This window comes from Cryptomeria japonica, chromosome 9, assembly GCF_030272615.1.
Source record: "Cryptomeria japonica chromosome 9, Sugi_1.0, whole genome shotgun sequence".
Lineage (NCBI taxonomy): Eukaryota > Viridiplantae > Streptophyta > Pinopsida > Cupressales > Cupressaceae > Cryptomeria > Cryptomeria japonica.
In genome coordinates, this window is record NC_081413.1 from 478,431,858 (window position 1) to 478,503,946 (window position 72,089).

The following is a 72,089-nucleotide window of genomic DNA, read 5'->3' on the forward strand; positions in this document are numbered from 1 at the left end:
GGAATTTCCCTTGCAAATACCTTGGTGTTACCTTTTTTGTGGGCTCCGAGAAGTGTAATTTTTGGGATAGAATGATCTCTTTGATATCTTCTAGGATTTTGTCTTGGAATCATAAATGGCTTACCTTATCTGGAAAAATTCTTTTGATCAAATATGTTTTGAATGCAGTTCCTATTTACTTAATGTCAGTTTTGAAAACTCCAAAAGCTTCAATCTATTCTAAGATCTTTTTTATGGTGCCAATAGGGGAAATAAAAAAAAAATTCCTCTCCTCGCTTGGGAAAATGTCTGTCTCCCAAAGGATTTGGGTGGTTCTGGTATTCAAGACCTTTACAAACATAATCAAGCTCTGGAAGAAAAATTGGTTTGGAAGTTCTATAAGGAACCCAATAGTCCTTGGGCCACCCTTATGTTTTCCAAGTACTTAGCAAGGGGTACTAGGGAGTGTTGGCAATTTAGCATTATAATAGACAATGAAGGATTGTTGACATTTCAATAAAGGATATTGAGAAGGTTGTTGATGATTATGGATATAACTGATTAAGGATGTTTACTATCTTGATATTATTATTTTGTCATTGATGTCAAGAAATTGATTTTCTAATTCAGTATGATGTTGCCATATTTTGAGAAGTATGATTTAAAGTGTATAAAGATGTCAGTAAAAGACACAGGAAAGAATATGATGAATAAGGGGATGAATAAGGTATTCAATGGGCAACTATTACCGAGTCAGACAATGATGAGATAATGATGTTTAGATTGTTTTAACATCATACATATGTTGTAAATTGTAAGGTTAATACTATACTATGTTACCAAGCAAAGAACCTAGTCGGTAAACCCTAAAGAACCTAGTCGGTAAACCCTAAGGTTATCGCTATTGGTTAATGAAGGCGGAATGTCTACTGAGTGAAGTTTAGTATTTACCGAGTTGTAACTGAGCTGTAACAAAATGCATTAAATGTTTACATGCGTTATTTAATGAAGGAAGCTGATGAGTTGGAGTTGCTTAAATGATTGATAAACCATGCATGAAGTTCGTTAATGAACCTATGGCAAAGGAAAGTCGACATGAAGATCTACAACATAGATTGAACCGCAATACCCTAGCACAAGTTCCAAGGCAGGGTAAAACATTTTCAGATTGAAAGATGCATTGAACTTGGTCAAAGTTTGAAGATCTGATGGCTATGATTGATCATGGGAAATATGATCAAGGAGATTAAGCGGTTAGCTAATTGTTTATAAATAGGGAACTGTTGATAAACAATGCATGTGGGCAAGTGTATGCACAGGGATGCTACATAGTGATTACCGAGCACAGAAGCTTGAAGACCTATTTGAATAACAGAGTATAGAAGCCCAACAGATGGACAAGATTAGTTCTATGTCTATATTGTATTGAACAAATAAGAATCTGCTTTAGCATTTTAGATGTGAAGTTGCAGATAGATTTTTATTACTGTTATTTTGTGAAAGTGATAGAAAATCTCTTAACCGAGTGGACTTAACAGTCTTATTTGTAAAACACTCTAGCAAGGTGACATTCTAATTGAGTGTTTGAAATCCTTTAACAAGGTCACTTCTAACAAGGTGAAGATCCTAACAGATCTGAGGGAAATCCCTTAACCGGGTCACATCTAGCAATGTGTTTGTAATCTTTAACAGGATTTTCTTTTAACCGAGCATACTCTAGAAGAGTATATATCTTAGTGGGTCCGAAATCCCACTGTGGTTTTTCCCTATTTGGGTTTCCACGTTAAATCTGGTGTTATGAGGTTTATGATGTTTATATGCTTTTGAGTTTGCATGTTTAATAGTTTTTGTTATATTACTGAAGTATATGTTACCAAGGTTGAATCTGATATTTTTATGGAAGATTAAGTTTGTATGATTCACCCCCCCCTCATCTTGTTGGCTATTGGATATGTACTTACATTTAGTATTAGAACTATCAGGGAGAGCATCTTTACTACCTCTTTTCTTCCTAAGGGTTCTTCCATTTGGAATTTTATGGTTAAGTGCAGATCTATTATCCTTCCTTATCTCTCTTGGGTCATTCATAATGGTAGGAAAGCTAGGTTTTGGGATGAGGTGTGGAATGGGCATTCTGCTTTGGTAAATGTGAGGGATTGGTCTCCTATTATTAATTTGTTATCATTTGAATGGGGTGTGTATGTAGCTGATTATTTTTATATTGATATCTTGGGCCCATATCCAGTGGCTAGGTGGAAATCAATTGACTTTCTTTCGGTGGATCAATCTTTAAAAAATGCTTATGTGGAGGAACTTTAGAAGAGGCCAAGTTGGTCTTTCTTAATGCTGAAGATGAATTGATATGGACCAAGAACACTTTAGGTTTATATTCGGTTAGAGAAGGCTATAAGTCTCTTATGCCTTCGTCAACTGATCATTCCCGGTTTTCCAAACTCTTTTGGCATATTGCTTGTCTTCCCAAGGCTGGGGCTTTTTCATGGCTTGGGGTCCAGGATAGAATTCTTATTGGCATGAGATTAGATAGGCTTGGGGTTACGATTGTTTTTCTTTGTGTTTTATGTGGCTCTTTTTTGGAATCCTCCTCCCATCTATTTTTGCATTGTCAATTTGGATCTGAATGTTGGTATTGGCTTTTTGATAAATTTGGTTGGTCCTCCACTCTTTGTATAGATCTCTTGAATCAGTTTAGGGTGTGGGCTCTCTTATTCCCTTCTTCCTTTTATTCATATCTATGGGTGGTGGCTCCTTCTATTATTGTGTGGAACATTTGGTTAGAAAGAAATAGTAGAATTTTTAAGAAGTCTTCTTCGTTGTAGGAAGTGTTGACTAAAATTGAGGTTTCAATTTCAAAAGTTGTCCTTTCTTATGTTTATAAGAATCTTGATCACCTTAATTCTTTCTCTTAATGGGATAGTTGGATTACCAGATATTGGCATGCTCTCAAATCCCCTCCTTCTCATGGTTCAGTTGCTACTTGTATTGCCTCAATTATTAAAAGGAAAAATACCAAATGGCGTCCTCCTCCTCATGCTAAGTTTAAATTAAATTATGATGGCACTTCTAGGGGAAATTCAGGTAGGGTAGGAATTGGAGTGGTCATTTTCGATCGTAAGTCTCAAATTGTCAAAGATGGGTGTCATGATATTGGTATTGGGACTAATAATTATGCTGAGTTTTCGTGCTTTGTCTTTTGGCCTGGATTTGACAATTTCCCTTGGTATTAAAAATATCATTGTTGAGGGTGATTTCATGGTTACGTTTGAAGCTGTTATTAATAAGAAAAGTCACTCCTGACATCTTCAGTATCTGTTAGATCAAATCTTGTTGCAACTTTCGTTCTTTGATTCTTATTCCATTTCTCATTGCTATAGAGAGGTTAATAGAGTTGCATACTTTTTTAGCTAATAAGGCAATTGATGAGCAAGCTGATAATTTGGATGTTTTTGCTTACACATTCCCTCCTCCTTGGTAAAGGGAGGTGTTTCCATATGATTTGTTTGATCTTATATCTCAAGGCTATCTTGTAAATATTTTGGTGTGGGTTGGTGTTTGTTATGACCTGCGGCCTGTGACTACTTTTAAATAATGGAAGACCCTTAAGCTAATCAAGGATGGCCTTATGCTTTGAGTATAATGATGATTGCAGGTATTGGTATGGTTTGATAGCCTTTGCACTCCTACGGATGATGCACACTTTATGTGTACATCATTTGTATGGGTGCTTGCTATCTTTATCCTATATATTCGATTTCGTTTTTTTTATTGTAAAAAAAATTAATGCTGCATGTAGAATAACATTTTTTAGCTTCATGTTTACATTTTATTCTATGGTATCATTGATTGATCTTTCTCCTTCCATCTTGAGGTTGGGTTTCATTTCAGAATATTTGGTTGACACTCCTCGTGAGGTTGATCATTTGTTTTGTGTTGCATTTGGGGTGGTGTTGTCCATATATTCATTTATGTGGTTGCATTTTCGCTGATGCTATGCATTCGAGTGTCTCATCATTGGGGGGTGGTGCCTTCTATGGTTCTGAATGTATCTATGTGGGCACTCCTTTTGAGGTTGATCACTTGTTTGTATTGCATTTGGGGTGGTGTTGTCCACATATTGATTATGTGGTTGAATATTCATTGATGCTATGCATTTGAGTGCGTCATCATTGGGGGGTGGTGTCATTTGTGTGTCTCATCATTAGGGGGTGGTGTCTTCTTTGGTTATGAATGGCTATTGTTTGGCCCGCTTCTCTTATGATTACTTCGTGTAGATTTGTATTTGCTTCATTTGGGTTGGGATGTTTGGTATCTATATTGGCTATCTCTTTTCTTTTTCCCCATACTTGGCTATTTTGGGTTGTACATTTGCAAGCAAATGTTTATCATAATGAATAGGTTATTGTTTCTCTAAGTTGTGCCTTCACAATTATGCTGGAACATTGCTTGATATCGTGGTGTCTTTCTTTGGCTTCTTCTTGGTTGGTCGTATCTTGAGAGTATTATGTTTTAATTATTAATTTTGTTGGTCGATTTTCTCAGCTCGTGTGGGAGGTCGAACATCTCTGCCAGGCAATATTTGTTATGATGTCGCTAGATATGAGATTCAACCTATATATGTTTTAGGATTATGAGCTCTGCGACATTTTTATTCTCTATGTTTCTTTCTTTTGTTGATTTTTCATATTGAAGCTCATGTTTTTCATGCATTTGATGATGAGAAACTTGGGCGGATTTTTTATCTGGTTCCTTTAGATGTTGGTTATGCGGTTTAGTAGGTGGTGGGTAAATCTTGGCTGGTGGAGAATGCAGGGTTTAACATATCTAAAGTGGTTTCTTGTTTTCTTATTGTTTACATGGATTCTTCTATGGCTACTCATATGGTTCAAGCTCTGGCTAATTCCTTCTTGGTCTCAGCATCCTACTCTTCTCTTGATTTGGACTATGCTCTGTATTTTTATGGCTTGCTCCCTTATAGTGGTTTCATGTCTTTTAATAAGTTTCTTGATAATAGATGGATTGGAGAGTCGGTTTATGTAGCTAGGTGCGGACTATTTGGTGACTGTTTTGATGGTACAATTTTGCGACTTCAATGGTTCTGTGATCATGTTCCTCCTTATTTTTCTACTACTCTCGATGTGCTCTATGGATTTACTCTATCTTGGAAAATTGGGTGGTTAGTTTTGTTTCTCCTTGACTGATGATGTGATCCTTCTTCTTCTACACCTCTTACACCTCTGGAGGAAAGTCCATGTTCATGGTTTTTTGAGGCATGCTATTAACCTCTTATTTATAATTTTGTGGGGTGGTCAATGTGGGGGAGGGGGGGTTTCTTGGGTTTTTTGGTTTGTTTTGGATAGGGGTGGGTCTGTTATCATGTATTGGGTTATTCAACTGGTTTTTTCATATGGTTTTTTTGTCAAGGGCTACAATCAGAGTTTTTCTTTGCCTGGTTCTTTCCTGCTGGTAGGCCCGTTCGAACTAGGGTTTTGTAAACTTTTATATATATATTTGTTAGGCCCAATATGGAAAGCTAATGTACTGAGAGGGGAGGGGTGAATCAGTACTTTAAAAAATTTATTGAATAATAACTTTACTGTTATGCATAAATAGAATAGTGCAGTAACATAAAATAAAGTTAAAACAAATAGATAACAATCATACATGATTCACTCCATAACACACATATTTTGGTTACGCAGAAACTCTTGGTTAGAGAGAAAAACTGTGGTGGGGATGGCACCCACAACTTCACTACTGCAATAATAAAGAGTGCTCGGTTAGAGCTACATATTAGCTATTTCTGATAGCTTACCCTGTTAGGAGTAACAAGATCTGTTAGATCTACCTTGCTAAAGGATTTTACAAAATTTATTCTGAATGTTGCACCTGGTTAGAGGCTTTACAATTTATAGACTTGATTAGAGTCTTTTACCCTGTTAAAGGTTTCTCTTTCAACTTCACAATATTACAATAAAATCATTATAAATATTTGCAACTTTACATCTGAAATGTTATAGCAGATTCTATGTGCTCAAAATAGATTACCTTGCTTATAACATACCTCGGTAACCCATATAGTAACTCGGTAAACCCTTCTATTTACTTTGTTCTTCGAATGTTCTCTAAAAACCTTCTCAGTGACCTCTGTGTCTCTGTAACAGTCTTCTTACACACATATATACACCCTTAACTCATGCTGTATAAATAGATCTCTTAAGACGGTGATCTAATTCATTGCTTTGATCTTACAAACAAGATTCCTCGAATGAATAATTATACAAAATATTTCATTGGTTAGATTGATCTCAGAATCATACACAATCTTCTGGTGCAATTTCCAATGTAATAACGATTAGATGTGCCTCGATCTTGTAACACGTTTTCATATGCATGTCTAGATTCAATGTATCTGGTAACACGTTTCACTCGGTGTATATCAACTCGGTGTGTCATCTTTGCTGCTCGGTAGACATGAAAAGATACTCGGTAGACAGCTCGATGTATACTGCGTTCTATGATTGCTTTCCTCTGTAACTGACTAGACTGTGCATACCGACTTCTCTATGTATACCGACTGCATGATTCGGTAGTGTTAACTGACTAGAGTATATAATATGACTTTGAATATAAAAACTAATGGCAATTTGATAAGTAGTAACAATATTAATATAATTATTCAGTGGCTTTGCCACTTTTATCAAAAAAATAAAATAACACTCATGGGCACAATTAACTATAAAGCCCAATAAATATAATAAACCAAGGGCTATAAATAAATTAAAGCCACAATAAAATATAATCAAAGGCTATATTAATACAATTAAATATCAAAGCCTTATTTATTACAAAGAAATAATAATAATAATACCATTAATAATTTCAAGGGCCAATAAATAATAAATAATAAATAATAAATAATAAACATCCAGTGATTATAAAATTATTTACCAATATTACTTCAAATATTATACCAACCATTTATTTATTTTATTATTACCAACTATATATATATTTATTTTATTATTATTATAAACTAAATAAGTCTATTAATTTAATTTAACATTATTAAACTATATAAATCATTTAATTAATTAATAACTAAATCAACCAATAACATAACACTCCAAGCATACCATCAAAAAGCACCCAAGAGATCGCTCAACATTGAACAACAACTCACACAAGACTGACAAGGGTAATTAATCTTAAACCTAGAGTGTAGAATGAAATTTTATGTCATCTCTGATCAACTTTCTATTGGGATAAGACATTCTCAGACCTGTGAAGCTAGGTGGAGTCAATGTCTAGTACCTGCAAATCTTGCATTCACAAAGCCATGATACAACATATACCATATATAATACATGCAAGTGATAGAGAATCGTAACGACACATCCTACTTGCAATGAGTGATGTGACATCATCCCTATCATGAAGACAATAGAAGACATTCACAAACAATCAAGCAATATCATAATCGATCTCACATTGTGAATTAGGGTTAGTACATCATAAAATATCCCCAAATCATCGCAATAGAGTATAAACAACACATAGATTGGGTACCTATAAGTCACCAAATGAGAATCTATCATCATAATAACCCATATAACAATTCATAATGTCATCATCCACATGGAATAGTAATGTCAAATGCAATTTAATATGTCCAATATCCAAGATAAAGCATCTAAATTGCATGTAAATCCATAATAGTCTAGTCCAAGCATCACAAGATAGTCTAAGCTATGACAAAATAGTGTATTGAAGACAAAAAGAAAAGATAAATTAGGGAGGGACACTACACATTATATTATTGGTTTACGGAACCCAATGTTCTTTTCCTTCTCATTTTTCTCTTTAAATAGAGGCCTCAAATTGGCAGTGGGAGTCTTTTGTGGGTTGGAGGAATGGAGAGTTAGTTGAAGAGCAAAAGATAGTTTAAGAAAAAGTTTTCCCTTATAATTTCTCTTGCTTCTATAATTGATTTATATCATATTTCAGATTTCTTTTTCATGCTTATAAGGTTGTGATACATTGTAGTTTCATATTTGTTATTTATTTACACAATTTTAGTGGTAGTTGAAAATAAGACAAGGGTCATGTCTTGCTGATTTTGTGGTATTCCCTTTGCATTTTTGAGTTACTTTTGTATGTTGTTGAGAGTTAGGGGAGCACTCTAGTTGAGTGGTATCAGAGAAAGAGTTCTTGAGTGTGTAGGAAGAAGCGCTAATGGGTGCATTAGGACATGAGGGTGGAGTGTGTGAGTTATGTTTCATATGTATCTGCAACTTGCAAGAGAAGCTACATAGAGGGTGTGTAGGGGAAAAAGCGAGACTAGGCTAACATGTCCTAATCCTACCTTTTGACACACATTGTGGAATACGAAAGAGCCTAGAGGTATCACACAATTGGCTACTTCTTTTTGTGGAAGAGAGAGCCACGGGCTACCTATTAGGATTTCTATTCCTTTGTTGTAATTGAAAGATAAAATGATACAAGTTCAATTCCTAATCCCAAAGTGCAAGTATGAACTAGTAACAAGATTGCAAGATTGAGATTAAGTGATGAAAAGATGCAAACACAAGGATAAAAGGAGAATGCAGATGTGTACCTAGAGTTAAAATCTGAGTGAAAATGTTCGGGACGGGGGCGCGGGCGCCACTGTCCTAATTCTGCCCCTGAAACTGCTCCTGAAACTGCTCCTGAAACTGCTGTTTTGCAACTTGAAAAGCTGTCTGAAACTTGCTGTCTAACAGAAGGACTAGGGCGCCCAATGCCCCTGTCCCAGGGACCAGGGCGCCCAATGCCCGTGTCTTGGTAGGACCAGGGCACCCCACGCCCCTGTCCTGGTCTTTTGCTCTGAAATTTGGTGTGTTGTTCTGTCTTGGTCTGCTTCCGTCGGATCTACAACTTGCGGCGTCGTCTGAATCCCGAAACCTGCACTTATATCTGAAAAGGTATGGTGGGCGGCTATATAGGGTTTTGCCTAAGTCAAACCCCCGCTTTGGTGATTTCCACCTCCATGAATAGCCAAGTTGTATTGTAAAAGTAGTGTGTGCAGACCTTGTGTGTGTGCAAGATCCTAAAATGCAAGTAAGCAAACTAGAGCAACCTAGAAAGTAAACCCTAATTGCTTGTACATGATAATGTAAGTGCTCCAAATCAAGATGCAAAGTGATCTAAAGCATGAATACAAATGATATGATGAAGCTTATGCAAAGACATGAAAACAACATGAAATCATACCCAACCCCAAGGGAGGGGTACAAGCCAATCTTCAATCGGTGATCCCTTATTGTTCTTCAATGCCTTCAAAGCCCTAAATGGATGAATGAAATTGATGGATGCTTGATGGATGGATGTTGAATGTTGTTGAAGTCTTCCAAGATCTGCTCTTTCGCTGCCTAGAAGGTCCTTGAAACCAAAATTCTGATCCTTTCAAATGAAGAAAGAGAGCCTTTATATATGAAACCCTAGGTCTTAATTTCAACTTTTGGCCGACCTAGAGATTGAATCTCCCGCCAATTTCTTGGGGTTAAGCTTTATTTTATGATTGGATTGCGCTCCTAAAATTTTGGGAAAAATGTCCGGGACCGTGTGCACGCTGGGCGCCATGGTCCTGACAACTTTTCACCAAATTTTCAGGGCCGTCGGATATGATGATTTTAGAGCGAATCCCGAAGTTACAGCTGATTTCGAGATGTTTTGACCCCTGAAATCAAGCCCCCAAGTTCAAAATAGGACCTAATTAGGGTTTTAGATTAAATGATGTATTGGAAGAATAAAATGAAAGGGACACACTTTAATGAAAAGGGCCCAACTTTATGATATGGGAGATGATAAAATAGAACCCTAGACCTAATTAATTTGATTAAAGAAATGCAATGCAAAATGCAAACTGCGCCAAGGCGGGTGCTAAACTAGGTGTGAAATTGTACCACCCTAGCAAGTGCGTACAATTTATGACGCTACAGAGGGTTTGTGGATTTGAGGTTCTAGGATGTGCTAATAGATTGCTCGAGTGAGGTAGTTTACAATAGAACCTAAAGGTGTTGGTAAGAGTATTTTAGGAGCCGAAGTTCTTGAGTATTTGTAAATAGACCACCAAGTGAGGTAGTTTACATGTGCAAAACTTGAGGGTTTTGAAGATTTGTGCTGAGGCTTTGCGAAGCCTTCAGTATGGAAAATGGAAGAGAAGAGGAAAATATGGGTATAGATTCCCATTGATTTTCCAACAAAGATGTATTTGTAAGTGAAGGTTTGTGTGCAGGTGATGAAGATGATTCAATATTGTGGATTGTAGCAGTAGAGGCACAATGGAATTCCTTGATTATAGGGAAAGGAGATGGCACACAATCACGTCTATTGAAAGGATGGAGAAGGAGAAAGAGATTGCAACAAAGGAAATTCTTTGTGAAGGCTTGAAAATATTGACGATAGGAAGATAAACAAAAGAAATAAGTTAAAATTGTAGGTGGTGTTGTAGTAGGTAAATATGTAGCAAAATTTGTGAGATGTCCATTGGAGAGCATGTAGATGATATACAACAAGGAGCAATCGAGCATGGAGAGATTGGTTGTAAAGTAAGAAGATGCTTGATAGGTGTTTGTTGAGGAGATTAGAAAACGCATTTCATGGAGGTGGTTAGACTTGGGAGGGTTAAAACTCAAAAAGAAGATGAGATATGTTGAGTGGAGCAACATTTGGAGGAGGAGGTCAGGTTATGGTGGATCTAATTCCACATCGAGGAAGAGGAGTAAATAATAGATTTGTTAAAGGAGTAGGGTGCTTGTTTTGGATCAATGATGGAAGAGGAGAAAGTAGCAATTGGAGGTACCAAATTAAGTAATGGATTTCATCGAAGATTGCCTACAATTTGAAAGTGTGGCCTAGAATTGTCTACATGAGCATCCATGGTGTAAGAGCAATCCCACAGCGCGAAAAATATTTAATTTAATTTTTATGGAAATTTTTAGGAATAAATATTGTAGGAGAATAATTTATGTAATAAACACCAAATATAATATAAATATTTTGATCACATTCTATTCTTGCAACCTTATTTTAATTTGAATTCGTTTTGAAAACCAATTTTAAGGGGATAATATTCAAATATTTCTTTCATGGTGTGGAAATTGGGAGTTACAACTTGTCATAACTTTGAGAACCTTGGCTTAATGATTGAGTTTCAAAATGAGCTCCCAAGGGTTAATGGCTTAGGAGTTTCTATTTTCCAGTCTCGGGTGGAATTAAGGAGTGTCATAAGTGACTCTTGGTTTAGAATGTTGGTGGAGGTGAGAAGGAAAGTTCTTTATTGATCATTAATTTTCATTTCCTTATCTTTTTGGTATTTTCCAAATCTTGGTGTGGGTATTGGGAGTCTATGTGCAATCAAAATCAACATTATTTGTAATTTTTCCAAGTTAAAGTTGTAACTTCTCTTTTGGGAGTGGGATTTTTGGGTGGTATTCTACCCTTTTTTAAAAAAACCCAAATTTGTTTTCCATCTCATTTTTCTCTTCAAATGAAGGCCTCGAATTGGCAATGAGAGTGTTTTGTAGGAGGACTGAAGAGCTAGTTGAAGAGAAAATAACAAAGTTGAAGGAGACAATTTTCCCTTTTACTTTCTCTTGCTTATGTAGTTGATTTATATAAGATTTCATATTGCTTTTCATGCCTATAAGGCTGTAATACATTGCAATTTCATATTTGCTATGTATTTGCACAATTTTAAGGGTATTTGAAAATAAAACAAGAGTCGCTTCTTGCTGATTTTGTAGTATTTTATTTTCATTTCTAATCTTATTTCTAATTTTGTTGAGAGATAGGAGAGAGTCATACATTAGTAGTTTCAGAGAAGGAGTTCCCGAGTCTGCAAGTAGGAGGGCTGATGGAGGCAGTTTGCACCAAGCCCTAAGGGTGGAGTGTGTGAGTTTTGTTGCATATGTATGTGCAACATTGATGCAGCCATAACTAGTAAAAAAACTCAAAAGAGTCAACCAGCTTATGCAGCAAGAGAGACACAACATAAGCAGTAAGAAAACATAACAAATTCACATAAATAGATCAGATTATGGCCTTAGAACTTCTAGAATCATCCTAAAATCTTCATATTATCATCAAAGAACATCTGGTAGTTAACCGATTACATGCAGGCTTCAAGCCAGATACAATCCAATCGGGACTCTAAGAATGAACTGGATCACAACATGTGAATATCAATCCTTATTCTGAGTTCTACTTCCTCTGCCTCTACAAATGATTACATAACATCATATTTATACCCACTAGAACATCCGGGTTGGCCTCAAAAGATTACATTCACCAATGCAGGAAAATGAAACGTGTAATTAGGTTGACCCTAAGATTTAAGAAATCTTTCTAGAAAATAACAACCAAGTGATGCGGTTCAACAGGAAGGTTGGCCACACGCCAAAAAACATTGGGCAAAACCCAAGATGGATCCAAATGCCAAGAATCACACCGGTAATGAAGGAAAACCAACCGGTAAGCACAAGAACTATCTCGAGAACTTAGAAATAGCCAACCGGAAGCGATAACTGACTGAAGAAGAACCAAAATGAACTAGAAATCTGGATTCAACCACATGAAACTACAAAGAAACTGCAAACAAGATCTGCCATGAATAACAAGCAACTACTGGTACATACTGGTAAGAATACTAAAACTGTACAAAGAACTAAACAAGAAAATAAATGTTTTTGGTTGATGCAAGATTGCTCATCGATTGAGGATGCTTCTACACTAGACAACCTAGGTAGAAAAAGATGTTCCATGAGAGGCAAATCATGAACATCTAAAAATATTCAGAATGAAGATCATGCTCGTTTCTGATCCAAACATCTTCTTTATCTGCCAACCTCTGCTTTGGCTCCTCTGGTGCCTCAACCGACTTCTCTAACCTTTGACTCCCTTTTTTTTTCTTTCTTTGCTTCAGATCTACACATTCTCGTTGTGTACTGCCTTCTTTCTTTTGCAACTCAGGATTTCTTCTGCCACAAGACCATCTGGTTTGTCACCATGAACTCTCTGTCAACCGGTTCCATCAGTCCATCAAACTCATCCATCAGATCCTTCTGCCAACTCATGTCACCCTCTGATATAATCTCTACAACTGGTTCTATCAGATCTTTCTTCAAACCCTCTGGTATAACCTTTGCAACTGGTTCTGTCAAACCTTTCAATATAATCTCTACCACTGGTTCTTTCAAACCTTCCGGTATAACTTCTACCACTGGTTTCTTACAACTTTTCTTAGGACTTAGATTCTTCACCTCCTTCTCTTTCTCCTTCAAAGAAATCAATGTGAACTTCTGCCTATCCTTTTCAATAGTAATTAGGTTTCTTCTACAATCATAAATAGCTCCTCTATCATACTGCCAAGGTTTTCCCAAGAAGACATGACAAACATTCATTGACACAATATCACATAAAACTTCATCTCTGAAAGGCCCAATATTGAAACTCACCCAACACTGCTCCTTTATCTCTATCTTCTGATCATCTTGTAATCAACTTACCTCATAAGGACAAGGATTCTCAAGCCTCTTCAACCCAAGCTTCTCAACCATCTCCCCAGATACTAAATTATTAGTACTTCCACTATCTACAATGACCTTGCAACACTTACCACCTAATTTGCATACAGTCCAAAAAAGACTCCTTCTTTGAGTAGATTCAGTATCCTTTCTTCTGAACATAAGGGATTCTCCTTGCTCTAGTGCATAGTCAAATCTGGTACCATCTAGTTCTTCACTTGCCACAAAACTTCTTGATATTCCTTGCTTACATTCACAGAATCTATGTCCAGTTTCTCCACACTTGAAGTATTTGCCAGGGAATTCTCTACTGGTACTGCTGCTACCTTTCCTTGGTGTCTTCTGCTCCAGTTCTTTACTCCACCTAGGTTTTGCCTCCTATTCTTCAACTAGTTTCTTCATACTATCATTCATCTTGAATTTCTCCTTTCTCTTATTCAATTGTCTTATTCTCACCTTCAACTCAACCTTCAAAGCATACTGGTAAGATTCTTCAACTATTGAAACCTTCAACATACTCATCTCATCTTGAATGTTAAAAGCAATTCCATTGATGTACCTCACCACCTTTTCTATGTCAATCTCCCCATGCCCAGATTTGATTACCACCTTGTAGAATTCCTTAGCATATTCCTTCACAATCATGTTTCTCTGTTTCAAGTTCTGCAACTTCTTGAACAATTCCAGTTCATAGTCTCCCAATATGAACTTGGCCTTCAATCTTGCAACCATTTGTCTCCACCGGGTGATCTTCAATTCACAATTCCCCACTCTGTCTTTCTGTAAATCTTTCCACCACAAGGCAGCATGCCCTTTCATCTTGGTCTATGCCAACTAGACTCTCTGCGGGTCCTTGACATCCTTAAACTCAAAGTAGTCCTCCAACTCTCTGATCCAATCGATCAGATCCTCTAGGTTCAACATTCCGGAAAAGTTAGAAACCTCTTTTTTATGCATTTTAATTGCTTGCACCACTGCTCTTAGGAATCTTTCCTCTCTCTCATCTTCCGATCCATCTGCTTCCTCAAGCTCTTCACCGAATTCCTCATATTTATCCTCAAAATCAGGGTTTCTTCGCAAACCGACCAAATTTCATTCATCACTTCATTCTTGAAGTCTTCCATCATCTGTTCTACCCTCCGGGGGTTTGTTCTCCTCGATGACATCTCTCCTTCCACTTCGGCGAGTTGCCTCAACTTGGCGATCTATTGAACACACACGCAACCTGCCTCCAATCGACGATTTGTCTACCTCAAGGAATGCCTCAATGTTTGCAAATGATTCTTCCACTAGCCGGTCCATAACCAATTCTGATACCAATTGATGTAGCCGTAACTGGTTAAAAAACCCTCAAAAGAGTCAATTGAATTATGCAGCAAGAGAGAGACAACAAAAGTAGTAAGAAAACATAACAAATTCACATGAACAGATCAGATTATGGCCTTAGAACTTTTGGAAATCATCCGACAATCTTTATATTATCATAAAAGAACATCTGGTAGTTAATCGGTTACATGCAAGCTTCAAGCTAGATACAATCCAACCGAGACTCTAAGAATCAATCGGATCACAACATGCAAATCTTAATTCTTATTCTCAGTTTTACTTCCTCTACCTCTACAAATGATTACATAACATCATATTTATACCCACCAAAACATATCCGTGTTGGCCTCAAAAGATTACATTCACCAATGCAAGAAAATGAAACATGTAATTAGGTCGGCCCTAAGATTTAAGAAATATTTCCGAAAAATAACAACCAAGTGATGCGGTTCAGCAGGAAGGTTGGCCATACACCAAAGAACATTAGACAAAACCCAAGATGGATCCACACGCTAAGAATTGCTCTGGTAATGAAGGAAAAACAATCGGTAAGCACAAGAACTATCCCAGGAACCCAGAAATAGCCAACCAAAAGCGATAGCTAACTGGAGAAGAACCCAAATGAACTAGAAATATGAAATCAACCACATGAAACCGCCAGGAAACTACAAACAAGATCTTCCATGAAGAACAAGCAACTATCGGTACATACCGGTAAGAATACTGAAATTGTACAAAGAACTAAAAAAGAAAGGAAATGTTTTTGGTTAATTGAAGATTGCTCATCGACTGGGGATGCTCCTACATCAAACATGCAAGAGAAGCTACATAGAGGGTTTTTGAAATAGAGGTTATTGAGTGTGTAAAAAAATCATCAAAGTGAGGTAGTTTGCAATAGAACTTAAAGGTTTTGGTAAGAGAATTTGAGGAGTTGAGGTTCCTAAGGATTTATAAATAGAGTGTTGAATAAGGTAGTTTACATGTGCAAAACCTAAGAGTTTTGAAGATTTGTGTTGCGGCTTTATGATACTTTCAGTGTGGAAAAGAGAAGAGAAAAATATGGGTATGGAGTCCCATTATTTTAATAACAAATATGTATTTATATGTGAAGTTGTGTGTGCAAGTGTAGAAGATTATAAACTACTATGGATTTGTTGGAGATTGTTGGAAGTATGCTGCAAATATGTGCTTGAGAGATATCTGAGAGATGTCTTGTCATTGATGTCCACATATTTCTTTGTCTATGCCAATGATGCAGTGAAGTTCAGTGAGTTGGTTTGTTCTGTATATTGATGATCAGAGTTTGCGGATTAAAGGGTTTGTAGAGGATTTATATAGTTGATTCGGTTTAGGTTTTAGAGGTTCACATGAATATTTGATTGAGTTATGGGTATCTGTGTTGTGGCTAGTTTTTCAGTTGTTCAGTGGTGATAGAGTGTCAGTATTTTGATCTACATTACTCGACATTGTAATATCTTGATCTATAGATTTGGAGATATGTTTGGGATGTTAATGTGTGACATCAATTCAGGCGATTCATGGTTTGGAGCTTTGCAAGTTATTTTCCTAGGTTGACAATCATTGTAGTTAGTGTTCTTGAAGTTTGGTATAATGATGATGTGATTCTAGTAATTTGTGTTGATGCAAATGTTGCGGTGGTAATTCATGATGCTTGTGGATGCTTCTGGATTGTGTTCCTTTTGTGTTGGTGGTCCACATTGATTGTTGAGATCATACTGATGAATTTCTCCAGTGTGTTAGTGTTCTTCATGTTATTGGTGGACTAGATGCTAGTAACGTGTTGTGGATGTTGGATGCATAATTCTTGGAGGTGTTTCATGTTTGAGGTGGTAGATTTGGGTCCGTTCTATGTCTTGGCTGACATTGCTTGGTCTGCATGTGATATTGTATCGTGTATGGTTATATTTTTATAATTAGGTGGTGAGTGTTGAGCCCACCTTGATGATCTTCACAAGATTGATGTCATGTATAAATAAATGTAATATCTTTGTAATTGAGTGTATGGATGATAATCATAATGTATGTGCACTGAATGTATACATCTTTCAGAGGCAAAGAAGAGTAGAGAAGAAGTTGTTATGTGCTTAACCAAAACTATAACTAGGCATTAAGGAGATTCTATTTTCAGTTCATGACCTTTCAGATGTGATTCAAATCTATTTGTAGGACAACAAGTCTTCCCTGGGTTGTAGTCCTTTGTGTTTTTGAGTAGTGAGCTCTAGGCAATGTGCCTAAATGCATTTGCATTCCCCATTGTAATAATTCTATACTTCTAACAGAGTATAATCATATTGTGGGTAGGTTCCCACCGTGGTTTTTCCCTTGACCAGGTTTTCCACGTCAAAAATCTTGGTGTTATGTTGTGTTGCTGATATATGCTTTAATGCTTAATTATTAGATCTAAGAATAAGTTTGAATTGTGTTAGTTCTTGTGACTACTGATTCACTCCCCCCTCTTAGTTGTTTGCCCTATTTCCATCATTTGGTATCAAAGCAGGTTCCTCCAGAGAAGCTTAACTGCTTGAGGTGATCCGTGATGATATCTTACAAGAATGACAGTTTGAGATTTGATGGTACTAACTACTCTCTTTAGAAGAGTTGCATGGATTATCATCTGAGATGCATTGGCAAAGCTTACTGGACTATTACTAAGACAAGTATACCATTCTTGCAAATGGACCTTCAACTCTAGATGAGATAAAAGGAAGCTGAATGAATATTAGGGCTAAGAAAGCCTTGTTGAGTGCTCTGACAGATTCTAAGATGACAAATGTTATGGAATTGTAGACTGCTCATGAGATTTGGAAGAAGTTGGAAACCTTGTATGAAGGAGATAGTTATGTGAATATTTCTAAGTTGTAGAACCTAAAAGGAAAGTATGAGATGTTGAGGATGAGCAAAGATGAGAACACCACTTCTTTTATGCAGAAGGTGAATGAACTAGTGTGCAATGTCAAATGTGTTGGTGGAAAGTTGGAAGAATTAGAGATTGTTGCTAAGGTGCTTAGATCCTTACCTACATCCTACAAGCATAAAGTTGCTGCTATTGTGTAGATCTGAACCATGATAGATGTGACCAGGGACATGTTGATTGGTAGGCTATCAGCCTTTGAGTTAAGTGAGTTTGGTGATTCCCTTCTTAAGGTAGAATCTGCATTCAAAGCCACTCTTTCTGAAAATAATAAGAATAGATATGATCCGGGAGAAAGTTCTTCAAGGTGGATGTCCAAATATGAGAAGGAGAGAAAGAAAATTGAAGAAGAAGAGAGAGATATTGAGGAGATTGAATCGCTTATTGCCAAAATTTTACCCAAAGGAGCCGGTAAGTATGAGGGGAAGTTGCCTCTTAAATGCTTTTCTTGCAATAAGATAGGTCATTTTTTCTCAAGGTGTCTAGAAAGAGTTCCTAGAAAAACTTTCAAGCCTAAATTTAAGAAGAGATATTATTATGTTGCTGATGAAGGTGTGTTAGATGATCAATAGGATAAGGGAAATACAACTGATAATGAATGGGTGTTTATTGCTATCATGGAAGATGATCCAATGTCTACTGATTCTGCTAGCTGCATGAATGTGGAAAGAGATTTGGCTGCACAAGTTGAAGAGAAAGATGAATGGGTGATAGACAATAGATGCTCTCATCATATGACAGGTGATAAGAGTAAGTTTGTGATCTTGGAAAAGTATGAAGGTGGAGTTGTGAAATTTTGTTATGATAAATATGGTATAATCCATGGTAGAGGTTTCATTTCTCTTGATGGTAAGCACAATATTGATGATGTCTTGTATGTAGAAGGACTAAAGCATAATTTTTTGAGTGTTGGATAGATGGTTGACATGGGATATGATCTTCAATTCAAGAATTGTAAATGTAGAATCTTGGGTAGCTCTGAAATTGAGATTGCATCAGGTACAAAGGATAAAGGTAATATCTTTCACTTGAATAGTGCCGGTAAAATATGTTTGATTTCTCAAGTTGATGAAAGTTGGTTGTGGCATAGAAGGATGTGTCATATGAATTTTGATAACATTATCTCAAGATAAGTTCTACTCAGGATGTGAGATATCTTCCTAAGTTGATGAAACATGCTAATCCTGTGTGCAAGGAATATCAGTTAGGGAAATAGGCCAAAATTTATTTCAAGAGTAAGAAGCTTTTTTCAAATGGATTGTTGGATCTTGTGCATACTGATTTGTGTGGACCTTCTAGGGTTATAAGCTTTCAAGGAGATAGATATTTCATGTTAATTGATTGATGATTATTCAAGGATGATGTGGGTTACCTTCTTAAGGGAGAAGTTTGAATCTCTAGAGAGGTTCAATATTTTCAAGGCTATGGTTCAGACCAAGACAGGTTTGAAGATGAAGTGTCTGAGATCTAACAGAGGTTGTTAGTTCACTTTTGGTGAGTTTAATGCATTTTTTGAAGAACACGGGTGAAGAAGACAGTTCTCTAGTACAAGAACCCCTCAGCAAAATGGAGTTGTGGAAACAAAGAATAAAACCATTCAAGAATATGGACAATGATGTTGCGGGGAAATGTTCCGCATGTATATTGGAGAGAAGCTGCGAGTACTATTGTTTACACTCTTAATTAGGTACATATCAACAGTGATACCGGTAAGACTTCTTATGAATTATGGTTTAGTCATGCTCCTACTATTAAATAGTTTAGAATTTTTAGAAGTAAATGTTATATCAAGAGGGATGAAGATTTAGGAAAGTTTGATGCTAGTTGTGATGAAGGAATATTTCTTGGTTATTCTACTAAAAGCAAGGCCTAATGGTGTTATAATAAGAGAATGTGAAAGATAGTTGAGTGCAAATGCGAGGGTTGATGAAAACAATGAGAGACAATACAGATCTTGTGGATATGATTTAGATGATTAGAGTGATAGTGCAAACAAAGGGAAGCAACCTCAGATCTAGAATCAAGTTCAGATCATTCTGGTGAATCCAATTACTCAAAGGAGAAGGAACTAGTGCAAGTGTTGAAGAAAGAACTCAAGTCTGAAATTCAAGAAAATCATAAGACTCTTAGGTATGTAAGATTGAATCATTATGAAAATCAGATTATAGGAGATAGAAATAAAGGTGTTCAAACTAGAAGAAGAATTGTTGAAGATTAGGTTGAATACTGTTTGATTTTTAAGATTGAACCTAAAGATGTGAATGAAGCATGTAAAGATGAACATTGAATAAAAGCGATGGAAGAAGAATTGATGCAGATTGAGAAGAACAATATATGGATTCTTGTTCCCAGACCTAAGGACAAATATGTAATTGGAACCAAATGGGTCTTCCAGAAAAAATTGAATGAGAAAGGTGAAGTTGTTAGAAACAAAGCAAGACTTGTTTGCAAATAATATTCTTAAATAGAAGGAATTGAATTTTAAGAGACTTTTTCTCCGATGGAAAGTATTGAAGCTATGAGATTATTTCTTGTTTATGATTCTTACAATAATTTCAGTCTATCAGATGGATGCCAAGTCCACAATCCTAAATGGCGAATTGGAAGAAGAGGTGTACATAGAGCAACCAGATGGATTTTATTTGATTGATCAAGGAGATATGGTTTGCCGGTTGAAGAAATCATTGTATGTATTGAAGCAAGCACCAACAACATGGTATGCCAGATTGGATAAGTATTTGCTAAAGCTTGGATTTAACAAAGGTACCGCTAATAGTAATCTTTACTTCAAGATTGATCATGATAACATTTTAATTGTTGAAGTTTTTGTTGATGATATTATCTTTGAAGAGAATGATAGTTTGTGCAAAGAGTTTGCTAATTAAATGGAAAATGAATTTGAAATCTCTATGATTGGAGAGATGAAATTCTTTTTGGAATTTCAAGTCACTCAATTAGAAAAAGGGATCTTTATATCTTAGTCCAAATATGGGAAAGAGTTATTGAAGAAGTTTGGTTTGGAAGATACAAATCTAGTTGGAACTCCTATGGTGACCAGATGTAAGTTGACTAAGGATGATGATTTCCCTAAGGAAAATCAGACTAGATACAGATCTATGATTCATGGATTACTATATTTGACTCAGTCCAAACTTGACATCATGAATTTCGTTTGTCTTGTTGCTAGATTTCAACCCGATCCTAAGGAATCTCATGTTGTAGTTGTTAAGATAATTTTTAGATATTTGAAAGGAACTGTTGATTTTGGTTTATGGTATCTTAAAGATGATGATTTTACTTTGAGTGTGTTTATTGATGTTGGTTGGCATGAGATGTGGATGACCGGAAGAGTACTAGTGGTGGTGTTGGCATATGTGCAGAGTATGTTGACATGATGATATTGTGTTGTCATTGATGTCAATATGCTGAAGAGAGAACCAGTAATATGCTGAAGAGTGAACTGGCAATATGTTAAAGAGTGAACCAGTTTATTGAAGTTAAGCAACTAGCAAAGTGAATCGGTATAATGTTATGAACCGGTATATGTACAAAAGGTGAAGCGGTACGTCTATCCAAATGAACTGGTATATGGAATGTTTTCTATCAAGGCTCAATATGGTATGACTACCAGTTGGTAGTCTCAGCTTCAGGGTTTCCGGTTGAAGTGTTTTGAGCCGGTGTAATTCAATCGATGGCATTGTGTGATGAGTTAGTAGTGTAATGGAGATTAGATTGTGTTGGAGATTGGAGTGTAATACCTGTTGATCTCTAACCACTTCAACAGTTGGAAAATCCCTTAACTGGGTAGCTTTAACCAGCTTGCTATAAATCCTTTAACAGGGTGACTCAAAGCCACTAAGTTCACAAAATCCTCTAACAAGGTAACCTCTAACATGGTTTAACCCTTAACCGGGTATTCTAGCAATCCCTTAACCGGGTGATCGCTAACAGGATCGGTTCCTAACAAGAACCTGTTGTAACAGTCTTTAACCGGACTAGGCTCCTGACAGACCGGACTTCTAAAGAGTTCAAAAAAAGCTTGTGGGTATTCATCCCCACCGTGGTTTTTTCTAGTTGGGTTTCCACGTGAAAAATATGTGTGTCATGTGTGATGCCTCTTTCCTATGATGTTTTGTTATTTTCTATTTAAGTGGTGAATCATGTTGATCTAGCAAGTTAGTATATTTTTGATGATAGATTACCTGTTTATGCACAAGGATAATGTGGATATGAGGGAATAGGTTGTGTGGAAAGATAAGTGTTTCCAGTTTATATCTTTCACAGTCTCATTGTGCTTAACCAGTAGTAATCTGGTTTAAGACCGGTGTTAGTGATTGCCAGTCAAGTTCATTGTTTGTATTCAAACCGGTTTAGGAAAGATTTTGTGCCTGTACTGATTCACCCCCCCCTCTCAGTACCGATTTGGTACCCACTATTCATCATTGAGTTATCAATTGGTATCAGAGCGTCCTCCAAGTCCTCTGTGTTGTAAGCTTAACTGCTTGAGGGAAAGATCCTATTGTAATGATGAAGAGGGAAGGTCCAAAGTTCAACAGAGATAATTTCAAAATATGGAAGGACATAATGAAGATATACATCAGAAGCATGGGTGCCCAACACTGGAGCTATGTTGAGAATGCTTATGTTATTCCTACCAGTACTCTCATTGATGATCAAAAGAGAGAGATTCAAGAGAATGGGCAAGTCATGGAAGCCCTAATCAACTACTTATCTGACATTGAGTTTATTGATGTACAGTATAAAGAAAATCCCAAAGAAGTATGGGATACTCTTGAGAATATTTATGGTGGTGATGAGCATGTGAAACAAGCTAAGGAAGAAAGCCTTAGGGGAAAGTTTGAAGACATGCAGATGGTTGAAGGAGAGACCATTCAACAATATAGAATAAGAATCAAAACTGTTGTTGGAGATATCAAGAGTGCAGGAGGAAAAATTGATGATTCTACTGTTGTTAGCAAAGTCCTGAGATCCTTATTACCGGTCTATGCAATAAGGGTTGCTGCTATTCAAGAGTTGAGGTCAATAGACAAGACTAAGGTATCCCTAGACTCCATCATTGCAAAATTGACAGCCTATGAGCTAAATAGTTTTGATGGCAGTATTCAGAAGACTGAATCAACTTTTAGAGCATCTGCTGCACCATCCAGAAAAGGTAAAGAAGCCAATACTAGCAGTGAACCAAGACAGAGCAGAGAAATGGATGATGAGGAGATCCTGATGGAATTTGAAGCTCTTCTTGCCAAGAGACTTCCTAAGAGAATCGATAAATACAGAGGTAAGCTCCCTTTGAAATGCTTTTCCTGTAACCGGATAGGACACATTGTTGTAAACTGTCCAAATGGTGATAGCAAGGACAAACCAAAAAAGTTCAAGAAGTTCAAAGGAGGAAACCAAAGAAACTGTTTTGTAGCAGTTGATGAAGGTGTCATTGATGAGGAATCAAAAGATGAAGAAAATGAGGATATTGCTTTTGTAGCAATCAAGGAAGATGTGTCAGACAAGAAGGCTCTTGTCTTCCGCTTTGATAATTCCAATGAGTGGATTATTGACAATGGCTGTTCTCACCATATGACTGGTGACTGGAGTAAGTTTCTTTCTCTGGAAGAGTATGATGGTGGTGTGGTTCATTTTGGTAATGATGCACCATGTATGGTAAAAGGTAGAGGGTCCATCTCTTTGAATGGAAGAAGCAATGCTGACAATGTGTATTGGGTAGAAGGTCTAAGGCACAACCTTTTGAGTGTTGCTCAATTGAATAATAGTGGACTCACTTTGGAATTCAAAAATGGAGTGTGCAAAATCAAAGGAAAGAGTGGTGAACTGATGGCTACTGGTATGCGGACCAAAGGTAACCTATTTTAGCTAAATGCTAATGTCAGTACATGTCTTATGGCTAAGTTTGAGGACAACTAGATATGGCATAGGAGACTCTGCCATGTAAACTTTGACAATATTGTGAAGGCCATTAAGATCAAGGCAGTTAGAGGATTGTCGGTGTTGAGCAAACCGGAAAATCCTTTGTACAGAGAGTGTCAATTGGGGAAAATGTCTTCCTCAACTTTCAAAGGTAAATCTTTCACTGCAGACAATTTACTTGAGCTTGTGCATACTGATTTGTGTGGTCCTATGAAAACTAGGAGTGTGTAGGGAGATAGCTATTTTATGATTCTTACAGATGATTGCTCAAGAATGATGTGAGTCACATTCTTGAAGGACAAGTCTGAAGCATTTGGAAAGTTCAAAGCTTTCAGAGCACTGGTAGAAAAGGAAAGCGGTAGAAGAATCAAATGCCTTAGAACTGATTAAGGAGGGGAATTCACTTATGGTGAATTCAACAAATATTGTGAAGAAAATGGCATCAAGAGGCAACTGTCTGCCCCCTGGACTCCACAACAGAATGACCTAGTAGAAAGAAACAATCAGACTGTGGTTGAAGCGGCTAGAACTATGTTGATCCAAGGAAAGGTTGCTCACACCTTTTGGAGAGAAGCGATGAGCACTGCAGTCTACATAATGAACCGGGTACTCATCAAGAAAGGAAAGGATAAGACTCCTTATGAGTATTGGACCGATAAGACACTAGTGGTAAGCTACTTTAGAGTATTTGGTAGCAAATGTTATATCAAGAGAAGTGAACATCAGAGCAAGTTCGATGCAAAATGTGATGAGGGAATATTCCAAGGATATTCCACCAAGAGTAAAGCTCTCAAATGTTTCAATAACAGGACTCAGAGAATCATTGAAAGCATCAATGTTAGGGTTGATGAAAACTCTGAGAAAATTGAGGAAATTGACAGTGAGCATGTAGGCGATGAACCGGTAGTAACCTTTTCGGAACCAGTTGCAAATATGCCCAGTACCAGTAACTATGCTCCTACACCGGTAGATGCTGATGCTGATGAAGATGAGGATGAAGAAGAAAAGCAAGAGGAATCTGTTAAGAATATACCTAGGTATGTCAAACTCAATCATGATCCAAAGCAAATCACAGGAGACAAAGATGCAAGAATTCTTACAAGAAGAAAGGTCAGAGAAAGCTCATGTATGATCTCTAAATTTGAGCCTAAATCATTCAAAGAGGCACATAAAGATGAAGACTGGATCAAGGCAATGGAAGAGGAACTTGACCAGATAGAACATGGTCTTTGGTACCCAGACCGGAGCATAAAAATGTCATTGGAACCAAATGGGTTTTCAGAAATAAGCTGAATGAGGATGGCACAGTGGTAAGGAACAAAGCCAGACTGGTGTGTAAAGGATATGCCCAAGAAGAAGGAGAAGACTATGGAGAAACCTTTTCTCCAATAGAAATATTGGAAGGGGTTCATATGCTTCTTGCATATGCAACTTTTAAAGGATTCAAGGTATACCAAATGGATGTAAAATCTGCATTCTTAAATGGAATACTTGAAGAGGAAGTTTATATAGAGCAACCAGATGGGTTTGCCCTATCAGAAGACAGTGACATGGTGTGTAGGCTACATAAAGCCTTGTATGGACTGAAGCAGGCACCTAAAGCATGGTATGAAAGCTTGCACTCCCATCTTGTGAAGATTGGATTTGAAAGAACAAGTGAAGATAGCAATATCTACTTGAAATCAAAAGGAGATGAGATTATGATCTGTGAAGTATTTTTTGATGACATAATCTTTGGTGGAGATGACAAGATGAGTCATGACTTTGCAGATGAGATGAAAAAGGAGTTTGAGATGTCACTCATAGGGGAGATTAAGTTCTTCATTGGACTGCAGATTCAACAAATGGACGATGGAATCTTTATTACTCAGTCCAAGTATGTCAAAGAGGTGTTGAAGACCTTTGGCATGGAAGACAACAAATCGGTTGGTACACCAATGGTGACTGGTTGTAAACTATCAAAAGAGGATGACTCGGCATTGGTAAATGAGAAGGATTACCGGTCAATGATTGGTAAGTTGCATTATGTAGTGCATACTAGACCGGACATTGCACATGCAGGAGGGATTATCGCTCGGTTCCAGAAGAGCCCAAGAAAATCCCACTTGGTAGTAGTCAAGCGGATTCTTAGATATCTGAAGGGAACTATTGACTACGGATTATGGTATCCATATAGTGATGATTTAAACCTAAGTGTGTTCACAGATGCTGATTGGGCTGGTAATGTTGATGATCGAAAGAGCACAACCGGTGGTGCATTCTTTCTCAGTGGTAGACTGGTCTCATGGATGAGTAAGAAGCAAAGTTGTATCTCTCAGTCTATAGCAGAAGTGGAGTATGTTGCAGCTTTTATGAATTGCACCTAGACTATTTGGATGAAGCATGTGTTGAATGGCTTCAAAGTTCCTGTATCTGAACTGGTAAGTATATTTTGTGACAATACAAGTGCAATTAACATCTCCAAGAATCCGGTTTTACATGCTAGAACTAAGCACTTTGAACTCAAGTATCATTTCTTGAGGGAAAAGGTTTAGAACAAAGAGGTGATATTGGAACATGTTTCCAGTAAGGAGCAGTTAGTAGATATATTCACCAAACCTCTACCGAAAGATACATTTACCTATTTGAGAGGTGAATTAGGGGGTGCTGCCCCTTCAAGAGGTAAACTAAAGTTTTGTGCTCCACATCAGTCAGATCTTACTTTGCTATATCCTTTCAGGATTGACGTGTTGAAGGATGCTACTCCTTAGGGGGAGTAGCATAGTGGAATAGGGAAACTTGTGGTTCCACTTTGGCATTGTTGTCAAAGGGAGAGAAGATGTGAATCATAGAAGATATCTACAGTATTAAGGAGAAAATGTGATGCAGAAATCTTTGTATATTGCCATCAATGCCAAAGGGGGATATTGTTGGCATATGTGCAGAGTATGTTGACATGATGATATTTTGTTGTCGTTGATGTCAATATGCTAAAGAGAGAACCGGTAATATGCTGAAGAGAGAACTGATAATATGTTGAAGAGTGAACTGACAATATGTTGAAGAGTGAACCGATTTATTGAAGTTAAGCAATTGGAAAAGTGAACCGGTATAATGTTATGAATCGATATAGGTACAAAAGATGAAGTGGTACGTCTATCCAAATGAACCGGTATATGGAATGTTTTCTATCAATGCTCAATATGGTATGACTACCGGTTGGTAGTCTCAGCTTCAAGGTTTCCGGTTGAAGTGTTTCGAGCCGGTGTAATTCAATTGATGGCATTGTGTGATGAGTTAGCAGTGTAATGGAGATCAGATCGTGTTGCCACGTCAGCCTCGTGCGCGTGAAGGATCTTGCATGAAGGAGATTGATCTTATCTACCTCAGGAATGTGCAAAGTCCCTGCAAACAGTGAAGAACGCGTGATGGGTTATTGCGTCCATGAAGCGGTGAAGAACGAATGATGGAGAATGTTTTGAGGTCTTTTCAAGACCATTGTATTCAAATGTAAAGTGTTCAATGGTCAGGATTGAGCCGATTGAATTGCTTTAGGGTTTATGTTACCGACCTATCTATTTTCTATAAGGTCGATGTTGTGTTTCATGTTGAGGTCATTGGCAAATGTTGTGTACATATCTAAGTGCAAAGATACATGATTCTTGCCAGATCAGATAAGAGGAGTGATACCTACAGAGTGTGTATGCAGAAGAAAGGAACTAAAGTGGATCTACTTTGGCATTGTGTGCTATTACCAGATTATTGCCTATTGATCTCTAACCACTTCAATAGTTGGAAAATCCCTTAACAGGGTAGCTTTAACCAGCTTGCTGTAAATTCTTTAACAAGGTGACTCAAAGCCATTGAGTTCATAAAATCCTCTAACAAGGTAACCTCTAACAGGGTTTAACCCTTAACTAGGTATTCTAGCCATCCCTTAACCGGGTGATCCCTAACAAGATCGGTTCCTAACAAGAACCCGTTGTAATAGTCTTTAACCGAACTAAGCTCCTAACAGAGCGGACTTCTAAAGAGTTCAAAAATAGCTTGTGGGTATTCATCCCCATCATGGTTTTTCCCAGTTGGGTTTCCACATGAAAAATATGTGTGCCATGTGTGATGCCTCTTTCCTGTGATGTTTTGTTATTTCCTGTTTAAGTGGTGAATCATGTTGATCTAGCAAGTTAGTATTTTTTTGATCATAGATTACCTGTTTATGCACAAGGATAATGTGAAAATGAGGGAATAGGTTGTGTGGAAAGATAAGTGTTTCCGGTTTATATCTTTCACAGTCTCATTGTGCTTAACCGGTAGTAATCTGGTTTAAGACCAGTGTTAGTGATTGCCAGTCAAGTTCACTATTTATAGTCAAATCGGTTCAGGAAAGTTTTTGTGCCTGTACTGATTAACCCCCCCTCTCAGTACCAGTTTGGTACTCACTGTTCATCATTGAGTTATCAGGTGGTGCATTTTTCTTGGGAAAAAGATTGGTTTCTTGGTTGAGAAAAAATAGAACTCCATTTCTCTATCTACTGCAAAGGCCAAGTATATTGTTGTTCCAAACCATTGTACTTAGGTGATATGGATGAAGCAGATGTTGAAAGATATCAGAGTAGTGTATGATGAGCCTATTTCTATCTATTGTGACAATTCAAGTGTAATTAACATTTATAAGAATCCGATGTTGCATTCAAAGACTAAGCATATATCAATCAAGTTTCACTTTTTGGGAGACAAGGTAAATGAGAAGGAAGTCAGATTGGAGTATGTGCCTACAAAGGAATAGATTGTAGATATTCTCACGAAGCCTTTGCCTATAGATACTTTTGAGTATCTCAGAGGGAAGTTAGGGGCGATTGCCCTTCTTGATCGGAACTAAGATGCATTGGTATGCATTAGTTTGGTGTATTTCACAGTCATATCTTATGATCCAGATTGATGAGTGGTGGTTGTTACTCAGGGGGAGTAGTCACTAAGTCAGTTTTAAGTGCTGATTGCAAATATGAGTCTTTGCCATTGATGTTAAAGGGGGAGAGATTCATGTGAAAAACTATGAAGTGATTCAGGGGGAGAGAGTAATATGAAAGGTCTCAGAGAGAGCTGTTGATTTCTTTGTAATTCATTTTTTTCACATCATATGTTGCCGTCAATTCCAAAGGGGGAGATTGTTGGAAGTATGCTGTAAATATGTGCTTGAGAGATATCTGAGAGATGTTTTGTCAATTATGTCAACATATTTCTCTATTTGTGCCAGTGATGCAGTGAATTTTACTGAGTTGGTTTGTTTAGTATGCTAATGATCAGAGTTTACGGATTAAAGGATTTGTAGAGGATTGTCTATAGTTGATTCAGTTCAGGTTTCAGAGGTCCACATGAAGATTTGATTGAGTTATGGGTATTTGTGTTGTGGCTGGTATTTCAGTTGTTTAGTGGTGACAGAGTGTTAGTATTTTGATTTGTATTGCTCTACATTGTAATATCTTGATCTACGGATTTGGAGATATGTTTGGGACATTAATATATATCCTCAATTTAGGTGGTTCATGGTTTGGAGCTCCACAAGTTATTTTCCCAAGTTGACAGTCATTAAGGTTAGTATTCTTGAAGCTTGGTATAATATTGAAGTGATTCTAGTAATTTGTGTTGATGCAGATATTGCAGTGGTAATTCATGATTCTTGTGGATGTTTCTAGATCATGCACCTTTTGTGTTGGTGGTCCGCATGATCATTTAGATCATAATTGAAGATTTTCTTTGGTGTGTTAGTGTTCTTCATGTTATTGGCTGACCGAATGCTGGTAACGTGTTGCAGATGTTCGATACATAATTCCTGGAGGTATTTCGTGTTCAAGGTGGTAGATTTGGGGTTTGTGCTATGTCTTAGCTGACATTTGTTGGTTCACATGTGATATTGTATTGTGTATGGTTATATATTTCTAATTAGGTGTTGAGTGTTGATTCGACCTTGATGATATTCACAAGATTGATATCATGTATAAATAAATGTAATACCTTTGTAATTTAGTGTATGGATGAGAATCAGAATGTATATGCGCTAAATGTATACATATTTCAGAGGCAAAGAAGGGTAGAGAAGAAGTTGTTATGTTTTTAACATGAACTATAACCAGGCATGAAGGAGATGCTATTTTCAATTCATGAGCTTTCGGATGTGATTTGAATTTGTTTGAAAGACAATGAGTCTTCCTTGGGTTGTAGCCCTTGTTGTTTTTGAGCAGTGAGTTCCAGGCAATGTTCTTGAATGCATGTCCATTCCCCATTGTAATCATTCTATACTTCTAACATAGTATAATCATATTGTGGGTAGGTTCCCATCATGGTTTTTCCCTTGACTGGGTTTTCCATGTCAAAATATTGGTGTTATGTGTGTTATGTTGTAATGCTGATCTATGTTTTCATGCTTAATTAACAAATCTGAGAATAAGTTTTAATTGTGTTAGCTTTTGTGACAATTGATTCACCCCCCCTCTCAGTTGTCTACCCTATTTCCATCAGGATTATAGTAGTAGAAAAGGAGATGGTACAAAGACATGTTTTTTGAAAGGCATGGAGAAGGAGAAAGAGATTGCAATAGAGGAAAGTCTTTGTGAAGGCTGGGAGATATTGCCAATAGACAAGAGAAAAGAAAGAGTTTACAATTGTAGGTGGAGTTGCAACAAGTGAATATGAGAAAAATCTGTGAGATGTCCATTGGAGATCATGATGATGATAGAGAGTGTGGAGAAACCAAGCATGGAGAGGTTGGTTGTAAAGCATGAGGATGATAGAGAGGTGTTTGTTGAGGATATTACAAATTCATTTCATGGAGGTGCTTGAACTTGGGTGGGTTAAAACACACAAAGAAGAGAAGTGTAACGTTGAGTGGTGAGATGAGGAGAAATATTGAGTGGAGCAACATTTAGAGGAGGAGATTGGATGTTATGGTGGATTTGATTCCACATTGAGGAAGAAGATTAAATAGAAGAGTCATCGAAAGAAGAGGATGCTTGTTCTAGCTAGGTTCTAGAAGAGGAGAATTAAGAAGCAATTGGAGATACCAAATTTAGGGATGGATTTTGCTAAAGATTGCTTGCAATTTGGAAGGGTGGCTTTACCACTCAACTCCATTTTGTAAATCCACATTCACAAAAAAATTTCTTACCCCGGGTGTCTAATACAAGAGCATCCATGGTGTAAGGGTAATATTGCATCATCATAAATATTTAATTTAATTTTTTGTGCAAAATTTTAGGAATAAATATTGTAGGAGAATAATTTATGTAATCAAGACCAATTTTTTTTAAAATATTTTGATCACATTCTTTGGTTACAACGTTATTGTAATTTGAATTCATTTTGAAGCCAAATTTAAGGGAAAAAAATTCAAATATACCTTCATGGAATGAAAATTAGGAATTACAACTTGTCATAACGCCTATAATGTTGCCTTAATGCTTGACATTCAAAATGGGTGCCCAAGAGTTATTGTCTTGGCAGTTTCTATTTTCGAGTCCCAAGTGGAGTTATGGAGTGTCATAACTAACTCTTGATTTAGAATGTTGGTGGAGGTGGGAAGGCCAAAAGTTACTTATGGAGCATTGAATTTAAATTTTTTTTATCTTTTTGACATTTCTCCAATCTTTGCATGGGTGGTGGATGTCCATGTGTAGTCAAAATTAGCATTGTTTGCAATTTTTCCAAGTTGAAACTGCAACTTCTCTTTTGGGAGTGGGATTTTTGGGTGGTATTCTACCATTGGTTTTGAAAACCAATTTTTTTCCCTCTTATTTTTGTCTTCAAATGGAGGCCTTGAATTGGCAATGGGAGTCTTTTGTAGGTTGGAGGAATGAAGAGATAGTTGAAGAGTAGGAGATAGAGTTGAAGGAGACAATTTTTCTTTGTAGTTTCTCTTGCTTATGTAACTAATTTATATCAAATTTCATAATTTTTTTCATGCATATAAAGCTATAATACATTGTAATTTCAGATTTTCTATGTATTTCCACAATTTCAAGGGTATTTGAAAATAAAACAAGAGTTTTTTGTTTGTAATATTTCCTTTATATTTCCGAGTTACTTTTGTATATTGCAAAGAGTTAGGGGAGCACCCTACATCAAATGGGATACTCCAATAAGAAATTTAAAGTGTGGCTTAGAGGGTTCAAGGAAAAGAAAAACTTGTTACAGACTGGAAAATGTTGGAGTTGAGAAAATACAACACCATAGGAGCCCAAATGATCTCTGCAAGCTAAAAAACCTGTTACAAGGAGAAGCAAGGAAGCAAATCACAGAAGAAAGAAATACACAAAAAATATGCTCAAAAAGAGAGAACTCAATATTCAGAAAATGTGTAATGTAATAATCCTTCTTCTTCTTACAATGAAAAGAAAGAACTCAACCTTTAATAGGTCAAGAAACCCTAAAAAGGAAAACCTAGGTTTGCACATAATAATTAATAAAATAAATAATTATTATGCACCTAAAATTATCTTAAGTGTAAAAGAGATAAAGGGAACTTAAATAATTAAACAAATATTGTTTAATTAATCAAGTAAATACCCGAATACTCTAACACCCCCCCTTAAGCTAGACTTAGGGAGAAGCTAAAACCTAGTACAGGTACTGAAAGCAGGAAAGATAGGTCCTAGCAATAAGGCCTAATCAGGTACCCAAATACAATGAAATCTCTATGAACTAGAGAAATAGAGAAAACCACATGAGAAAAAAACTCTACTCCAAAAAGAGATGGAAAAGAACACCACTGAAGCATGAAGAACTTGCAAACTCTGTCAAAGAATAATTGTTGATCTGAAGAGTCTCCACTGAAATAGAACATGACTAGGTAGAGAAGACTATAATTTGTATGAGTGCCCTCAAATGACACTACTTGAATCAGAAGGCAAACAAGGAAAACAGTTGAAATTGAAGATACAGATGGCATGAAAACACCAAAGCCTGAAGAGCTGATCAATCGAACCATAGAAGCATTAGAACCAACAGGACAAACCTCCCCATAATGCTGAAGAGGGAGAGGGACAGGAACACTGAAAAGAACAGCCAAGAAGAACTGCATGACGAAGAACCAGGAACATCAAAGGTGCTAAGACAATACACAATGTCGTGGAAGGAACACTCACTTGACACACAACATGAGGCCAATGTCATGGAAGGAACACTCACTGGATAAAGGCAGATGGCAAACAAGGCAAACATCAACCCCCTCATGGCACTTTAAAAGATGTGCATGTACAATAAGGCACAAGATATTCAAGATCCCAAGTAAACAATGCATGATGGAACTTTATCTCAGTGTGTTTGCATAATTACAATGCTACAATGATAATAAGTCTGGAAATAGAAAGGAGAACCAAAATAGAGACATTCTACTCAGAGAAGAGATCCCAGGACCTGAAACAACCAAGATATCCACTAGAGTGCTAAAAAAAAAAACTGAATAAAATATGCATGGAGCAAAATATGGAAATAAAACTCATATGGCTAGAAAGTACACATTGTACACTGTCCAAAAATATATATTTTTTGAAAAATGGAGGTCGGATGCTCATTCTACATCTCTTGGAGTGCAAAAATGAGACCCCACTTTGACTGGAAAAAAATATAGTCAAATAGAAAAATGGGAAAAAAATACCAACATCACAAGGTCCGGCTTGGAACCAGCTTTCCGACGCCTATTTGTTTTTGAAAAAATGACTCCGTATGCCCAAGATATGACCAAAAAACCAAACCCCCCTTCAAAACAAGAGGAAGGGGTAGTCTGGTGGCTCTGGCGAGTGGAGGTGGCGCTCCCATGGTGGGCGGGTGGAGCTCTAGTGGCTAGGTGGTGGTGCAGTGGTGGCCAAGGTGGTTTCTGGTGGCAAGAGACCGACAAGCGAGGGCAAAGGCGGTGGCGGTGGGTCTGAAAAGTGCAGAGAGGGTGGCATTGGCACTGCAAAGGCGGGTGGCGCAAGTGGGCCGACGGCCGGTCGGGAAGGCGAGGCTGTCAGGAAGCGGTGGCCGGGCGCATAGGGGATTGAAGGCCGAGGGGTCGGGAAGCCGGGTCGCCGGAGGGGGCCGGGTCAGCGGGAGCTGGAGGGCCAGCGGGGGCTGGGAAGCAGGGCCGCAGGGAGGCCGACAACCAGGAGAAGTGTCGACGACGGGTAGTACAACACCTGCAGAGCCTGCGACAAGGCAGGGGCCCCATGGTACCCTGCGTACCATGGGGATCCCCCACCCCAAAACTTTTGCCAAATTTTTTTTTTATGAAACCCTTGAGCTTTTTTTCGCCCTATTTTGATTTTTTGATTGTTTTTTTGAAGATTTTTTTCAAAAAATCAAAATCCGGCCTGCATGCCAAAAAGGAAAAAATATATTTTTTTGAAATTTTTTCTCGAACTGCATGTCAGGGTCATATGACCTGGATCTGGAGAAAAAATACTCCCAAAGGCTCAAGAACCAAAAAAGGTCAACTTTTATATGACCATAGGGGTTTTCGGGCCTTCTAAGCACAATGGTGAGGTCTGTTTAGGCCCAAAGTGCTCAGAAAAAGGCCTATCCTTAGGTACATAAAAAAAAACTTTCTAAAACCCTAGATCTACTTCCAATGCAGAAATTCTCAAAACAAGAACATATTGCTGCAGATCTAAAGCTTTGATACCATATTGGGGTAGAGAAAATACAACACCATAGGAGCCCAAATGATCTCTGCAAGCTAAAAAACCTGTTACAAGGAGAAGCAAGGAAGCAAATCATAGAAGAAAGAAATACACAAAAAATATGCTCAAAAAGAGAGAGCTCAATATTCACAAAATGTGTAATGCAATAATCCTTCTTCTTCTTACAATGAAAAAAAAGAACTCAACCTTTAATAGGTCAAGAAACCCTAAAAAGGAAAACCTAGGTTTGCACATAATAATTAATAAAAGAATTCATTATTATGCACCTAAAGTTAGCTTAAGTGTAAAAGAGATAAAGGGAACTTAAATAATTAAACAAATATTGTTTAATTAATCAAGTAAATACCCGAATACTCTAACAGAAAAGACTAATAAAGGCTTAGGGATTGAAAATTTGAAATCACACATAACAATTAAGCATGATGCTAGGACAAAACCCAAAATCCTAGGTCCAAAGATGGAGGTAGGAAAGAAGCAATAGTTGTTGGCATTGAGGTTGTCATTGATGTCAACATGTGTTTATGTAGGGCTAAGTTGATGAAGTTGCAGAGAGACATGCAGGACACCCACTGGATGAAGATGCAGTAGGCATGTAAAGTTGTTTGATGTCAACAAGAAAATAGTTGTAGATAGGTGAAGTACATAACACATAGGTTATGTAGTCGTGCATAACACATCATGTTATGCTACACTAATATTGCAGGCGGTAGAAACCGTGAAATGAAATGAACTGCAGAGGTGATATTATGTGGAATTCATGTGCTTCAGTGTTGGGATCATATTATACATTGATCTCATAGTGCATTTCATCCACTAGATTTGATATGAGTTACAGAGTGAAAAATGCAAAAATCCCTATGTTGAATGGTCTGGGTGATACAAAGTATTTCAATGTAATCAAGTGATTCGACAAGAATTTTTATGTGTGTATGCGGCCTTGAAGAGTCTCAGCGATATGGTCTTCTTTTGGTGGATTCTGACTGAGTCCATTTCATTTGAGTGTGTGTGGGTTTACATGTGGATGCTTTTCATTGGTCCTTACATGCCGATCTATGTTTGTGCAGTTCCCTTCCTCTTTTGTACTCAGTGTTGCCATGTGGTGGATGAAGTTTGGCCATGTTCTGCACGTGTCGGACCCCATGATGGTGAGTTGATAGAAATGCCTTTTCGGCATGACTTGCCCTTTCAACAAGATCGCTACCTCCTCTCTATGACTCCTTATGCTATACCAACATCGCCTTCCCTTTGGTGGGATCTTTGTCGGGTCCACTTTGCCCCTGTGTCTATAGGTTGTTTTCTGGTGGGTGTAAATTGGTCCACATGTGTCATGGTTCACATAAGTGGGACCCCTGATAGCGTGGTAGCATATGTCCCTACAGTGGGACCTCTTTCAAGCTCACATTTTCCTTGTGTGTGTTGACGTCCAGCTGTCGCCTGTGCATTGGTTCACTCATGTGTTGATGTGTTCATGTGGGCCCCATAGTGAAAATCCTCTTATTGACATGTCACATCTTACTGGAAATGTTGAAGCCTATTGGTTCTCTGTTCTGACTTCTAGGTGATCTCGAACCTTCGATAGTCAAGCCCATGGTGGTTGACTAGGGGCTCTGATGTGACACATTTAATGCCACATTAGCAAATGAATGTATGTATGCAAAGGTCATGTCAGTTATGTGATAGGTGGTGGACGATTGTTAGCTTCATACGGGACCCATAGGATTTCGGTGTAACTTTCCTTTTCGGACCATGAGAGAAGGGTGAAGTCTCTCTGAAATTTGATCTCTGACAGATGTCGTGATTGATTATGTGGGTGCTGAGATGAATCCTTTATGTGACATGGCAGCTAAGTGGCATCTGGCTATTCATCCTATTAGAACCTTAATTTTTGGCAAAAAATAGTTTTCCTCAAGTTCTCAAATAGCCATTTTCCTAGACCTTGTGTACATGTTATAACCAAGATTTTTGAATTTCATTAACCTGGGAGAAAACTCTTTACCTTGCTGACACTCAACTCCTCCAATATATGGATACTCATTTGAGAAGAAGTTCTCAGGGAAACTGAACTACCAAGGAGCATTGCCTCTAAGACCAGTATACACATAATCACCTTTTAGCCAATGGCAAATAGACTTCATCGGAGAAATTTCAAAGAAGTCAAGTGGAGGACACAGATTGATCTTGGCTGCCACTAATTATTTCACTAAGTGGGTTGAAGCGATCCCTACTAAGCAAGCTACAAGCAAGTTGGTGATAACATTCATGGAGGATCATATCATAAGTAGACTTGGAGTACCTGCCAGGATTACTGTTGACAATGGAATGTTTTCTCTCTGATGAGTTTACTTCATTTTGTGGTAGTTATGGTATAAAAATCTTATATTCATCACCATATCATCCTCAAGCAAATGGCCATGCTAAATCTAGTAACAAAAACATCTTGAAGATATTAGGACATAATAAAAGATCTTGGGATTCAAAACTGAGACTTGCACTAGGAGTGGATAGGATCACAATCAAGAAGGCTACTAACAAGTCTCCATTTGAATTAGTTTATGGAACACAAGAAAGGATGCCCATGCACAATCTCTTTCCTATACATACATTTATAGTCAAGGAATTCTTAGATGTCCTTGAACCAATGGAAGAAAGTATGGAACATTTTGCAGAACTAGATGAAGTAAGACTAGAAGCACAAAGACAAAATATTAAGGAACAACAGAAGACAAAATATCTATTGATAAAAAAGCCAAGGATAGGAAGTTCAAGGAAGGTGAATTAGTTCTTATGTGGAATGTCAGTGCTCAGGACAAAGGGAAACATGGTAAATTTGAGGCGTTGTGGATTGGTCCTTTTGTCATCACTGGAAAAAAGAGCCGATTCATATTTTTTACAAAATATGGAAGGCAAAAACATGGAGCTGCCAGCACATGGACAATTCCTGAAGATATTTTTCTCTTCATCATTATCCATGTGCAGTAGTCAAGGTTTCATTCCTGTGTAATATACCATTCCTTTTAACATTGAACCTTTTTAGCCCCTATCCCAGAGAAAACTGGATTCTTGCTATGCCCAGAAGGGGCATACATCCCCAGATAAAGCCACTATTGGAACCTTATCTATCATTTATCTCTATCCTTTATCTTATCATCTGACATGTTAGTCTGCAACTAGTGTGTTTGTGATGTATTGAGTTTAAATTTATTCCAAATCTCAGCTTCATCTCGCTGGGGGCAATCTCATCTAATCAACAAAAATCAGCCTCCATATCGCGTCTCTCTTCTTTATCTTCCTCTACTTTAGCTTCACCCCTATATTTTTTATATTTATCAGTAGTTTCCTTCCTTTTGAGAAAGGTTGGTGCTACTTATCTTTGATCATTTGGTATTACACAAATTTCTAGATCTATTTTTTTAATCATCATCATGTCTGCATGACCGCTATTGATGCATCAAGCTAGTGTCTAGGTCATGTACTTCGATATTGATTGTTTCTCTGACTTCTAGGTGCATTCTTCCTTGAAGTGATCAATCCTTGCATTCTTCTCTTCATTTTAGAATTCCTCTATCTTTTGTTTCTTGTTATTTTGGGGATGGCGCATGGTACTGGGACAACCTTTTACATTGAGGTCTCTTTTACTTTGCTAACTCAAGATCGTAGTTTCTTTGTTCTGTGCTTTTGTGTGTGTGTTATCTTTTTTCTTTATCATGTTCTAACCGTATTCTCTTGGGATTCCCTTGTTCTCTAACCCTATTCTCTCATGCAGGTTCTTCTATCTAATGCATTTGTTTTGTAGGTCTTTAGCTTGGGGGCATGCTTCCTTAGCTTGGAGATTTATTTGCTTCCTCTACAGTATCCTTTTGGTATCATGTTGTTATTTATTTTTAGTAGTTTTTCTTTAGCGCGTACATTCATGTTCATTCATAAGCCCACTAAAGTGGGGGCAAAATGTAGAGTCAAAAATTGCACACCCCTTTGTAATATGACCTACATCTTTTGTAACCACTTTGGTGTCCAATCACCTAGAACCTGAGTAGGCTCACTTCAGTCCTTGCATCAGCCTTTTCCCTCTCTAGATGCTCGAGATCCCCCCTTTCTGGCAGCTCCCTCGTGTCTTTAGTCTTGTTAGCCGCGTGTCTCCCTTGTCTCCTTTCTTTTTTGAGCATGATTTATTTGGACACTAGTGCGCCGCATGGATGTCTATGCACCATGCATTTGTCTTGTGAAATCTCAACGTTCAAATGTTGGTTCTGAGCACACCTTTCCACTTGTCACCTGCACATGTTGATGTAAATGACCCCAAATCTTTCAAACGGCTCATCAACCCTATTTTTCCCTCCTCTTCTCTCTTTTAAATCCATCTTTTCTCTTCCTTCAATATCTCTAGTTCCTACATACAATCTCTCTGGCCCTCTTGGCTCTCACAACTTTCTCTTTCTCTCTCTCACTTGCTACAACAGTCTCTAATTTGGTACAATGCTCTCAAGTTCTTACAATAACCTTTTTCAACTCTCTTGGATTTCTCAAGCCTCTTTGGTAATATCTTTCTATCATTCTATCTATCTTGTTTTGGGCATCTTGGGATTTATCACATCCCTTATCTATTTGATCATTTTATCATTCTAGCTATTTATTTTTTTGATCTATATATCTATTTGGGTTGTCCATGGAGGTGGAAACAAAAAAAGGGGGTTTTATTGAGGCAGACTCCAAAACACAACCCCCCATTTTCCCTCTTGCTTGTGTGCAGGTTCATGATTGAAGTAAGGAGATTATCTTGATGGAGGCTTCAATTGTGGATTGGTTGTAAGCTTCCTTCAACTTTCCTTTACCTTCTTTTAATTGTTAACATTCTATCCCTTTTATTTTATTTATCACAACATTGTTAATTTAGTTATATAATTTCATTCACATCCATTGTACGACCTTTGTACTCTGTCTGTATAGGATGATAGCGCATCGCTCTGGTGTCCTAGTTTTGCGTGTTCATCCTGAAGATAGAGGCTTCGTAGGATCATCCAGAGGTCTTCTTTGTGGCATGATCATCTAGTTCTGTTGTTTGCATTTCGCAGCTCACCTTTAGCACCAGTTTGAGTGAGGTAGTGGTGGATAGGTTTGTTCTCTAGGATTTGTCATCTTAGAGGTAACAAATTCCCATTTCTACAATAGGTAAGTGGATTATGAAAGTTTTCCCATGATTTTATGTCATGGATTTTTTTTGCAAGGTTGAACTTGAAAATACTTGAAATGTTGGTTAAAACCATACAATTTTGGTGTCCCTTTGTGCTCCCATTTCATTGGCTACAATTTTTGTTTGGTAAATTTACCCTCCTTGTTTTATTCTACTATGCATAATTTTTGATTATCTTTTGTGTTGTGCATCCTTTTTAGTTTTATTGTCTACTATGCAAGGATAACTCTACCTAGTACCTTATATTTAGTATTTCAAAATCCAAACCTTGATGTCTTCTTATTTCCACATTTATCAATTTCACCCTTGACCATACTTAGAATTATAGATATACCACTACCTATTTTTCCCCAAAAGGATATGGCATTTCACATCTTAGATCTTCAATACCTAAGAATTATAGACATACCAATACCTATTTCTCGAAAGGATGCAACATTGCACATATTCGATCTTCAATACATCATCCTTCATTTCCTTTTCTTCAATCATTTATTGCTTCATATTCATTGAAATTTTTTATATTTGTCTATGCCTTCTTCCCAAAAGTGCATTGGGTACTCGAGAGTTGTAAAATGCAACCCTTGCCACTTCATCATACTTTTGGGATTCTATTTCCTTTCATGCTTTCAACCCTTTGTAATAAGTGACTTGATCCCCTCTACTTGTTGTGATCCACCACAACATGCCTCTAAAATTTAAATTTATTGGGTCACTAGTATTTCATCAAGAATTGTATTTTCATAAGGTTAAGAGAGTATTTCTTTTATTTTCCATTTGTTCATAACTCATTTCTAACATAAATTTATTGAAGTTGCAAGTGATTGAAAAGACCTAGGGGATCATCTTAGTTTGAGTTTTACAAAATTCATCCAATATTAAATTCCAAAGTGAAAACCTTTAATTTTTCTATAACTATTGAAGTCCAATACTACAAGTTTAGTCAAATATCTATAACATAAAGTAAAAATTTGTAAACCCTGATGATTTATCAAAGCTAATAAGTGGGAATTGATGACACTCATGTGAAATTGTTTAGAACACCGAGTTGACCCATTTCCCTAATCATTTTGTATTTCTTTGCCTGCAATTCATTCTCGCTTCTAGATGCTCTAGTTCTCTTGTATATTCTATATATTTTTAATAACATTTCTTTTATTTTAGTAGATTTGTATTCGCTTCTTTCTTTGTTTTCAATTTAACAATAATTATGGTTTCTACAAATTACATCCCATTCATTATTTCTTTGTCGAATTTTAATATTTTGGTTCATTCTTTCAAATAGTTATTTTAAAATTCAATTTTAGCTTTAAATTTAGTAGATTTGTTGTAATTTTTTTTATTTTTAAAATCTTAAGTGTTTGGTAAACATGTGTCATAGCTTTGATGTTTTCACAAACTTGATAAAAAATCCAATTTATTGGGTTGAAAGCTTTAAAAAAATCATTAATGGCTAAAATCAAATAAAAATATTAGAAATTTTATTGTGTTCAATGTTCTTGGAATTCCATTTCATTTTATAACTATTGCAAAATGCAACCAAAATATAAAGTTCAATTAGAATTTAGAAACTCATATGAATTTGCAATTTATAATTTTTTGCAAAGTGCAAATCAAGTTCAAACTTTGAAGGAGGAATTTGAATAACCAATTATGGTTTGGTGACACTCCCCATGGGTAGCCAAACCAACCACCTTGTGGAAGCCATTGACACCTGTCAAATGCTGGACATTGCTAGGCATTTAATTGTAGAATGGTTTGGATTGAAGGTGATTCTAAAAACATTATTAAATTTCTAAAAGGGGAGAATAGAGCTTCATGGACTATTGAAAATCTTATTAAATCCTCAATTAAGATAATTCAAACCTTTGAAAAATGCTTCATTTCTCATGCCTATCAGGAAGTAAATATTGTTTCTGATTGTCTTGCTAATTTGGGGGTGAGGTCTAAATCTAAAAGAACATGGTACTGGGAGGACACCCTAGCAGAAGATGTTAAAGCCCTTCTATCATATGACAGAACACATGATAAAATTGGCAATTTGCCTACTAATTTTGATGATACCATCTATTGATTATGTGATCATTGATAAGGATAACAACTGCCAGAAAGCCTTCAATTTCATTGATATCATTTATGCTCCGCACATTGTTTGGGTTGTTCTTGGGTTTATTGGGCTAGTTGGCCGTTTAGAGTGCTATATGGTTTTCTACCTTTTTTGGGCTCAATTTCTTTTGTTTGGCAAGATGGGTAGGAATAGATGTAGAGTTGAACCTGTGAATTGTGATAGCTGGAGAAATCATGCAACCATCTGGTATTGCTTGAAGCAAGGAGGGGTGACACCTTACTTGGAAATGCTTCATGTGAATGATCAGAGAGTAACTAAGATTTTTGTGAAGGAGTGGAAAAATGGGAAGATCAACTTATTTGGTAAGGTGGTCGTGGTGGATGAGAGCCTCATTGTGGAGGTAACTGGCATCTCCATAGAGGGTATTAAGTTTTATAGGGATAGAAAGATCTCGGATGGGACTAGTAAGAAGTTTCCAAAGACGGCTAAGGAGAAGGTGAATTTGGTGAAGGTTAATAAGTCTAACTTCGAGCCGAAGCAGATAAAGCTCATTTGGAGGGAACTCCTTAAAGTGATTATGGAATTCTTCACTCTGGACGATAGGTTTATAAAGATTTATGGGTACCACTTTGTTTTGCTCAACCATTTCAGACATAAGGTGAATATCTCCTTTCCCTTTTACTTGCTCTCTTTTTTGAATGCCACCATTATTAAATATAGAGAGAATCCTCACAATAACTCTATTCTGCATCAAGGGTTAATCTTGCTCATCTATGAACATTTCAAGGCTAGGGTCTCTAAGAACCCTAATTGGGCTCTCTCAGTCTCTGCTGATGATGGGGAAGAAAGTGGTAGCTTTGAGGGTGAGGATTGGGACACTGAGGATGAAGAGGAAGAGACCTTGCCCCCCCTCCCAAGAAACCTGAAAGGTTGTAAAAGATTTTGTCTCTAGGGACTAGCAAGGGAAAGGGTTCTCCTTCCGTGAGGGGGAGTTAAATTTGTGAAGAAAATCAAGGGGAAAGGAAAAGGTTATGCCCTTGTGACCTCTAATAGCTCCCAGTAGCATGATGTTCCTATCTCCCCTCCTAACTTTGAGGACTCTCTTTCTCCTCATGACAAGGAGGGGAGCTCTTAGGTGTCCGTGGATTTGAGCTTTCAAGATTTTCAGCCCAAGCAGGAGATTGTTTTTGGGGTTTTGGAGACCGCCAAAATAGCTTTGTGTATCTCTTTAGACTCTTCAGATGGGCTCTCCATCAGATTAAAATCCTTAACCTCAAACAAAGAGCCCTTTCTTCTAAGATTGGAGAATTACATGCTAAGGAGGATACGAGGGAGAAATTACAGGTTACTACTAAGCCCTTGCCTTTTGGTGGTGTGAAGGAGAAGCCTCAAGGGACCTCTGTTTGTGCCCTTTGGACCAAAGATGAGAAAAAAATGATGGTGTATTGCTTATCCAAGAATGTGGAAGCAATTGAAAAGATGAAGGATAGGTATGATAATAAGTTTGGGGAAGTGGATCAGAGGATCAATAAATGTGAGATCACCCTATGCAAAATTATGGAGCATAGCCACAAAATTGTTAAAACCTTTGCTGATAATATGAATACTTTGGTGGCTAGGTTAGAAAAACTTCACTAGGACAGAGTTTTTATTGACTTGGACCAACAAAAAATATTTGGGTACTGAAGATACTTCGGATTCGAGGAAGAGAGCAAGGGAAAGTATGAAGAAGAAGACTACTAATTTGCCTCATGATATCCTAGAGTTGAAGGAAGCGGCTTAGAAGATGAACTGACTTGAAGCTGAAGCTGCTGAAACTTTAAAGAACCTAGGTCAGTGTTGTTTCTTTTGTTGGTGTTGTTGTGTTCCTCTGTTGGCAATTTGTTGGCTTTTTGTTGATGTTGGGTTGGAGTTCTCTCTATGTGTCTTGTTTTTGTTAGTCTTGTTATCTTTTTGGTCTATTCTGTTTTGTTGGGATTTAATGCTACATCTTATGTAATCTTTTTGTAAAAGGTTTTGGGTCCCTTCAAAACCTATTTTTGCCTTAATAAAAAACCAACTATGGTTTGCAGTTTTTAAAAATTATGGTTAGAGTTAGAAGCCCTATTGTATTTCAAAATTTTAAATCACCATTACACTTTACAAGTAGAAGTTCAATTCTCTTTGCAATTAGCAAAACATAAGTTGAATTACCTTGTAGTTTGCATTTTTTGCAAAGTATAATCAGACTCTGAAATTCAACTACAATTTAAATACCTAACATTTTTGCAATTTACAAATTTTTAAATTTTTAGTCAGTGTTCAAACGTGTAACCAATAAATTGAAATCCATATACAAAAGCAAATGAAAAATAATATACTCATTTGAAGATTTTAAGTCACATAATTGAAAATTTCAAGACTTTTAAACACATTTTTTTTGGTAAATGATATGATTAGATATGAAATAATTACATGATAAATTTATTGGATTAGAATATATTTGTATTGAACAAGAAAATTGGTATTAACCTCTATAAAAAAATTAGGTTTCTTGTTGTAGGAAATGATGTATCCAACCAATTGAAGTACAAGTTAAAGGAACTCATTCTATGCTCAGTTATTTATTGACATGGGAAATATAACAGACATGGACTTAAGACATGTAGGCATAGATGAATTTCATTTTAAGATGGTAATAAATGAGAAAGATATGTTTAAGAAGTCTAAAAATGTTAAGGCTCATAGACTACTCCAAGCAAAAGGATTTCATATGTTAGTGCGATTATTTGATTTGGTTTTGGTTTGTGCATAACACTATGACCTAAGTTAGAGAAAAATCAAAGATGTTAGGGGCAATGTTATGTTATTGATCCAACTTTCTTTCTTTGCCAACTAGAGATGCATACATACAAGTTAATAAGGATTTTGCATAGACCTACTATGATAACCACACAACAAAGTGTTTATACTCAATAAATAATTATTACCTCCAAATATCTAATTCCATTATTTCCAAGATGCCAAAGAAGCTATTTAGGATTGATTTTGTTGAAGTTAAATGGCTCTATCACACTTTTGCGTAGAACTTATAGTCAATGAGCAACTCGAGAATTCCAACCATGGATGGATTATTAAAAATGTTTTGTCTAGAAAGGAATTAATTAGTTGGGCCACTATAATAATTATTTCTTTGCATGATCAAATTTCAAATGTGTTGTTTACAAAATTTCTTATTTGAATTCTTACTTAGTCTATGCTTTAACTAGGAGGCAACAATTATTCAACATGCAAATAGTAGGTGCTATGGGGTTGGGATGAAAAATGTATATGAATACTACCCTAAAGTAGAAATAAAAGTAGCTACATAGAATTTTATTAGAGTAAATCATGCCATATTTTGCATATTTGTGTTGTTGGAAGAAAATTCTGGTAAAATAATTTCCACTAAAGACATGAATGATATAAAAATATATGCTAGGTGGTACATTTAGTTTCCTAATTTCACCTATATTAGAGTTGGAGGATGTGACAAAGCTCCTTACATTCTTTCAAAATGTTAGTGATAAGTTGGCATTAGTATAACTTTGTGGATAATTAAAACATACATAATTATGTTTGGAAAATAAGCTCAAGAAGGGGCCCTAGCTCAATTAGCTAAAGCATCTTGTTGCAAGCAAGAGGTCATGAGGTATAGTCTCCCCCTTATCCCCATGGTATTAGAGGGCGTGGCATAACAACGTCGTTAGTCACATGATTTTAGTTTACCAACCACATTGCAGTTTATAGGGGGCTACTTGATTCATGAAATCTAAAAAAATTGAGGCTTGGATGCTCCATTGTGATAAATAAATACTCATTCTTGATAAGTAAAGTCTAAAAAAAAGTTGAGCTATCGAAGGCTTGAAATGTTTTTGCTAGCATAAGAAAAGGTTAGAAATTGTTTGGAAAACTTGTGAAGATGATTTTGTAGATATGAAAAGAGATTATTCTACAAGGATTCTCTTTAGTTGAAAAAATATTCAATAGCCATAGTACCACATGTGATAAAAGATGATGGAAATGTTTTGTAAACTATTTTATAACATAATATATTGCTCCTAAGTCATTTATAAAAATATATTGGAGGAAAAGATAAGTGAAAATATTAAAGAACTACAAGAGTACTGAAAAGAAAATAAAAATGGCTAAACAATATGAAGGAGAAATATGGAGTTCTAATAAAATAATTGGATATTTTGACAATCATTGATAATTATCTAGAGAGAAGTCCATCTCCAATACCTTATCCTCACATTGTTCCCTATGCAACTTTGGATAGCTATGTATAGGTCAACACTTCTCAAGAATCTATTGTTTCTCAAATTCTGCAAGAAATAGTTTCTTTGCATGAGAAAGATCCCTCTCTTGTCCCACTAAGAAGCTTATTGCAAAAAACTACTTATCCTCATTCTTTGAAAGTACACCTTCCCTTCCTTTGAGGAAACCTTCATTATACCCCAAGAGAAAATCTCCTTAGATAACACCCACTCCATCACCAAGAAGATCCTCTTCTAAATATCCTCCTATTATAAATCCTAATCCACTTTCTAGTTCTCCAAGAGTACACTAGATTGATGATCAAATAGAAGAAACAAATATACAATAGTAGCAGTAATTCCCAACATAGAGTGTACAAGATGAAGGATAAGTCTAGCAACAAACACATGATGTTATTATACTTAATGGTTTAAATATTATTTTTAGAGAAAATGAGGTTATTTAAGTTGCCTATAGATGACTTTTATTATATCCCATCTATTATTAGAAAGCCATCTCTTCCCCCCAAAAAATCTCAAATTAAATCCACTCCACTATCACTACATATGCGCAAGGACCTTGACAAACTCAAATAGTTATCTCATTAAAATATTTTTGGAGATAAAAATGTAACTATTTGATTACATTGTTATTGCTACTACATTGGAGAAATAAGGGAAGAAAGATCATATATTGCAATAGATTTAGTTCAAAGATATTGGAAATAAAAAAATATAAAGTCATGAAACAAGAGCTAAAAGAAAAGGTAGTTTATTTGACTTCTCTTATTGAAGATTTGGTTAGTTTGGTTGATTACTCTATTGGAACTTCAACTTTACTTGTGCAAACTCTTGGAATGGGAATAAACATACATCAATGAAGGATAAAATATCGTAATATCTACAAGAACATGGAGTAATGAATTAATGATGCTAGATTACAAAACTGATAAAAAAAGGACAACAGAATGTAAAGTTATTAGAATAAGAGAGGATGAAAATGAAAATTTTTAGAGGTTGATGTCATCTAAAAAATAAAAGAAAATGATATTGATCTTCCTATTATTTTGGACTTGATACATATTATTAGATCCTAGATAATGATAAGATTCTAGATGGAACTAATGATTTGCTACATAGAGATGGATCGATAATTATAAATTCAAATATACATGATTTTGAAAGGGTGTAAAAATAAAACTGAACCATTTTCCAATATTTAAAGGAGCATTGATTTTGCAAGTAATATTGGATGACAACTATTTTTTTCTTAGGTTGATCTCAATATAGTTAAGACCTTGAAAGCACAATTTGATTATATGTTGTAAATAGAGCCATCAAGTGGAAGAAATTTTTATTCTTCATCACTTGCTAGATTAATGAGAGTGTGGATAGCTTATGTGGAATTTTAGAAGAAAATTCTATACTATGAATGAACAAATTTGAGTTATTTCTAGATAATTTTTTTTAAGTGCTCATTTTGTGCACTTATATGGTTTATATACTAACATTGTGAAGTTTTTCGTCGTCAATTTTTAGCTGTATAAGAAAAGACAATAAAAAAGGGGATTAATTAATGTGTGGCATGTTTTCCTTTTTTTATATTATTGTAATATTGGAATGTACATGAGAAAAGAAAAAAATGACTCTTCACATTCTTGTCTTATTTGACTTTTGGAGTAAATAAATTTATATTCCCTATTCTTAAATGAATCTATAAACACTTGTAAAAGGATAATTGTTAAAGGTTCTATTCTATTCTTATTTTGGGACTCTTTGGTGTTCAAAGATAGAATGGCCTTTATTTTATTTGGGTTATTTTGGTGGAAGCCCATGAATATGAAAATACAAGATACATAAATTACATGATCCCATTTTTACATAATTAATTCATTAAATATTTATGGATTCAATGAGTGTTCAAACCAATGTCTAACTGATGTAATTTTGCATGGTCAATGAACACCTATTCATGCTTTGCAAAAATTAAGAAATTATGTAAAATAACATTTGGAGATTGCACCATCTCATCTTGAGATTGTTATCTAAGGATCTTGGGGGAATAGGTTTCAAGTTTCATCTATCCCTTTAAAGAATGATGTATAGAATGATTATATGGATTTGGAGTCACCTTTATTTCTCCAACCTTATATTTTAATTTTTTTAATCATTGTGATAAACCTCTTTTTTTTAATCATGATGATAAATTAGGATTTTAAATCTTAAAAAGAAAATAAATTAAGTATTGAGCATAATTGTTCATATTCCTTCACCTATTTATGGTTTTAAATGGCATGAAAACTTATAAGCTAATCGTGTTATGTTTTAAGTGAGTCTTTTTTCATAGTAATTATGTTGGTGTTGGAGGGTCCCTTTCACTCCAGCAACGTATGGAAGGTCCTAGGTTCGACTCCTAGCTGGTCCATGTCTCAACAAATTATTCTTCTAATCATCTATCCCCTTAAAAGGATAAGAAAAAGTGTTCTCCAACCAAGGGATTTTAGTAAGCCTTTTTTATTTTAATTATTATTTAACAAAGACTCTTGGTGATGCAAAAGCATCTAGGATGTAAGAGCAATCTTGCATCACTCAAAAATAGTGTTTATTTTGATTTTTGCTAATTTTGGTGGATAATTATCAATAAGGTAAGCTTGCATTTGTGCATGTATGAACCTAAAAACTAACCCCAAGTAAAAGAATAGAAAATTATAATGATTAGTTAAATAATTATCTCACTTTCATGTTTAGTTTGGGAGATATTAATGTTTTTAAGATTCAATTTTTTTTATAAAAAATATTCAACTTAAATTTTGTACTTTTAAATGATTGAATGGGACCTCGATGAATGTTTGATCACACTATTATTTGGGGAAAACATAATGTACATCACTCTAAAATCTTAAAACTAAAAAAAAATGGGCTTAACTAGGTTTTGGATCAAAATATATGACATCCAGAAGTTGCACTATTTAAGGTGGGAAAATAAAAAAAATTCAAAATACTCTGGTGGGCACTAAAACCCATTTTAGACATATTATCAACATATTCCAATGAAGGCAAAAACAAGATAAAAGAGGTAGGCCTCAAAAAGGGGTAGTTACACTTTCTAGAACATTCTAGGGTGGTTATACTTCTCAAGATAAAGAAGACAAAAAAGGGTTACAAAGGACAGTTCAAATAGGGTAGATTGTGGCTCTAGCTTGAAGATTGTTGTAATGAGAAATCTCATTTGGCTATAACATGTTATTTTCTAAATTTTGTAATTTTATTTTATTGGGATACTAAAAACCAAGTGTTTCTTTCTTGCATGTTTTGTTTATTTATCTGTTGTAGTTGTGTGTTTGGGTTTGCAAGGAGAGTACTCTTTATCACTTGATACTAGCCACCTTTCAAGTAGGGGAATGAGATTTTCGATTCCATCCTATATTTTTTACAACTTTTTGGTATGTTGTATCGAAAATTACATCAACACTCCTCTTTGAAATTTCCTTGTGAAAATCCACATGTCCTTCTACCACCTTCATAGTGGTATCGGGGATGACACTTTCCCAAATATCTCTCCTCCCCATGCTTCTCTTTAGATCTTTCAAGATTATCATTTCTAGCTTACCCTAGATGTTAAAGTTCACTTAATATCTTTAAAATTTGAATCATTTTGTTCTTCCATTCCATGACCTTGGGTTTGCAAACATCTCCTTTATTGAACTCCTAGTATGAGTTATCCTTGACCTTTGCTTACGATCCTCAATATCAAGTGGCACACAATATATTGAATCCCCAAATTCATCTCTATGTGATATTTTATACTCCACAATATTTTTTTGGCATGTGAAAACACAAAATCTTGACATTCAAACATGAAACCCTACTTACACCTACACATGACTTGGTATTCTATTATTGGTTTCATCAAGATGTGATAGGACATGGGATTATTTTTCAATCATTCTTAGAACCCATGGTTCTTATACATATGGACATTTATGTCGATGTAGGGGACATGGTTGCATTTACACAACCATGTTAAGATGATGCCAACAAACATAGATGACCTAACAAACTAACTGATTTCTTTGGTATTCTCAACCATATTATATGGTAAAATTTCTGCACTCAATGCAAGTGCGATGGGTTTGTCAAGTGCTATCAATGATTATGTAAATTCACTATTTATAATGATAGGACATAGGGACTGGTTCATCATGTTGTTATATATTCATGTAAAAATATGTAAAAGTGGTTGATCATTGAGCCAATTTATTTCCTTGTTGCTAGAAGTATATGTATTGAAATAAATTTCACAAAAGAAGAATACAATAGGAAATAGGTTGCAAATTCTTAATGATACTTGAGAACAATGAGCCACTTCAAGGGGGAAAATCTCCAAATATATCCAACAAAAATATTATTCAAAATATAATAATAAATTAATCACCAACTCATATATTTACCCTACTTATGTCTTGGATGTTTTCCATGTTGACTTAGATAAATAAATATAACATCTAGGATGGTCTAATTCTATAAATAAGAATATAATAATGATCATAGAGTTAAATAAGAGTTAGGGTATATGCATGTCCCACCTGTTTAGACAAATATTTTCTTCAATGGTGATTAATCATGGACTATTTTGCCCAAATTTTCATCTATCCACATGGAATCTTCAATTGACAAATTCTTCCACTAAATGACATAATAAGTGATTATCTCGGTCCTAAAAATATTTACTTACATCTACAAAATTAATTGATTGTAACATTGATTGTGTCAACATTTGTTAACCAATAACCTTATTGAAACATGATCAGTGAACCATGAAAGACTAGATGCATCTTTGATGTTGGAGGTAACTCAAGGTTGCAAACTACATTGCTAATCTTCCATAGAATCTAGTGATTCTCGGTCACAACTTTTTATTGTTTCTTTAGGATAATTTTCTTATAGGATTGCAACCTCAAGAAAATCAAATCACCTACATGAAAACTCCTTTCATGATGGTGTTTGTTATCTTGTTGTTTTATTATATTTTGCTCCATAGCCAAACTCTGCTTAAGTACTAAAAGTAATTGATGATTCATGAGGTCTTCCATAGTTTTAACTCTTGTTGTCACCTTCAATGATGATTTTATGGATGTGGAATAGTATCCATAGAATTCCTTAAATGGGGACATATTTTAAGAACTATGGAAGAAAGTGTTATACCACCATTCTATAAGTTGTTGGCATTTTTGATGTTTATGTTGTGATTGTCATTGATGGACACACACTTGTATTGAGATCCCCTTTATATGTATGAGCTATAGCTCAACCGGTATTTGTTCCAACCGGTATGTTGTATTCTAGTATTTAGACTAATGATTTTGCAGAATGTGTTTCCCGGTCTGGAGCGGCATGATGACCCCAAGCGGTTCGTAGATCTCAACCGGTACAAGGGAGCAAAGCAGCATAACACATTCTTACCAGTCTTCATTTTTGTCAAACAGGCAACTGGTATTTTGTATGAACCGGTAATACTCTGTGATGAGTTACCAACCAACATTTTGTGATGAGTTACCAACCCACCGATTGATTGACGGTGCCGACACACTGACGATGCTTTTTGTGTCATGTTACTGAGTATGTCTAGATTAATTGAACCTAGGAAATTGTAATGTAATCCTATTGGACCGACATGAAATCAGATTCCTTTAAAAGGACATCATGTCTAGGGTTTTGAGTTGTTGTAACTATTGCTGAAAGGGTTTATGTTGTGGCTAGGGTTTAAGGTGGTTGTTGAGTTGTTGTAAGAGCGATCTTATCTGAGAAGATCGAGTTGTAAAACAAAAAGAGATAGAGAAGACTAAAGTAATGCTAAAATGCATTAGCAGTGAGCTATACTGGATCTAATCAAGTAGTTTGTGCTATTAGATAGATCAAACACTTGTTGATTACTCACATCTTCGACAAGTCTGTAGCCCTTAAACTGGGTAGGCCCAAAAGCCTTTGTAAAATCCTCTAACAAGGTGGTTCACTTCTGTGAATCTAAAATCCTCTAACAAGGTAGTCTTTAATCGGACTTATCTCCTAACAGAGATTGAGATTCCTAACAGGATCTGTTCTGGTGAAGAACATTGTAAGACCTTAACCGGTCTGGTTTCTATTCTGCAGATAGTGACTTGTGAGTTCCATCTCACCGTGGTTTTTCCCAGTTGGGTTTCCACATCAAATATCTTGTGTTATGGTTGTATTGCTTTTGTGGGTGAATGCTTTATTCGCATTTTGGTTTGCATGTGTGATAACCGGTCTATCTGTTAGACTGTTTTACCGGTTTATCTTCAGACTGTGTAAGTGTTTAAGTACAAAGATTTTTGGCATACTAATTCACCTCCCCCCTCTTAGTATTCATCAAAGTGGTAGATAATCCACCCATTTCTTATTTGGAGTCAGATAACTTAGATACCCTCCCAAGAATTTATTAATGACCTTTGTTTCCTATTTGTGTTAGGATGGCATAAATATTTACAAGCCAATTGAGTACCTAAATAGGATAATACACTTTTCCAAAAATTACTAGTGAAGACAAAATCACGATCATTGAATATAATGCATTGGATACCATACAAATTTTGTATATTCTCCATAAATGTGTTTGTCATATTAATCTCTATAAAAGGATTGGATAATTCTTATAAAATAGGTATATATGGTGAGGCAAATTTTTTTGTCTTAAATAAGAAATTTATAAGATTTGAAATGTATATTGAGCATTAGTAAGACCAAATGATGTCACTAGAAACTTGTAATAGCATTCATGAGTCCTAAATGTTATCTTGGTAATATATTATTCCTTAATTTAAATTTGATGATAGTTTGATCTAAGGTCAAGATTTGTAAGAAAATATTCCATTCATTCACTAGTAAATCATCAATGATTCGAATATGAAAGTTATCTTTCATGGTGTAGTTTTGATCTCTCTATAGTTTGGACACATGTGCCAAGTGTAATCCTTCTTATGCAGCATCATCATGTGAGAGTTATAACTATGGCCAAGACGAATAGTATATGAATCTAAAATCTCTTGAATCCTATAATGAGTCATGAGATTGTCCTAATTTTACTTATTTCCCGCCATTTTTACCATGCTTTTGATATGTTTTAACTATCTTTTGAACCACATTATCATTTAGTTTATGGTATATACGTGACATGTTAATATACAAATATGATATATATATTTATAATTGATATATTGTCAATATGTTGTAGATGACAATTTATGTGGATGGATTCTTATTGTAAAGTACTAACATGCAACTTGAAGAAACTACAACCAACCCACATCTTGAGAAGATCATTGTCACTTGCAGCCAAAGGAGGTTCACCCTAGTGGTTCACATGGAGGTGATCAAAGGATTACAAGGAGAAGCATGATGGTGTTGAGTCTTTGTTGACCTTGCTTGCCTAGCAAACATGAAGAGCATTTGTAACATTGTGGAGAACAATGAGGTTGTACCTCATCAATTCATTTTAATGTACTTATGCATGTTCCTGGTTTTGTGTTACTACTAAATAAGAGAGTCTATTCCAGATTAGGACTCTTGTAAGATATAGTCATTGTTACAGTTTCCTTATTGAATAGGGTAAGTGCACAAAGATGGTGGTAAAAAAGGGGGGTATAAGTGGATTATTTTTTTTTGAAATCAGATGAACCTAAATTGGAGGCAAAATTTGAAAGTCATCCACTCAAGATATGAAGATAATCAAAGAACAAATATTGTAGTACTCTAAATCTAGTTTCCAAACTACTAAATTTTTTCAAAATTGGATAATATTAAGGGGGTCAAAACCTTCGAGCATGAAAAAATGACCCTGATTTTTTTTCTGAAAAACATAACATAGTGTCTAACGTGTGCATCAAAAAAGTCATAGTTAGATTTAGTATTTTGACAAATCCTTTGGCAGAAAGATAGTTAAGAGCGAGCACTAGAAGATGTGTATTTTTTTGTATTTTTTTGTTGAGTATTTTTTAAATTTATGATTTTTCCAATCGAGCACATCCTAAAAATTAGGTACATGTTCGTGTGTGAAGTATAAGTTGCACTAAACAAATCAAAAATACAATTTTTTTTTTAAGTTGTAAAGAATCAAGTGCACTACAATAATATATAAAGTTTTTAAAATTTGGATAAGTATATCAAAAGCTATTCAAAAAATGGTGCACCTATGTCTGTGAGAACTATGGAGACACTGGTAAAATAAATTCAATAATAATATGTTATTGTTGTTCAAATTGAAAAAAAATTATATGGTTAGAAAGCTCAGAAGATGGGTGAAAATATGCTGGCAATTTTTGAAATACCCACTTGATGAAGTGTAAGCCTAATGATGACAAAGTCGATAAACCAAGTTGATAAAATAAAACACGTCAAAAATGAGAGAAATGGAGGGAAATCACACTTCCAAACTGTAGCTTTGTCATCTAGGCCTATTTCCAAGCCTAAATACTCAAAAGCACGTATGGGGTACTTATGGTTTAAAAAGCGCGTACGGGGTATTTATGGTGTAAGCAGCGCGTATGCACTATTTTTACTATAAACAACGCGTACACGCTATTGTATAATATGACATTCTATATATTCTATATGTATATAGATATAATATATGTAATATATAATATGTTGTAAAGCGGAAAAATATCGAACCCTAGTCGTTCTCCCCTCCCCAACTCCAAGGAGAGAGAAGGGAGAGTCACTAGGGTTGATGGTTTTCACTTAGGGGAGACTTTACGTTCAAAAGAGGGGTTGAAACCCACAAGATCCAATCCCACGCAATGCAAGATTGGATTCTATATGAGTTTCAAGGGTTGTGGTAGCAAGGATACCCTCTTTTGTAAAGAAATGTAGATAGAATGAGTAAGCTAGGAATGCATGGAAAGTGAGAAAGATTCGCTTATAAACTGAGATAGGGATATAGGATGAAGCTGCGGACCTGGAATTAGCAGTAAAATGTTGAGACGGCGCTGTCATGCAAATTTGAGCAAAAGTTGACGGGACAATGGCGCCCGGCGTGCACACGGTCCTCCGAAAAATCCGCGAAACGAAGGGGGATCTGTTCGTCTCTTGTTGTAAGGATGTTTGTATCCTTATATGCGAAGGTATAGATGTTGTTGTTTGTTGTATGTTGTATGTTGTAGCATGTGATCTCCTCTTCAATGGTTGAATCCTTGTCTTGAATGCAACACTTAGCCTTGAATGGAGACTTAGAATGATCAATTGCTTGAAGGAATGTTTGAATGCTTGAATGCTTGAATGCTTGAATGTTTGAGTATAGTTTCCACGCCTTTTTCCCTCATCCCAAAATGAGAGAGGAAAAGTAGTTTATATACTTGTCAATTAGGGTTGATAGACTGATTTTCCCGACCTTAGGCCGACCAGGAAATATTATTTTCCAATTTGCAAACAAAAAGACCCGAAGTCCCATAGGAGACCGGGCCCAAAATAGGGCCAGGGACCAGGGCGCTGGGCGCCCTAGTCCTGAAGGACCAGGACGCTGGGCGCTCTGGTCCCAACTCCCGGGACAACAGGGTGCAAGGAGGGATCAGGCAGGGTGCTGGAAAAATGCAGTTTTTGATGTTGTGGACAAGTTTCGGGGTCTCCATTCAGGTTCAGTGTTGCATCGCCATCGTGAAGACCCAAATGCAGTCGAAATTGCCAGTGTCACAATTTTAGGATGCTACATTTAGCCCCCACTTTAGCGGGAGTATAAGCGTACGCTCATACTTCCGGTAAAGTACAAGGAAACAACACTGAAAAACTTTCACCACGTCAAGGAGGCAAGATACACCAAGCCCCCAGTGGACTAAGGATCTTACGACTTCGATTGACAAAGTAAAAGGGAAGATCACAAGGGAGAACCATGACTATCATTAGTAAGGTTCCCTCACTATGAGTCATGCAAGAAAGATATCAAAAATTTTCAAGGCAAAGCTAAATTCGCCAAGAAATTTTCAAGTATCTTGAAGAGATATGAACGAGATGTATGCCCCCCTACGTTAAAGCGATCGCACATGCCTCACTGGGGGTGATTGCTTTAAGGTAGTGATACATATAAGAGATGAGAAAGTAGCACGTTATCACAAGGATTTAGCCCCCAAGTGTGAGATAAGCCCAAGGATAATAGACACAAAACACAAAGCACAAGGTGACTTCGCTTTCCTCGGGGTCAGTATGCTGTATGATAATTCATGTAAATCATATGTATGTATGCATAATTGTTCTTCATTCCCCAATCAAGGAAGGTCACCTAGAAGAAGGGAACACATGTGTCTTTTGAGTCAACATGAGAGAGACCAAAAGAGATCTCAATGTTTTGCATCGTCCTCAAGTAGACAACACTAAGGACAACAAATAGAAGAATGAGAATAACATATAGAAGAAGTAACAAAAGAAATAGAGGAGGAGAGAATCTGCTATGCTAATGAAACTAGTCTAGCACGTCATCTACCCCCCGATCTTGCTGATCAACGTTTCGGGAAGGCAGGGAACATGCTAGAGGAGGAACATTCAACACAGCAGATGGAGCTATCACAAGATCCAAACAAGGGCTATGTTCATGTTCCAAGCCACGTTGTTCTTGTCTAGGAGCTAGGATAAGTGCTTTAGAAAATTCATTAGATAAATGGTTATCAATATCAACAAGTTCATATTCACTATCAGAAGCAAGAGAAGTAACATTTTCATCATGAATAACATTTTCATCTATATCATCATCAAGATTTATAAAAATAGGATCTTTAACTCGCACAGGATCAAGACCATCATGCATCTTATGTTTAGGAGATTTTGGCTCAATTTCCGGCTGAGGAGAAAATGGAATAATGCTTGTTGAAGGTGTTTTTGGGGATTGCAAAGTTTGAGCTCTAAGATGACGCTTTCGCCGGCGTTCACGTGCAGAACGATTTCGTCTAGTCTTAGTAGGAAGTTGAGAAGATTGAGGAGGAGGAATGTTCTCATCCTTATCACTTGGGTGTTTAGGTTGTGGTCTCTTAGGCTGAACAATAGGAGAAGAGGAAGGTCTCTTCTCTCCATAAGAGGAAGGAGGAGGAACTGCTCCATATAAAGGAGGAATATTTGGTTTAGGAAGGAGACCAAGTCCATCATGATGAGGAGGGATAGGTCTACTTTTAGGAAGTTTATTAGATATAGGCATAGTCACATTCATAGGGATGGGTTGGGAATCTTCTTGAGGAAAGACATTAGTTTTATCTTTCAAAGGAAGAACTTCCTTCTCAAGAACGATAGGAATGTCAAGTTTGGGTGTTCTAGGTTCACTTAGAGATAGGATCATATCTTTTTTCCACTTTTGATAAGATTTGAAAAGATGATCACTTCGCGAAGGAAGAGATTGGAATTGTTTAGGCCAAAAATAATCAATAGGAACACTAGAAGTTCTATCAGCTGGTTTAAAGAGACTATGATTGACAGTAACAACTTCACCATTATGGGGAAATTTCAAACACTTGTGAATAGGAGAAGCAATAGCTTTCATGGAAGATAGCCAAGGATAGCCTAGCTTCACACGAAATTGTTCGGATGATGGAATAATAGCAAAGTTCACATCAAGGAATTTGTTATGGACCTCAATAGGTAATGTAATAGAACCAATTGCAGGAGAAGAAAATGCATCAAATAATTTCACAACCACATTTGTTTCGTCATAGATCACTTGATTCAATTGCAAAGTAAAAAGAAATTCTTCAGTAATGACATTAACCATGCAAGAAGGATCAATAAGCACTCCACGGAAAGGTGTATTTTTGACTTTTGCAACTATGTATAAAGGACCATCAGGTGCCCTGATAGTTTCACTAGAATCAAATGTGATGGAAGGTTCTTTAGGGTTTTCTTGCTGCTCTACAAAGTTAATCACATTCGGAGTCATAGACACAAGATCATCAGGTGAGACAGAGGAATCAGTAGTATCAATCGCATTAGAGGTATGAGAAGGTAATGGATCAGTAAAAAACTGAAGATTTTGGTTAGGAGGAGCTACAGATGTGTTGCCTTTATCATTCACCCCAGAAATAGAGATAGTATTATTATCAATCAAATCTTGAATTTTACCCTTTAAAGCAAAACATTTTTCAATATCATGCCCAGGTTGACGATGAAATTGACAAAAATATTTGTTATCAAAATAGGGTGAATTAATCTTTGCAGAATCTATTTGCCTTATAGGAGGAAGAGTAAGCACATTTTGTTCCAATAACTTATTCATAATACTATGCAATGATTCATTCAAAGGAGTAAACTTTCTTTCTTTCTTGAAAAACTTAGAAATAGGAGGCACACTTGATGCTGCATTCACATTGTTGTTGATGATGTTTTCATTGAATTTAATGGACTCTCTGTTCGGTTTAAACTTCCCAAATGGTTGTTGACTACTATCACCCTTATCACTCGGAGCCATAGGATGTGATTGTTCCATTTGAGTCACAGTCAGTTGATAATTGTGAAGAGTTGCGCACAACTGTTGGAAAGAAGTAAACTCAGAAAATAGGAGTTTGTCTCGAATATCTTTTTGTAAATTAGAAATAAAGATTCTTTGAATATCATTGTCAGGCACTGGAAAAGAAATTTGAGCATACAAATGCTTATATCTACCAATGAAATCAGTCACTTTTTCTTTAACACCTTGTTTACAATGCATTAAATCAATCAAAGTAACTTTAGGACTTATATTGTTTTGAAATTGTTGAATGAAAGCATTTGCAAGTTGTTCGAAAGAAGTAATAGAATAGGAAGGCAACGAGCAATACCATTGTAGGGCTTTGTCTCTTAATGTTCTAGTAAACAGTTTTGCAAGCAACCTTTGGTCATAAGCAAAATTAGTACATATTGTTTGAAAGGTCTTAACATGTGTTAGAGGATCACCCTTACCATTATAAAGCTCCAAATGTGGAATTTCAACATGTTTAGGGGGAATAGCTCGAACAATGTCAAGAGAAAGTGGGCTCGCAACATCAAATGTGGGCACACTAAACTTAGATTGATTCATAGAGGCAATTTGTTGCTATAAAGAAGAGACAGTTTGTGCAAGATTGTTAATGGTCGCTTCAGTCGAAGAGTTCATATTAGATGTGTTAGATTGTGATGGAGGTGTTATGTTATTGAAAGAAGGTAGAGAGTAAGGTGGTGGGACACTATGATAGTTAGTCATAGGAGATGATTGGACAAGAGGAACACTACAAGGAGGAATGGAAAACGAATTGCCCCCTTGTGTCATGTTCATTTGTGGTGATATAATAGGAACACTTATTGGAGGAATGAATGAAGAAGTCGGATTGAATGAAGGAAGAGGGTTGATTGAAGAAGAGGGATTGCCCCCATGACTAGTGATCATAGGAGGAATGTCTTGTATTGAAGTAGTCATTATGTTTGATGTAAAAGTAGGTATACTAGCAATAGAAGTCGTCAAAGGAATATAATGATTGTCTTGAGTAGGAGGTTGTGTATAACCTAAGGTTTCGGCACAACTTTTCATAGGCATCACATTTGAATCCACAATGTGTGCAATACCACGCAAAATATCAATTCCATTCTTATCACTTTGAAGCATACGTTTTAGACCCTCAATTAAAGGAAGAGCTTGACTATCAGGGTATTCTTGAGACATCCATTGTCGAAAATCATCAAATTGGTTATCCAATTTTGAAAGTTGTTCTACAGAAACCTCATGGAGAGCTTCTTCATCATTAAGAGGATTAGAGGAATTACCCATGTCCTCGTTAAAAAGGCCATTCAAATTAGGTTCCATCTCCTCAGTAATTAAACCTTGGAAGGACTTAATTCTAAGGCTTCGTCTAACGGGAATAGTGTAAGTAGGACTTATTGTTGTAAAACTCATGCACTAAAGAAAGAGAGAAGATTTTGATTTTTAGAGGTAGCAAATTTCAGTAAAATCAGCCAATCTTCTAGATTTAAGTTGTTAAATACAATCAAGACAATCTCCCGAAATTTCGGAAAAAATGTCCGGGACCGTGGCGCTCGGGGTGCACACGGTCCTCGCAACTTTTTTCGAAATTTGCAGGGATGAAAGTTATGATGATTTTATAGCTAACCTGAAAAAATTGAGTGATTTTACGATCTGTAGATAGGCCAAATTAAAGTTGCAATCTCAAAATTGAACCCTACCCAGATTGTCGAAAAATGCAAAATTTGAATTTTGAAAAAGAGAGGGAAACTGAAACTTTGAATTTTATGATTTTAGAGGGAATGTTAAGAGCAATGCAAGTTTTGAAAATTAACAATTGACTCAATTTCACGCAAAATTCAATTTTGAAAGCGGAAATCAAAGTTGTTGTAATTAAGCACTTAATTTCAAAAGTCACAAATTGCAAAAATTTGAATAAATCACTGAAATTTCGAATGAATAATAACACACTTTTCAGATTTAGGACTGTAAGAAACACAATTTTGACACAAATTTCAATTTCAACAATTTTTGAATGATTAGAAGCCTCAATCCAAGCAATCGCTAGACCAACTTTGACTGTAGTTTTGAAGGTGTTAAAATTGATGAAATCAGCCAAAATTCTGGATTTTAGCAGAAAAATACAGTAAGATCTAGCTCCCAAAATTTCGGAAAAAATGTCGGGGATGATGGCGCTCGGAGTGCACACGGTCCTCGCAACTTTTTTCCAAATTTTCAGGGATGAAAGATATTATGATTTTATTGCGGAATCCAAAGTTACAGCTGATTTGGAGATGTTTTGATTAGTGAAATTGTCGAACAAAGGTTGAATCAAGAGGGTCTCAAAAATTAGGGTTTTGACACTTAACCACTTAATTTTCAAAATTAAAGCACAAATATGAATTGATAATTTGTAATAGAAGGGTAGATCTGAAACAAGCATTAACAATTAAACATTTCACAAGTTTAATTACTTAAAAAGAAAATTTTAGGGTTTTTATGCAATCAACCTCTAAAATTTGCAAAAGATCAAACATGGAAATATAATTAGGAAAGCAAAATTTTCAGATCTAACCATGAATAATCAGAAAGGATGTTCACGTCGGGTTCACCAAAATGTAAAGCAGAAAAATATCGAACCCTAGTCGTTCTCCCCTCCCCAACTCCAAGGAGAGAGAAGGGAGAGTCACTAGGGTTGATGGTTTTCACTTAGGGGAGAATTTACATTCAAAAGAGGGGTTGAAACCCACAAGATCCAATCCCATGCAATGCAAGATTGGATTCTATATGAGTTTCAAGGGTTGTGATAGCAAGGATACCCTCTTTTGTAAAGAAATGTAGATAGAATGATTAAGCTAGGAATGCATGGAAAGTGAGAAAGATTCGCTTATAAACTGAGATAGGGATATAGGATGAAGCTGCGGACTTGGAATTAGCAGTAAAATGTCAAGACGGCGCTGTCCTGCAAATTTGAGCAAAAGGTGACGGGACGATGGCGCCCGGCGTGCACACGGTCCTCCGAAAAATCCGCGAAACGAAGGGGGATCTGTTCGTCTCTTGTTGTAAGGATGTTTGTATCCTTATATGCGAAGGTATAGATGTTGTTGTTTGTTGTATGTTGTATGTTGCAGCATGTGATCTCCTCTTCAATGGTTGAATCCTTGTCTTGAATGCAACACTTAGCCTTGAATGGAGACTTAGAATGATCAATTGCTTGAAGGAATGTTTGAATGCTTGAATGCTTGAATGCTTGAATGTTTGAGTATCGTTTCCACGCCTTTTTCCCTCATCCCAAAATGAGAGAGGAAAATTAGTTTATATACTTGTCAATTAGGGTTGATAGACTGATTTTCCCGACCTTAGGCCGACCAGGAAATATTATTTTCCAATTTGCAAACAAAAAGACCCGAAGTCCCATAGGAGACCGGGCCCAAAATAGGGCCAGGGACCAGGGCGCTAGGCGCCAGGGACCAGGGCGCTGGGCGCCATGGTCCTGAAGGACCAGGGCGCTGGGCGCTCTGGTCCCACCTCCCGGGACAGCAGGGTGCAAGGAGGGATCAGGCAGGGTGCTGGAAAAATGCAGTTTTTGATGTTGTGGACAAGTTTCGGGGTCTCCATTCAGGTTCAGTGTTGCATCGCCATTGTGAAGACCCAAATGCAGTCGAAATTGCCAGTGTCGCAATTTAGGACGCTACATATGTGTATACACATATAATATGTGTATAATATGATATAGTATATATAATATGTGTATATATATAATATATAATATTTATATATATATATATATATGTATATATATATATATATATATGTATATATATAATATATTAATTATATATATACACATGTAAGTGTATTGTCTCCCCCTCTCAAACGCATACAAGGTGCCTCTCTCTCTCTCTCTCTCTCTCTCCCTCTCTCCATGCCCCATCCCTCTCTCTCTCTCCCTCCCTCTCTCCCCTTCTCCCTTCCTCCATACCCCATCCCTCCCTCTCTCCCCTTATCTCTTCCTCCATACCCCATCCCTTTCTCTCTGGCTCTCTCCCCTTCTCCCTTCCTCCATACCCCATTCCTCTTTCTCTTCTTCTCTCCCTCCCTCCCTCCATACCCCATTTCAACTCTGTCTGCACTTCTATAGAAAGTGAATTTATTTCTTGTCTGCAACTTCCTCTTTGATTTTTATCATTTATGCTCTCCTAAGAAAATTGACTGATGGATTTGTGTGTGTATATTGAATAGGAGGAATAGGGTTTGAAATTGAACCACGGGTGTATTACCGTGACAAACAAGGAAACCTAAATGTGTTTTTAATGAGCAGAGCAGATGTAGAAAATAGTGTCAACAAATCAACATGATGAGTCAGAGTACCTGCAATATGTTTTTCAGAAGGAAACAACAGGTAGGAAGAGAAAGAGGGAAAGTAACACAAATGATGTCCTAGAGAATGATAGTGGTGGGTATGCAAGAGTTCCCATGTTGTTACACAACGCCTGTCACCTATAGAAATTAAAGTTTGTTGTATGCATGGTAGTGGTAGTATATGATGATCATCACTTGTCAAACAACTTGGAACGGTACATACCCATGAAAGAAATCAAGTGTGTAATTCCTATAGTCACAATCGAGATCAGTCTTATAACCTTGCAAATTTAATAACATCATATGTTTTAGAACTTAGGTAGTAGTCTTGGGGTTAGGTCAAGCTCTTACACTTACTCTTTAGTGAAGCCTCGTTGTTTGTTCGCTTGGAGTCTCATTGTATGATGTTCTATTCATAACTTTAAATTTAATATATCATTTTATCAGCCCACCATATGACCCCTTAGGTGTCATTAGAGGTTGTATTGTTTCCTAAGAGTTCAAATGGTGTCTTGTGACCTCTTAAGACACCATATGACCCATAACAACATCATATGGTGTCCTAAGGGTTCATAGGATGTCATATAACCCTTGGGGACACTAATGACCCATAAAAACACCATATGGTGTTCTAAAGGGTCATATGGTGTTCTATGACCCCTTAGGACACTATTTGGTGTCATTATAGGTCCTATGGTGTGCTAACAGATAATATAGTTTCATATGACCCCTTAGGACACCCTATGACCCCTTAGATGTTGTTAGGGGTCATATTGTGTTATAAGGGTCATATTGTGTCCTGGATTTGATATCTCTCCCTCTCCCTCTCCCTCCCCCTTCTTATTCTTCTCTCTCTCTCTCTCTCTCTCTCTCTCTCTCTCTCCCCTTCTCCATTCCTACATACCCCATCCCTCTTTCTCTTCTTCTCTCCCTCCCTCTTTCTCTTCTTCTGTAGTTCCTAGTCACAATCAAGATCAGTCATATGGTGTCCTCTCTCTCTCTCTCTCTCTCTCTCTCTCTCTCTCTCTCTCTCTCTCTCTCTCTCCCTCCCTCCCTCTCCCTCCCTCCCCTCTCTCTCTCCCTCTCCCTCCTTCCCTCCTCTCTCCCTCCACCCTACTCTCCCTCTCCCTTCCTCCATACCCCTTCTTCTCTCCCACCCTCTTCTCTCCCTCTCTCCCTCCCTCTACCTCTCTCCCCCCCCTCTCTCTCTCTCTCTCTCTCTCTCTCTCTCTCTCTCCCTCCCTCCTTCCCTCTCTCTCTCTCTCTCCCTCTCCCTCTCCCCCTCTCCCTCCTTCCCTCCTCTCTCCCTCCACCCTAATCTCCCTCTCCCTTCCCCCACATCCCTTCTCCTTCCCTCTCTCTCTCTCCCTCTCCCCCTCTCCCTCCTTCCCTCCTCTCTCCCTCCACCCTAATCTCCCTCTCCCACCCTCCACATCCCTTCTTCTCTCCCACCCTCCCCCCTCCTCTCTCTCTCTCTCTCTCTCTCTCTCTCTCTCTCTCTCTCCCTCTCTCTACCTCTCCCTCCCCCCTCTCTCTCTCTCCCTCTCTCCCTCTCCCTCCCTCCCTCCTCTCTCCCTCCACCCTGCTCTCCCTCTCCCTTTCTCCATACCCCTTCTTCTCTCCCACCCTCCCCTCTCTTCTCTCCCTCTCTCCCTCCCTCTACCTCTCTCCCTCTCTCTAACTTCTCTCTCTCTCTCTCTCTCTCTCTCTCTCTCTCTCTCTCTCTCTCTCTCTCTCTCTCTCTCTCCCTCTCTCCCTCCTTCCCTCCTCTCTCCCTCCACCCTACTCTCCCTCTCCCTTCCTCCATACGCCTTCTTCTCTCCCACCCTCCCCCCTGTTCTCTCCCTCCCTCTCTCTACCTTCCCTCCCCCCTCTCTCTCTCCCTCTATCTCCCTCTCCCTCCTTTCCCCCCTCTCTCTCTCTTCCTCTCCCCCCTCTCTCTCTCTCTCTCTCTCTCTCTCTCTCTCTCTCTCTCTCTCTCTCTCTCTCTCTCTCCTCTCCCTACCTCCCCCCTACTCTCCCTCTCCCTTCCTCCATACCCCTTCTTCTCTCCCACTCTCCCCCCTCTTCTCTCCCTGTCTCCCTCCCTCCTTCCCTTTTTCTCCCTCCTCTCTCCCTCCCCCTACTCTCCCCCTCTCTCTCTCTCCCTCCCTCCCTTTTCATTCACATCTTTTCTACTACTAATAGTGCGCACGGGATACTTAAACTATTTGTTCACTGCCTTGCCATAAATTTTTTAAGGCAAAGGAGCACGTACATGGTACTTATTACTTGTAAGTGCGTATAGGGTACTAAGCCCATTATTCGCTACCCTGTGATAACATTTTTTAGGTTTAGTAGCACGTACACGCTACTTATTAGTCCTGAATGGGAAAAAAGAATACCGTTGGGCTTGCCAACATTTTATGGGCTAACAGCGCGTATGCGATTATTAATGTAGCACGTATGTGGTACATAGACATAGTTTTAGTTGCCCAAGAGCCTCAACGGCCTCAAAATAAGTTTTTGAGGTCGTTGAAGGCCCCACTGGAACTGTGTCTACACTTCTATCATTGCTTTATACATAGAAGTAAGTGAATTTTTTATTTTTGCATGATTTCAAATGATTGAATTGTTGGTCCTATTAGTTTTGTCAATAGTATTGTGATTGTTTAATAGTTTGATTCCAAAAAATAGTGATAAGATGCATATTTATGGTTATTTGTTTGTTTATGAACTTTTGTTTACATATATATGTAATATGATTCTATTTAGGACAACCAATATCAACCATGGGAAAGAACAAATGAGGAACGATGGAACAATGAGAGGCATAAAAGGAAAGACAAAGGCAACGTATGAAGAAATTGTGTGATATAAGAACAATGAGAGAAGAAGGTATGTCATCCTCAACATCTCAATTCGATTTACCAAACAAATATAATGCACCTAATGCAATTGAAGAAGAGACATTTTATTTACCGTATGAACCTAATGCAATTGAAGAAGATACCACATTGAATAATCAATTAAATGATGAACATATTACACCTTCTCTACTTGATGAATTGAATGTACATAATGCATTGATGTTAACACCTCCTAGAATCATTCGTAGGAAACCAAAGTATCTATTTGACATTGATGAGAATATATTGAGGCCAATGCCCAATAAAATGAATGAATGAACTTGTAGGAGAATGGTTAAAATAATATGGCAAAACTATTTTGAAAACTTAAATCAAACCGCAAGATGTCAATTAATTGTTCAAATGATTAAAAATTTGAATTTTAGAGAGACAATGGAAATTCTAGGCCTAAGATCATCTTAAAGTAACAGTGAAAGAACTATTGTGAGAAATCTATTTGATGCATATCAATCTATTGGTTCAAAATCACGTACTAAAGATTCTAATGCTACTCGACAAGTCATTACATCAACCATAATGAGCAAGAAAATAAAAAAAGATCATTTGATAAGCAAAACAAGTAAGTCATTAAATGTTAGTAGAACAACATTAAGTAAAGCATTAAATAGGCGGGAAAAAATAGAGGAACCTAACAATAATTCTCTTTGGGCATTCTTGGGTAGACTACCATGCAAAGACAAGGTTGTTGTTGATGCACTAAAAACATTAATTAAATTTTTTTGGCATGACAACACAAGAGTTTTGCCCAACCAAAGAGATGTTGTTAGAAGGCGAATTGGGTCTACAAATAGTAAGCCACATGCCAAACACTATTTGGATATGATTCAAACTAAATTCTATGAAAGATTCCTTCAAAAGTTTCCTCAAATAAGAATTTCTCAAAGATTTTTTGAAATGGCAAAACCTTTTATTATTAAGATTAATCATGTACGTACCACGTGTTGTTGTAGGATGCATATTGAATTTTCCATGCATTATGATATTTTTCATCATATTTGTTCTACTTTTCACACTACCGATGTTTTGCAGGAATGTAATATACAAGCACCTGCTAAGTCAGTAAGAGAATTTATTTCAAGTGTGCTATGTAATAGACATGATGGTTGCATTTATTATAAGATGCATTGTTTGGAAGGTTCTTGTGCTATATGTGGTGGTTTGTAACATTTACCAAGATGCGTACATTTGGAGAGCACACATGAAATTGGTACAAAACTAGTTTCTTTCAGAAAATACAAGACAGTCACATATGGAGTTAAAGATGGAAAAGATTTGAAGAGATGTGAGCTAGTGCAAAATGATATATGTGTAGCTCAATTGATGAAAATGTTTTAAGAGAAACTAGTTTATGAGTACATAATGCATACACATAGAGCTCGATGGTTAGATGAGCAATTCAAGTTATGTAAGGACACATTTCTTCTTGGCACCATTGTCTCTATCATTGATTTCACTGAAAATTATACACTACAACCTCAAAATGAAGTGCAATCCATGTATTATCACTCTACACAAGTTTCTATTTTTGTACACATAGCATTCATGCATGCAAATGATAGCACATAGGAGGATAGAAAGGTTGTAAGAGAGTATCACTTCTACATAAGTGATGATCGTACTCATTCATCAAAGTTTGTACAAGGATGCTTTAAAGTTTTCTATGATAGTTTAAGGGAAAGGAACATACGATACAACTGACACTTAATATGGTCAGATAATTGCACCGCACAATTCAAGAATGCAAGGATGTTTTATTGGTTGACAAGGATGCATATGACAAGCGGTGTACAACATTTTTGGAATTTCATTGATGCAAGATATAGTAAGGGAGAGCATGATGGTGCAGGAGCATCTGTGAAAAGAGCCCTAGCTAGGGAAGAATTGAAGTATGAAGGTGGTGCTGAGTTGATAGATGCAAAAATAATTGTGTGATGGTGTAAGTCTACGATGGGTCCAAGTAATCCAGGTACATCAATGGTTCGTAGATATTTTTGGTTGATCACTGAATCTAACATTGAAAACTATCTAGATTTTTGTACAGTTGCAGGATCAAGTGACATGCACTCATTTATGAGTTCAAATTCAAGTTCACTGGTAATTTAGACGAGACAGATGGTATGTTTTTTCTCTTCATGCATGTATTGTTTGTGGGAAGAATGTGAATCACAAGAGTGGGTTGACAAATGTTCTTGTAGACCGTTGGTTCCCATTGATTCATATCAAATTCCCAAAGCACTACAATTGAGCCAAATGGAGACATCAGTGGATTTTGACCATGTATCCGACCTAGTGAATTTAGGTGATTTTTTGAGTTAATTTTTTTGCAAGTATTCTTTTTGGTTCATTTTGTTGTACATCATACTTTATTTTGGGTATTAATTAACACTTTATAAAATGCAGGTCATGTGTATGCAGTTGTTGCAGAAGAGAACAATGAAGAAGGAACAGATTACTATTTGTGTCATTGTGTTGAGCCAAAAAGAAAATTGACAACCACAATCATTTATGGAGAGGGTATTGAGTAACCAATAGGGTCTATTGTCGTGACAAGAACATGGCTTCGGAGATACCCTATCAAGAATTCAGATGTTTGGTTGTTCGAGGACTTTGAAACACACATACATATTCTTCATTTCTCTAACCTTGTTGTTGCAACAAATATTCATTTGATTAAGTATCGTGGTAGACCTCATAACAAGATTTTATGGAAAGTTCATGAATCTGACCACAAGGCAATACTTGACACAATACAGATTAGAGCTGATCCTGAAGGCTCACTTGATTGATTCTACGGTTTAGAGTAGAATGATTTTGAGAATTTTGTATAAATCATCGACAAATTGTTCTATATACATTTTTTGTATATATAAATGCCTATGAGCTGATTTTTACATGTTTAGGGGCATAATTTTTTATATTTAAATGGCAATGAGCTGATTTGTATATATGTACATGCCAAATTTTGTATATTAAAATGGTGATGAGCTGAATCGCACATATTGTAATGCCAAATTTTGTATAAAAGCCCATGAGATGATTTGTATATTAAAATGGCGATGAGTTGAATCACACATATTGTAATGCCAAATTTTGTATAAAAGCCCATGAGATGATTTGTAAGACATTTTTTTGTATTATCAAATAGCCAAGAGCCGATTTGACCATATTTAGAGGCAAATTTTTGTGACTATTTTGTGTGTCAATGTTTTGTGACTATGTTTTGAGTATATGTGATGTGTCCATGGTCAATCATGAGCATTCTTGATCCTTGTATAATCATGGGGAATTATTTGACTCATTATCGGGTCATAGGGGTCATAGATTGAGACTAGATACAATTTGAGCAAAAAAAGTCATTGTCAAAAAAATTGTCAAAAAAGTTGTCAAGCAACTTCTACATTGTGTCGGTAGGGTATGACTCTCGATGTTCCGACGCTTTGAGATGCATGACAGTGGCATGCCTAGCGTAAAACTTCCCACCTGGATGCGCTTGTGACGTCGGTTTGTGCACATGATGAACCGAATCAATTCTAGCCAATCTTGCAACTTTTCATTGCATGCAATTGACGGTTTTTGCAATAGGCGAAAAAATGCTACCAATTAAAAATGGCTCTAAGTCATCAAAAAAAGAGATAGGCCATTGTAGAGGAGCCTCATGTGACCCCACCGGTTCAAACGGATTGACCATATGTGTCCTAGATTTGAAGAAAGAGTCTGTCAAATTTTGACAATTTTTTAGACTCATGTCACTTGAGAGATCGCATCGGTATGGTATGACTCTCGATGTTCCAGTGCTTTGGGATGCATGACAAGGACATGCCTAGTATAAACCTACCCACATGGACATGCTCGCAATGTCGGTTTGTGCACACGATGAACCGAATCAATTCTAGCCAATTTGGCAACTTTGCATTGCATGCAATAGATAGTTTTTGCAGCAGGCGAAAAAATGCTACCAATTGAAAATGGCTCTGACTCATCAAAAAATGAGATAGGCCATTGTAGAGGAGCCTCAAGCAACCCCATGGGTTCAAACAGATTGACCATATGTGTCCTGAATTTGAAGAAACAGTTCGTCAAATTTTGATAATTTTTTGGACTCAGGGCACTTGAGAGATCGCACTGGTACGGTATGACTCTCAACGTTCTGATGCTTTGGGATGCATGAAAGGAGCATGCCTAGCATAAACCTGCCCACACAAACGCGTTGGCGATGTCGGTTTGTGCACACGACGAACCGAATCAATTCTAGCCAATCTAGTAACTTTGCATTGCATGCAACTGACGGTTTTTACAGCAGGCGAAAAGATGCTACCAATTGAAATAGCTTCGACTCGTCAAAAACCAAGATAGGCCATTTTAGAGGAGCCTCACGCGATCCCACGGGTTCAAACAGATTGACCATATGTGTCTTGGATTTGAAGAAACAGTCTGTCAAATGTTTACAATTTTTTGGACTCAGTGCACTTGAGAGATCGCACCGGTATGGTATGACTCTCGACGTTCCGATGCTTTGGGATGCACGATAGGGGCATGCCTAGCATAAACCTTCCCACCCGAATGCGCTCACGATGTCAGTTTGTGCACGCAATGAACACAAATTGACCATTGCGAGCATGAGGGTGCTCTCGCACCAAATACATATTGTTGTTTATATTCATATTGTCAATTTTTGTTGTTTATATTCATATTGTTGATTACATATGCAAATATTCATTTAAATTTATAAAAGGGCAGCCACCAAATACAATGAATACACAATAATGAACTGAATACAAGGAGTTTTGTAGGGTTAATTCAACATTTTAGAAATTTTATCAAATCATATTCCACGATTGCAATGTTTTATATCATATATTTTTGTTGTTTATATTCATATTGTTGATTACATATACAAATATTCATTTAAATTTATAAAAGGACAGCCATAAAATACAATGAATACAAAATAATGAACTCAGTACACATTTATTGGATCGAATATCGATATATATATATATATATATAAGGCAAGTCTGCCAAGTCAATACAAATATTACAAAAATGTGGCATATGCCATGTCCAAATAGATATACAATAAAAATGTAGAATATTTCTACATGTATTGGTCATTCTATCACTAAAAATAACACTATATGATCCTAAACTTGTGGTGGATCATCAAAATCAAGCCTCTTCGATGTAGTACATGGCTCTGTAGATGGTTGCAAAACCACAATTCAAAAGCCAAGTTAGAATTCTTTTGTAGAAAATAGTTCACAATTAACAACATAACTATGTATTTAACTTTAATTCATTTGCAATTGAAATTTAGATTACCTCATCGGCTGATCTAGGAGCTAATGTCTTTGCTCTCCTCTCCTTGTCACTCTTAGGAGTTTTCTTGAAGACATACTTAAATGGATCCATGTTATGGCTGTACCGCGAAGGGGTCTATTGTAGATTAAATGTACAATTAATACAATGTACTAACATAAATATATCAAAAACACTTAAAAGCTATAATATAAAGAACAATGACGTACCTATGCCTAAGATGCTTCTCCAATGGACTGAGGATGACTCACCATCGATGTAGAAACTATTGCTATTACCTATACAAAAAATGTTCAAAGATTAAATACAATTAATATAGTGATAAGTATTGAAGGTAAAAACCAATTAATTTTACATATCAAACAAAAGTGTACCAGATCCTGAGATGCTTCTCTAGTGCATGGAGGAGGGTTCGCCATTGATGAATAGGTATGGATATTTCCTGTATGAAAAAATTATAAGATTATAATATATCACAAGTTCATATGTATGCGTGCATATAATCATGAAATCAAGAAAATAAAGTAGAGATACATACCTCCGCCCTCTCTTGATCCATGAGCGAATTGGGTGCATTCAAAAAATCCACATAGCCCAATGGCCATTGTACATGTAAAATACAAAAAAAAAACTAATCAATCTACAAACCCCAACTAATACTTGATTTTAACATTTTCAAACAATTGTACAACTAAAAATGTGTTCAATTACCTTCTTCCCATATTTTGACGTCTTCGAGGAATTCTTTTTCTTAGGACAAGCCCTAGACGCGGAGGGGGTACCCTAAAGAAACAAAATTAACATGAGATATTAGTACAGATAATAAATTAAACATAATTTTAAAAATCTAAAATGAAATGACTTGCATATTCCATCAAAACAATACATAAAAAAGGTTGTACAAAATATGATACCGTATAACCTTGTAGGCCAAAATCGATCACTGAGAGCGTGATGTCATCAATCTGGGACATTTCATCCCCTGTCAACACCTACAAACCAAAAATTGGACCAAGCATTAAAGATAGTTAGTATATCTTGTATTTTTTTGAATTCAAAGTGTACTATTCTATTTTAACATGTTACAAAATTTATACCTCAGGCATCGA